This window comes from Sorex araneus, chromosome 10 (genome assembly GCF_027595985.1).
Source record: "Sorex araneus isolate mSorAra2 chromosome 10, mSorAra2.pri, whole genome shotgun sequence".
NCBI lineage: Eukaryota > Metazoa > Chordata > Mammalia > Eulipotyphla > Soricidae > Sorex > Sorex araneus.
Genome location: NC_073311.1, coordinates 47,349,269 through 47,415,706, shown reverse-complemented (window position 1 = coordinate 47,415,706; position 66,438 = coordinate 47,349,269). Strand labels below are relative to the sequence as shown.

At 47.2% G+C, this 66,438-nt stretch overlaps 1 protein-coding gene across 1 annotated transcript; it reads right to left on the bottom strand.

Moving 5' to 3' along the window:
- Positions 1–5,834: 5,834 nt before the first annotated feature.
- TCP11L2 (t-complex 11 like 2) lies at positions 5,835–44,817 on the bottom strand. Its single transcript, XM_055118513.1, has 10 exons — positions 44,476–44,817; positions 34,609–34,800; positions 31,154–31,289; positions 27,497–27,617; positions 25,484–25,704; positions 24,728–24,864; positions 18,471–18,658; positions 18,077–18,258; positions 14,348–14,520; positions 5,835–8,172 (listed from the first exon to the last, which is right to left on the bottom strand). The coding sequence occupies exons 2-10, from the start codon at positions 34,763–34,765 to the stop codon at positions 7,928–7,930; spliced, it is 1,560 nt and encodes a 519-aa protein (XP_054974488.1). The 5' UTR covers positions 34,766–34,800; positions 44,476–44,817; the 3' UTR covers positions 5,835–7,927.
- Between the last annotated feature and the right edge of the window lie 21,621 nt (positions 44,818–66,438).

Genomic DNA, 66,438 nt, shown 5'->3' with positions numbered 1-66,438 from the left:
CTTACAGCCATCTCCCATCTTGGGTTCAATCCCCGGCATCCCATATGGTCCCCCTACCCTCCAGCACCGCCAGGAGTAATTCCTGAGTGCAGAGCCAGGAGGAATCCTGAGCATCGCTTGGTGTGACCCAAAAAGCCAAAAGAATTAAAGTAGGTTATTAGCTAACGGGTTGTTGAAAGAGTGTCCTTGGACATTCGCGAGCTGGTTGGTAGTGATGGTTTTGCAACAATCTGAGCAGCCTAAGGCTAGTCACGAAATGGTTCAAATGGAAGTTTTTATGTAGGTATTGATTCGATATGCCAAAAACAGTAACAACAAGTCTCACAAGGGAGACATTACTGGTGCCCGCTCGAGCAAATCGATGAACAGGCTGACAGTGCTACAGTGCTATTTTCCCACCCAAAGAAAGGGCAACCACAAAAGACAGAGCAGAAAAGTACGCACTAGACCACTGGGGGATAAACGTTTAATTAATTTATTTTTTATTAATTAATTAATTTATTTATTTTTGCTTTTTGGGTCACACCCGGCAATGCACAGGGGTTATTCCTGACTTTGCACTCAGGAATTACTCCTGGCGGTGCTCAGGGGACCATATGGGATGCTGGGATTCGAACCCGGGTTGGCCGCGTGCAAGGCAAACGCCCTACCCGCTATGCTATCGCTCCAGCCCCAAACGTTTAATTTATGACCCAAGGCAACCCCTAAAGCAAGTCTTTGAGAGTACTCCATACAGGGCCAGTGTGCTCGGATTCAAATATGCCCCATAACTTTACATCTTCGACCACTTCCTTAGCCTACGTCTCACTGCTGGGTGATCCATGGCATGCTGTGTTGTTATACAAGATTATTTCTACAGTGGTCAGTTGTGTTTCTACCATAATACAAGTGCTCTGCAGGCAAATGCTCTACTCGTGGCCTATAACCCCAGGTTTTGTAGGGGCACACCTACAGTTTCTTGAGGGACCATGAGCCAGGGATTGAACTTGGGCCTCTTGTAATGCAAGTGCTGTGTGGAAATGATGGTGGTGACGATTATGATGGTGATGATGATGATGGTGATGGTGATGATAATGATGATGGTGATGGTGATGATGATGATGATGAAGGTGCTTCTTTATTTTAAGCACTGTGATTTACAATACTGTTGTAGAATTGAATGGCACAACATTCCATTGCCACACCCTCCACCAGAGTGTCCCTTCCCTCCCGAGTGTGTGTTCACAAAAGAGGCCAGCGGGGCTCTATCTTTCCCGACGCCCCTGTTCGGTAGTCTCACGCTGCTTCCCCGGCCCAGGCGAGCCTAATGGAGATAGGCAGGCGAAGGAAGGAACAAGTGCCAGGCTGGTCCGTATCAACTGCAGTTTATTCCAATCTCTGTTCCCCTCTGCTTCTCTCTCTCCCATTCTCACTTCTTTCACCTTGTGCTCTGCTTTTGTGTCTTCCCCCTGCTTCTGTGTCTTCTCCGGTGCTTCTGTGTGTTCCCCCCTACTTCTCCAATAGTCTTAGTTTATATAACAATCACATAGGGTGGTAACACAAAGGTGGGTTGGAGTATTAACACATCAACAAAGAGAGGTAAAATCACTCCTCAAGGACAAAATCTCATCTAAGATTACTAGGAGATCTCCTCAAGGGTGAGGTCCAAACAAGGGTGTGTCATTTCTTCTTTCCTCAATAGTAATCCACTTAAATAGTTGTAGTAAATATACTTCTAATATTTCTAGCAATGTCATTCTGTATGAGCACAGTAAGAGATATAAGCTTAAAGTTTGGTTCTTCCTGACGTCTCACTATACATTCCAGACCACAGTCTTCAGGCCAGGTTAATCTTCCTAACCCCAACAGGGTCCTAATCTCGTCATTACCTTTGGATCATGACAGCATTTGCCCATGATCATGCTCTCAACTTATTGTGGCACTTTGGCCTGGCCCATTTCGATGCCAGGGTAGCTCATAGCTTGCCCTAGATCCTTTCAGTCCCTTTCAGTCCCTCATCGGGACCCCGCTCTTGGGGTGCTAGGAACTAAGGGCAACTGAGTTGAGAAAGCAGATGCCCAGGAGTAAATATTATTCAGAGTCAATCAACTCCCAAGTTACAAAGCATAATATTAACTGTCTTCCTGTGTCCATACAGAAAGGACATTGTTCTAAGGTAAACTACGCAAAAAACGCTAACTTACAAGTTCAGAGTCCTTAGAAGGATCTGATCTTACGAGATAACAGAGTCTGATTAGGAAAAAGGTGATTAACTGGTTGGGAAGGAGGGTGCAGAAAAGAGTTTACAGATAGGGGCTGGAGTGATAGCACAGCGGGTAGGGTGTTTGCCTTGCCCCTGGCCGACCCAGGTTCTAATCCCAGCATCCCATATGGTCCCCTGAGCACCGCCAGGGGTAATTCCTGAGTGAAGAGCCAGGAGTAACCTCTGTGCATTGCCAGGTGTGACCCAAAAACCAAAACAAAGAAAAAAAAGTTTACAGATAAACAAAGGAATGGGAGTGTCTCGGGAGCACTGTGATGGGTGTAAGCTAGTAAACCTAAGTTCCCTGCAGCAAGGCTGAAAAGACAAACCCTATGTTATCCTACACTGAGGATGGTGGGGTTTTTTTTGAGCTTTTTGGGTCACACCCAGCGATGCTCTGGGGTTACTCCTGGCTCTGCACTCAGGAATCACTCCTGGTGTTGCTCAGGGGACCATAAGGGATGCTGGGAATCGAACCCTGCTCGGCCGCGTGCAAGGCAAATGCCCTACCCGCTGTACTATTGCTCCGGCTCTGAGGATGGTGAGTTTTAAGGACAGAAAATTCATATTCTCCACCAAGTTTGCAAGTGTAGCTGTTAGGACAGATTCCCGGGTTTCCCATGTTCATTCATCTTGCCATGAGTCTCTAATGTCCCTTTCCCTTCAACCTGAAAGAAGCCAACAATAGCTTAGAGATGAAAAGGTAAGGCTTCCTGTTCAGACATAAACAAAATGAGGGCATGAGTTGATAACAAGAATATCCTTTTGAAAAGTCTGTCATGGGAGATAAAGTCATAACTGATTACTCAATGACATTTGAACATATCCATTGGCCTTACCCTTTGCAGCTGACACCAAGGACAGTAACTGTAGCCTTCCGCATACCCTTGAGATTCTCCGCAATGACACTATTGGGCTTTAAAGAGCCATAGTGTTGAGGCGATTGTGAGATTTTTTGTTTGCAAGTATGTAGACATTTGCTTATAGCATCTCAAAAGCATCTAAAACCTCTTGAAGTTGGAAAGAGATTTGGTGGCAGTAAGTTACAGTAATTAGAATGTATCCTGACTACAGGGCACTTTTAGAATCTGCGGGTAGTTTTGAGTGTGTTCTCTCATTTGCTTCTTACAAAGTCTCGACAAGCAGGTATGCAGGGCGGGGGGGGGGGGGGGGGGGGGGGGGGAAGCCTGCCTTGAGTAAACAGGAAAGTGAATTCCAGTTCCAGCCTCAAGCCTGTGCTACTCTTGAGTACAGGTGGAAAATCTGGCAACTTTTCCCTCCTCAGAAGTAGAACAGGCAGAGTTTTTTTTTTTTTCAAAAAGGGTTCAAGTGAGAAAAGAGTATATTGCCTCCAACCTGGCCCTTGCCAGGCTCCTATTTCTTAGCCTGGATTTGACTTCAAAATGCTCCCAACACAGTGCTCTACTAGGAATGACTACTTAAAGATCAGGACGAATGTGTGACTTTAAGTCCATTTTTAGGAAAAGAAGGTTCAGGAAACTGGGGGGCCTGGGGCTGCTAGTGTCCAGCAAGGTGCATGCCAAACTCTCTTCCATGTGCTTTTTCTACCTTCATTGTTGTTTTCATTTTTGGGGTGGGGTGGGGTGGGGGAGGTGTAGGGTAGAGTGGAGTTGGTGCCCTGGTGGCTTCTCTTCCCTTGTACTCTGGAGCGATGCATGGCCGTGCTAGGACCATGTGGTGCTGGGGATTGAACTGGGGTCGGCTGCAGGCAAGGCAAGTGCCCACCCCCAAGGCCTGGTTCCTTCCCATTAGGAGGGGTCAGTGGATCTTGAGCCGAAGGGGCAATCCTTGTCTTTCCCTGTTCTCTGAGTAAAGTTACACTTGGTGGGCAAGGGTGGGACCGAATCACTGTGCTCAGGGCTTGCTCTGTGCTGCATGCTCAGGCTACCACGTCACTGTCATCCCATTGCTCATCGATTTGTTCGAGCGGGCACCAGTAACGTCTCTCATTGAGACTTATCGTTACTGTTTTTGGCATATCCAATACGCCACAGGTAGCTTGCCAGGCTCTGCCGCACGGGCTCGATACTCTTGATAGCTTGCCGGGCTCTCCGAGAGGGGCGGAGGAATCGAACACAGGTCGGCCGCGTGAAAGGCAAATGCCCTACCGATGTGCTATCGCTCCAGCCACTTGTGGTACTGGAAACTGAACTGGATGTGGCCATTGTCAGGCAGTCACCTGAACTATTGAACTATCTCTGAGAGAAGGGAGAACACTGAAGAGCTGAGGGCAGCTGGGTGACAGACTGAAGCCTAGGTCCCTGCAGGCAGAGGCTAAATGGAGTAGCCACTTCTTCCCCCACATAATTTCCCCGATTTTAGTTACCCACTTGGGACCTAACGGAATGTGAGAACTATCTGTTCGGTGGTCCTTCTTACACACCAACAATGGTGGACCCCACAGGCTGCTGCTTTTCTTCCCGGAACCCTTCTTAGAGGTAAGGCAGGGTCATGGCCTCACACCTCTACATTCGAGTGCAGTTTTCCCCCTTCTGCGTTTCAGCGTACCCTTCCCGTGGGGGAGAAAGTCCTCCCTGGGTAATTTTGGTGGAGTGGGAGTCCCAGAACCAGCTGCTGCTTCATTCCCCCTCAAAACGAGAGCCCAGACCCAGGACACCGATTCTTCTGGCATAGTGGTGAGAGCTGGCTCTTGCTGTGCTGAGCAACGGAAGCCAAGCAGGAAGGATGCTGCAGGATGCAGCTTTAAAGCACCAAAGGAGCTGGCTGCAGTCCTGGGACTAGTCCTCCCCACCCTGGGCCAAGCGTGACTCCCCAGACTGAATGGAACCTGCAAGGGCTTGAGCATCTGCCCAATAAGCACCTTTCTGCTTCCACCAACCGAGACCATTTCTCTGGCTTATCCCGGGTTCTCCGTGTAAGTACATTGCACTTGACTCAGAGGCCCGCACTTAGCTGGAATCTTGACAATTTCCTACCTTCCCTTTGTGTTTTCATTCAAGAATGATCACCACGATATGCAGTTTGATGATTCTTTTTTATCTGTTCTATGTGTACAGATTTCTCCCATTTCTTGGGAAATAGGATGTTTCTATTTTGTCTTAGCAGGTAGGGAGTGTTAAGAATCCTATCACCATTTAATTACATGGGAAAAAAATGTGAGTTTGCCCCAAATTCCCCCAAAAGAACATACCAGATTGGACAAAATAGGAACACTCTATATTAGGATAGAAGGGGTAAGCTCCGTGTATTGCACTGCCCCAATTATGCTTCATTGGAATTGGTGACAAATTTGTCCTTTTTATTAAGATTATAAACCTCTTGAGAACAGTGCCTTCAAAGTCTCTATGTATTATAGCCCTGAGATACTCCTTGACACATAGCAGATGCTCTGAAAATGTTTGCTGATTGAGAGAATGTAACCTAATGCCTTTAAAGTTGTCATAATCTGCAAAAGAAGCACTTTTAGAACAAATATAATCAAGACTATAACATTTCAGCCCCATACTACCAAAGGAGGCTTAAAAAATGGAGGCTGGGTGCAGAACTAGGAGTACAATGTGACGTAAAACACCAAGAAACAGACCAAAAAAACGGACACTGACTACCTTGAAACAATTTTTAAAGTTTTCAAATTGAATTAGTGCAAACAATACATAGTTGAGCAATAGAAGAATGAAAAATGTATTTACGGTATTTTATTAAATTGCTATTACAAAACAAGACCACGCTGAGAAAAACCTCAGAAGTAGAAGTAAACATTTAGGTAAAAGTCAAATAAACCACATGTTACAAGATATTAAACATTCTAAATAAACAGTTTCCTAAATCCAGATTTGAGATGTCGAGATTTACTGTGACTTAAAAAAAAAGAGAGAGAAATGCCCTTCATTTCCAATGCATGAAAAATGATGTTTGCAGTTTCCCTGCTGGCAATTGCAGTACCATAGAGTATTTAAGAAGACCGTTTGGATTCCATTTTATTGACAAAAATATATATATATACCACTGGTCTTCCTGTTAACTCTACAGTTGGCCTCAGAAAGTGACTAAAAAAAAAAAAAGCATGCAGCATACTACTTTTTCCTGTTGCCCCACCCAACAGCCCAGGCTCCACTTAAAAATTCCAACTAAAGAGAAAATAGAAATAAAAGTCATAAGCACCTTAGGGTTTCTAAGCGTGGGAAGACGTGCAGAATGGAAATACAAAGTTTGGGGGAGGGTGGAGGGTAAGGGGCCCGGAGGGATGGATCTAAGATCCGAGATGTGATCTGTGGTACAATTCCACTTACAACCTTGCTTACAAGGACAGGATGGCTGTTTTATTATTGGTCATTTTGAAACAAACAAAAAAAATTGAAATACAGTTTCCTCAAATTTTGGCAGATTTCTTCCAAAATGTAGAGATTATAGGTATTTTATTCATACCGTCATTTTCTGGAACTAAGTCAAATAATTCGGTAGCACCGTGATAGGGAGAACAAGAGCCTGTGCCTTGTTATGCACTCTTTCCCAAACTGCCGTGAATCTTTAGAGACTGTAGAGTCTTCCTAGACAGCGAGTCTATCCAAAGTCTGGCCCTTTCCTTAATTTCAAAAGCGTGTCTTCCCAAGACAAGCAGATTTCTCTGCAGTCTCAGTGGAATTGATGCCAGCTTGGCCAAGGTGGGTCTAAATGCTCAAGAATGGCAAAGGCTGACGCCATTTGGGAAGGCATCTTGGTCACAGCGGGGTAAGAATTTAATCAGCACAAGCGCATCTGCTAAGTTAAAGGATTACAAAAAATTAAAATTCATCTGTTTCTTTTTCAGATGTGAACTTCGCTGAGAAGAGGGGTCCTCGGGGTCTTCATTTTACTGCTGCCTTCCCTTTTTTTTTTTTTGTCTAAACTCATTTAACCCATGCAGCATTATTTACCCCTCCCCTCCAAAAAATAGCCAACTCTTATATAAACCCTATTAACGGACTGAGAAATACAAGGATATTCACTAAGAAATGTGTACAAAAAAAATGTTTCTCTCAGAGAGCAGGTTAAGTTGCCAGAAACCAACCTCTGGAATAAAGTTTTTCAAAAAGATTTCTCTTTGCACTAAATTAGGCTTTTACCTAAAATTTATATATAGTAAAATATTTAATACATTTAAATTCTAAACACTGACAACTGGTATTACAAAATGTGACTTAGCACACATTTGTGGTAACTGAGGGCTTACTATGTAAGTTCCCATTATACAACAAAAATTAATTGCATATTTCAACAAAAGTATGTATACTTCACACAATTTATTCAGAATATCAACCTACCTGGTTATTCTCCCAACTTTTAACTCTTTAAAAAAAGCTGTTCCAAACCCTTAGCTTTCATAGTAACAGGTGAGAAAATACAATGCCTTTGGGGGTGAATGAATAAGCGACAGAAATGCTAAAGAATTCATTTACAAGTATCATATAGGTAACAATGCATTACAAATTGCTTTCTGTTCACTACGCTTCTTTTTTGCTTTTCTAACTTGAAGTGGTGCGCAGATAGGCTCTATACGCTGTGCATGTCTTCTGCGATGCTAATCTTACTGGATTACTCAGACTCAGGCTCACGCCACATCTTGGACAGGTCTCAGAATGTGCCGCACCTGTAATGCCACCAATGGAAACAGACTGAGAACTGGAATGCTGGATTTCCAATCTCTCAGCCAGAGTCAGTTCCGGTTCAGTTAGTAGGTGATGACGCATCTGGCTTCCCTGTGACTTCTTCCCCAAAGAGGAGCTTCCGGAGTATGTTGGCATAAAATGGTCCGTATACTTGCTTGTTGAGATTCACGATGTTTGCGTACTGAGAGCCAAGCCCTTCGAGCTCCTGCTGGATGATGGCAAGGCCTCCTGGCACCGGGGGCAGGGACTTTTGAGGACTTGGAAGACAGAGCAGGTCTTTCATGTACAGTTGGACCCGTTTATCTGTTGGGGGGAAGGAGAGATTGTTACCTGCCCCCCATTATCAAAGCATAATTAAAAGAAAATGAGACCAGTCATTAGAGTCATGAATTGCAATACTGCCAATGCTTTACCCCTCCCTCTATCATGTCCTTTACACGGGAGCTTTGCAGCTCCTCCCATCGAAGGCCAAAGTCTGGCTCCAACTGGGATGCTAGTTCTAAGTCAAGGTCGCAAGAATTGAGATTCTTCTGGATATACCCACCCACACCATGTGGACCAGCCTGGACCTCAGGACAAGTCGTCTCGAGCCCAGCTCTCCAGGATGCCTTCCTAGATCAATCTGTGGACAACTCACAAGCAGCTGAGAGCCTAGCCAAGACCAGTAGGTCTTAAGACCTAAACCACAGCTGACTGCAAGTGCATACGGGAGCCCAGCAAGACCAAAAAGAACCACCCACCTGCTCCCATAGCCCCGTGAGAAATACGATATGCTTAGGTTTCTATAGCTACGGAGTTTGCTGGTCAAAAAATGAGCATTTTGCAGGTGGGGCAGGGAGCATCTACAGAATGTCAATACATAAGATCATAATTTTAGTCCTCCACACTGAAGCTCCACTTATAAACCAGCATTGCCACCCTGGCCCACACTGGGGTTTCTAAAAAGAAAATCCACTTAAAGGCCAAGGGTTTCACACAGAAGTTCATGTTTATGACTATTTTTGGAAAAATCTAGAGAGCTGTTAAACTTAGGGACCCACATGAGCATGTGGCAAGAATGACCACATGCCCTGGTTTTCTGAGGACATTCAAGTTTACATTCACTGTCCTGGCAACGTTATAAAGAACACTCTCTGGGGCAGGGAAGTGGCTCCGTGGCAGAGCACGTGGCTGTCATGCATTGGGGCCTGGGTTTTAATCGCTGGCACACACAGAAATGTCCTTAGAGGATCAGCCCAACACTCAGCCAGCAAGCTAGAGGCACTGAGGAAGGTGCCGCCCCAACTGGCACTTTCACTCGCTGTCTCCCCATCCTTTCTGCTTCAAGGCAGCTACTCTTCGGGCCATTTCCAAAGATCATTCCAAGGCATGAAGCCCGGAGGCTGCAGTGGTTAGTACTGAACTAACAATGCTGGGTAGGGCCGCGCTGCTCCACGACTTTCTCAGGCTCTGGAAACCACGACCTCACACGTAAGGAAGTTCACTAAGAAAAATACACTCCATCAAATACTGACAGCTACGACAGTAAGGAGACTTTATCTCTGAACACTTTCCTTCAGAGTCACATGTTCCACGCACAGTTCCCAGTGTTCCTTATTCATGTCTTTGAATTGATTCCTATTAGAATTTCCCTCTGGGTCATCTCACCTCGGAAGAATGTTCCCTTCCAAGCCCAGCCTGAGCGCCTGCTCCCTGGGGCTCTCCCTAGAAAATGTGAGAGGATCACACCACCTTACTCTTACTAGAGAATCAATCTCTCTTCCTCCACGGTGAGGGCAGGCTTTCAGAGGCTAAAAGCTCCTTTTAAAAAATCTATATATCTGGTCTGGCAGGTGGCAGGCATACTCACCCATGCTGATGATTGAATGCAAGTGAGAAAGGGATGAAAAAGACCAACAAGTATCATCAGAAAGCTGAAGACCAGTTAAGCCAGGGGGAAATAAGGCTTAAAAGGCAATCAAAGATCACACAGGCTGGGCAAACCTGCAACTTGTCCACAAGAATAAATTACTCCTGTTATAAATCACTTGTACAATTCAAAATTACTTTTTAAAAAATGGAGATGGCTAGAAGCAAATTCTAAAGCAGGCAATCTGTACTGTCTACCTAATTTTGATATATATCTTAAATATTAGTTTAAAAGGACAACTGGTTTAAATACTAGTTTAAAAGGACAATTCTTGATGAATTATTGTTCTAAGGGCTAAAGCATAGTGGGAACCTATAATCCCTTTGTAAATAAATAGCATGTCACAGAGAAACAGCAGAAGGCAGGTGGGAACAGAGAGCAGGGGATGAAAATCATGACACTGGAACATTAGTATCAGAGAACTGCTCCACGTGCTTGATTCATTCTGACTCTTCTGCAGGCGGGAAATTAAGAGTCAGCTGTGTACTGAATCTCCCTTACGCTGGTTGTCTGTCTCTCAAGAGCCTTTCAGGTTTATTTGCACTACAGATACAGTCCAAATACTTCCCTGCAAGACTGCTTAAAGAATGGGATTCTTTTAAGACTGCTATTAGGCTGACAAGTGGTTCTGTCCCCTCTGTGTAAAAGCCAGGTGTTCGATCAAGACTTTAAGTGACAGAAGCGTTTGTCCACCTACAAAAAGCTAAACCAAGTCTTTGCCAAAGGCGTGCCTTTGGCTTCCAGAATAGAAGATGCACAAGTGAGTCACTTGAGTTGCTAGGCAACAATACTTTAAAAGAAGTTTAAAAATGCTTTCGATTTAAAGAGGTTTAAAAATGCTTGCAAAAGAACAAGCTTTTAGACTAGAGAAGGCTGGGTTGGAAAAAGGCTTATTTACCAGGTTTATAGGTTGTCTGGCTCTTAAAGTCATTTTTTAAAGGGCATCTTCCAAGCGGGGCATCTCCTGGTCCCCCAGTTCCCCTTTCCCGCTGACACTCCAAGTACTTCCCTTATCTTAAAGAAGGCCCCAGAGAGCACCCAGGTACTCTGACTACTTTGCCAACAAGCAAGAGATCAAAGTGATGGGAATGTCTTAGGCGGGTTCTTTTTTTTTTTTAGTTTGTTTTTTGGTTTGGTTTTGGTTTCTTGGTCACACCTGACAATGCTTAGGACTGACTACTCATGGCTCTGAGCTCAGAGATCACGCCTGGTGGGCTCAAGGGACCGTTTGCAGTGCCAGAAACTGAACCTGGGTTGGCTGCAGGCAAGGCAAACACCCAATCCTGCTGTGCTCTCTCTTGGGCCCAAGAAAGAATCCGAGTTCTACTGAGACAAGCACCAGGACTCAAGACACACAAGCAACCCCGAGTCCAATGCACAGTCTCTGACAGAGCCGCCCAGCTGACTCCAGAACTCAAAAGGAAGGGGAAAAGAAGATTCTGGTGTTGTCAAGTCCCTGGAATTAGGGCTGGCTACACAGACTGACTGTAATGATGGTGTTCAAATGAATACAGGCAGTTAAGACCTTCTCAAAGGCTTTTCCCCAGGACCCTCACAGTGATCTTCTGGGACATGCTCTTTTCATGGAAGACCCCAGGGAGTGGGAGCACAGATCTGTTCACATCGTTCTCACTGATCTTCCCTCAGCCAAAGCAAGTCCCGTGAGTTCAGCACGAACGATGGGGACATATCTGCTCACACGGAGGGTACTGCGAAGTGACTCGGCAAAGACTGGGCTGGACGCGGCTATGGTGGAAAGCGAAGGACTGGAGCCCACCTTCTCGGTGCCAGTCAGAGACTTTTGAACGTGAGACCACCCAGTCAATGAGAGGTTCATTCAACAGATGTATTTGAGCACCAGATTTTGGCAGGCAGAGATTAGAAGTCGAAAGACTTGAGAAGTTAATGCAACCACACAGGTGCACGGCAACAGGTGTCTGGGCTTACCGTAGCAAAGGCAGCGGAGTTAAGAGCGGAGGCGAGTTGGGAAGGTGGATGAACAGGGCTAGTAAGTGGTGATTGGGAACAAACAGGACCGAGAGGAAAAGCAAGAAGACAAACCTAAAGTGGTTTCTGAAGCCTCTGATTTGGGTCAGCAGCAGCTCTGGGTGGTGTTGGTCAATTCAAGGAATAAGCCAGTTTGAAATGCAGGTGAAAATCAGAATGCTGTATGTGACAGAAGCCCCCACTTTTGGTAAATGTGATGCTGACCCGGAGCAGCCAGGCAGAGATGCCTGTAAGCTGAAGAGTCCGACAGCATCTGGAAAAAGGCCAGATCCGAGTCTACAGAGCCCTGGACCACCCAGATGAAGAAATAGTTGGAATTCTCAAGGCAGTGAGCGTAACAAAATGGGGCCTAACTTTGTAAGAAAGGATATAGATAAAGGGAAGGCAAGGGGTAATGATCCTACCCCGTTTTTTCAAAAGCAGGATCCCAGCAGTAGAACCCTGACCTGGCATGTGTGAGGATCTGGGTTGTACCCCTGGCACATGCCTACACACACCCCAACTCTGGGTCAATAACATATAGAAAGCAAATGTCTCAGTATAATTATCTTAAATAGACCTTGTCCGTATTAAAAGACTTTGTACTAAAAAATTAAAGAGAGAGAGGGGCTGGAGCAATAGCACAGCAGGTAGGGTGTTTGCCTTGTACGCAGCCAACCTGGGTTCGATTCCCAGCATCCCATATGGTCCCCCAGCACCGCCAGGAGTAATTCCTGAATGTAGAGCCAGGAGTAACCCCTGTGCATCGCTCGGTGTGACCCAAAAAGAAAAAAAGAGAGAGAGAGACAGAGAGAGAAGAAAGAGAAGAAAAGTGTCTGCCATAGAGGTGGGGGGTGAGAACTGGAACCACTGGTTTTGGGAAATGTACACTGCTGGAGGGATGGGTGCTGGGACATTATATGACTGAAATCTAATCATGGAATACTTTATAACTGTGTATACCACTGTGATTCGATTAAAAAAAACATTTTTTTTAATTTACCCACCATCCCCCAAAATGAGACCACCTGGTAAGAAGCCCTACTCAGCACAGTCATGTGACCACAAGAAGGGCGACTCAACTGCCTCAGTTTCCACCCACATTTGTTAAATGCCAACAACAGGCCCACACGGTACAGCTCATAGCAGTGGTGTCCTATCCTGACGAGGCCGCCATGGCAGTCACCGGGGGCTCTAGGGAGAGGCATGTGGCCCAGGCTGTCGTCAGGCTGGCGTCTTCCCCTGTAGACCATCACAGGCTGGGGGGCAGACTCTGCCAGCAGGGAAGGTCCTGCATGAGTCCAGCCCCAGGCTGCTGCTCTTATGCCAGGCTGGTGACTTAGCAACCGTCACCTCTAACACAAACAGGCTTTTTTTCCTGGGCCCAGGGTTGAAGCCTGGCGCTATTAAGGGGCCAGCGTGGCCATGATCCCGTGCATTCCATCACCACAGGGCTAAGGCCGAGACACACCGTTGGAGAGCCTCCGTTAATAAGCAATGTGTCCTCGGCTGTGAGTGTGCACCCGAAGACGTGTGGATTCACCCTCGAATGACGGGACGGTCTCTTAGGACACTGCTTTACACCCGGGCAGCAGCCGTTCGCCCTCGGTGGCCACAGCACCTGGGTGTTCGGAGGAAACATGTCCCCTGCTGTGCCAGGTTCCAGGCACTGAACACACACCCTGGGCTTGAGTTCCTTGGCTCCCCGTCACCACGACTGATTCTCAAGTGGGTATGTCCTAGGCAGGCCACTGACACCCGAGGAGACAGCATTGCGGGTCGCTGTCTGCACGGAAAGGGAGATGTGCCTGTTTTCCACCTGCGAACACTGGGTAGACACAGGCCGGAGCGGAAAGGCCTGTGGAGCAGTAGAGACAGCCAGCCCCGAGGAAGGACATGCTGACAGACAGACAGACAGCGGAAACACGCCCGTGGCAAAGTCTGGTGAAGCTGTACCGAAGCCAGCCCTACTGGCTCTCTTGAGAAGACACAATTCCGTTATGCTTGATCTAGTCCAGAAACATAACATTCTTTTCCTACCAGAGGGACTAGAAAACATCCCGACAGACACCATCTGTTTTCCCAACCCAGCAACACCACTTGACACCTGACCCTTTCCTGGTAATCTGGTGCAAAGAAACCCAACTTTTGACCTCCAAGTACTGTGACCTTTTGAATCTTTGTCTCTCTGTGCCTAGTCAAGGAAGAGACATCAGTTTGTCTAAACTAACTCTGGGCGGGGCTAGATTTTTCTTTTTCTGTGAGCCCACAGTCAGCTGGTTTGAATTGTATGACCAAGGCTTTAAAAATAACAGGCAGCATTATGTTGTTTCGTTCAGAAAGACACACTGGCTGGAGTGGCCCCGAGCCCCCACCTCCCCTACACTGTCATACCACCTGATGCAGTAAATCCCGAACCTTTGAAAATATCAGTGTTTTCTTTTTATTTCCAGTACTCATGCTCCAAGAGAACTTAGGCAGTCTTTTTGACTCAAGTTTGACTGCCACATGATATTAATCAAATTCAGAAAGTTCAAACTACTTGGATGTGAAACAAAAGCCAATCGGAACGGGGAGACTCACCAATCAATGTCCGGATGGGGTTGCCTTCCTCTTCGATACTTGAAAACTGGCCCACCAGATTAGCTTGAATTTCAGCATTTAAAGTAGGCAGGCCTCTCTCGGTGAGGGTCTTATTAACCTCAGCGCACGTCTGGACACCGATGGAATTCAAGACTTCCTTCAGGTTAAAGGTCCTAACGAAACAAAAATCAAAATCCCACCATGGAGAGTGTTTCTGTTCACCAGTTTTTGTGTTTTTAAATAAGAGATGCTGGGCTGGAGAGATAATACAGTGGGGAGGTCATTTGCCTTGCCCGCAGCTGACCAGGTTTGATTCGGCCCCCGATATGGTGGGTCCCCTGAGCCCATCAGGAGTGACTCCTGAGCACAGAGCCAGGAATAAGCCCTGAGTACTGTCAAATGTGTCCCCAAGCCCAAAATAAGCAAGTAAGATACACTAACTTACTTCAAATAAATGCTGATTTCCTTTTCTACAGACGACATGTGCATCTATTAGAATGAACTTAGGAGTAGCTCATTAAATTTTAAGTAGCAAATTTTTAAACAAATTAAAACCACTTGATACGATATGTTGTACTTAAATAGGAAAGCAGGAAAGCACAGACAGGAATATGATCCTGATGATCAGTCTGTAACCCCATGTTCATGAAGGGCTTTCAGAAAGGGAAAGTCCCCATTTAGTCTTTAAAAGGATATCCCTTTGAAGACCCTGCCATAGTGGCAGTGTGGGGTGGGGGCAGACAGGACTGGGGAGGGTGGGAGGGATGTTGGGTTTACTGGTGGTGGAGAATGGGCACTGGTGAAGGGATGGGTTATTGAACTTTGTATGGGGGAAACATGAGCACAAAAATGTATAAATCTGTAACTGTACCCTCACGTTGACTCTCTAATTAAAAATAAACTAATAAAAAACATACAAAAAAAAGGATATCCCTTTGATTTGAATACACCAACTAAATATATATATATTAATGTGTTTCTAAAATGAGATTAAATAATTACCCATTCCTAGGTAGTAAACATATAACATGAATTAAAAACAAGGAATTTGTTTTTAATTTTATTATTAAAATAATTTTAATAATAAATAAAATTATTTATTTATTATTTACTTTCTATTATTTACTTTATTTATTTAATTATTTATTTATTATTTACTTTCTATTATTAAATTCACAGAGCTAATCAATAATCCCAAATAATTCCAAATAATCCCAAATAAAGTCCAGAAAACTATAAAGGGCAGGGCTGCTTGCTCAGTAAGAAAGAAGAGGTAACTGGAAAAAAAAAGCATCGGTCAGGTCCACACTACTGGGGAATGATGACTGAGAAGTGCATCTCACCATCCAGAAAGGATCTTAAAGACAGTTCTGTGCAAAATGGAAATTAAAGAGAAAAGAGCATGGTAGTAGGAGACAGTGTTGTGAAGAAATTAGGGGATATCCTGTGTCACTGTGTGACCTAGGTTCAAATCTTGGCTCTGCCTCTAAACTCACTGATTTATTCTTAGCATGTTGTCAGAAAGGAAATAAATACCTGACAAGAAGAAAATACTGAAAACTGTTTCCCACTATCTCTTATGACAAGAAGAATTAAGTTCTTCTTGTTCTGCCTTGACTAAATTTTGTAATCAGTCTACACTGGACCTGCCCTTGGGGTTCCAGCACGTGCACCCAAGGTAGACTGATGATGGCAACTTGTTCACCTCCTGGCTTTCTATCCACTGCCTTGCTTTCTTCTACTTTTAATCTGAGAGTTGTTTTTTTCTTTTTGGGTCACACCCGGCAATGCACAGGGGTTACTCCTGGCTCACGCACTCAAGAATTACTCCTGGCAGTGCCCAGGGGACCATATGGGATGCTGGGAATCGAACCCGGGTAGGCCGCGTGCAAGGCAAACGCCCTACCTGCTGTGCTATTTCTCCAGCCCCCATTATGAAGGAAAAATTTCATTTTTAGCACATCCCAAGGTACATTAAAGATGTCACAACTCTTGTTAATTTCCAAATGGCATCGTCCAACCCAACTGACCACTCGGGATTATCTGCCTTTTCACAGTGTGAGCGGTACTGCCCCGTCCACAGTGCGGGGGACTTGAAAATTGACCACATTCATGTGCTAGCACCAACCCGGGAGAAGAGTCAAGAAAACAATAAAGCCACCACAGAGGATGATTTTACAATAAAACAGTCACTGAAAACTAATGCTAGCCACGTGCTGACTGCGTGCCAGCTCTAAGTGCTTCACACAAACCCTCTGAAAGTTCTCACAACTCCAGCTGGAACAACGATTCCCCCTTTCTTGTCAGTCAGGGAGAGAGGAACACACAGGAACACACAGAGCAGTGGCAGGTCTGGGACTGAAACTTTGACAGATCCGAATGTCTGTTCTTTTAGCAAGCAGTTCATCCCTCAGGAAACTGGGGGTTCCCTAAAAACTTCATCAGAGAATGTTTCTGGAAAGTAATCGTTCACCAACGTGAGGAGACGTTGAGGAAAGACGAGATGCAGAAGCAGAGAGGGTTGCTTTCATTTTAGGTCTGAGGGCCGAAGGGTGGCACAACCATTTCGTCAGGGTAGCAGCAAAGACTAGGAGAGGCCGGGCCTTTGAACGGTCAGACCTTGGGATGCCCGTTTCTTGCCATGAAGCCAGGAGCAAATCCTGGTTTCTCTCTGAGCTTCAGTCCGAAATAAGAACTTTGGATTCTGTGATCATTCAGGCCCCTTCTGGAGCCTATGACCATGTGGCTATGACTCTACCTGGTCATTTATGTGCTGTGTAATGGACAGAGATTTGGGGGAGAGAAAGAGGATTTCTCTGCATGAGGGAAATAAAAGGTACACGTCCCTGGAAATACATGAACGGAAAGCCAGCCAGAGCGGACCCACAGGTGACCCACAGAAGCATCTAGTCTCTGAGTGAGATCAGGACTTTTCTGGCTTGCAAAGGATTCCGAGCATGAAGATCTAAATGCAAATGGGGGCTGGAGCGATAGCACAGCGGGTAGGGTGTTTGCCTTGCACACGGCCGACCCGGGTTCGAGTCCCAGCATCCCATATGGTCCCCTAAGCACCGCCAGGGGTGATTCCTGAGTGCAGAGCTAGGAGTGACCCCTGTGCATCGCCAGGTGTGACCCAAAAACCAAAAAAAAAAGATCTAAATGCAAAATCAAACTGGGATTTAGCATTCAGTGATGTCATGACACTGAGAATGAGTTTTGTGGAAAACAAAACAAAACAAAACAAAACAAAAACACCAAAAACCTTCACCAGACCTATGTCAACGTCTGTGAAGGATGTAAATGGCATTATTTCAAAAGGCTTCAATAAGAGGTGGGAGAAGGGGAGTTGGTAAGCCACTCATTACAGAACAATGAAGGAGTCAGGTAAACCTGGTCATTGAGAAAGCTAGAGCATCTGGACACCTGGCTTGGGGACCTTCTGTGTTCTGTGTTCACAGCACAAAGACAACCTCTTGCGTCCACACCCAGCCTAAGTGAAAATACCACACTCAGCCAGGCATAGAGCACGAAGAAGACCCTTTCCTGACACTCAGCCTTCAGAGATACTAAAAGAAACTCTAGGAAAGAAAGTGTAAGGCAAGCGTCTCTAAAGCTCAGTCCTGAATAACATGATCAGATGTCCAAGGTGATCCCTGTTCTCTGCCTTACTGTTGCAGGGGGGATTCGGGGGGGGGGGGGCACAGAAACACGGGGAACTTGGGAACTTACTTCTTGCTCATGCCTTCAAGCAGAACGGCTGAAATCCTTTTTAACCTGTTGGCAAGCTCGGGCTGGCCTTCTATAACAGCACCCACCATGTTCTTGATAATCAGGGCCAAACAGGCAATCATCTTCAATTGATTCAGCTTTTCCGCCAGTTCCTGAAGACGGCCTTCATCTGTTATGAGTGTCTAGAGTGTTTATTTAAAAACAGACAGGGAAAGAAAAGTTCAAAACCATGAAAGTTGTAAAAATCAGCAATGTTACATCCCAAATTCTCATTTTTATCAGGTTTCAGTAAAGTCATGAAAGTTACATGCAGCAGAGAGTGCAGCTGACTCACAGTAAGAACGAGAGAATTAAAATGCTGGAAAACAGGAGTGAGGGAAAAAAAGTCACTCACCTCTGGAAATACCTTTTTCTGGTAATCCCACTGTAACAGTTTCAAGTAACTTTTATTTAGCACCAATGTAGGGCTCAGGCTTGCTTTGGAAGTACCTTCAGCTCCAGGAGTTCCAGTGGTCTCAGAAAGAGAACCTAATTCTTCCTCTAGAGATTCTTTTATCCATTCTGTAGTTTGTTTAAGAGCACCTGAAAGGAAAAAGGCCACATAACTGTCCTCTGGCTCACGGATCCCTTTGTTGGTGAGTATTCCATTAGGTACTGGGCAGGAATGGTAAGACATGCCAAAGCTTATAACCAAGATGGTTGAGGGGGGAGAGAGACTTGTAAACTAACAATTATAGTGGGACAGATACCAGGGAGAGGGAAGGGAGCAGAGCTTGTCGGGAGATAGAACCGTAGACGCTGAGCCTTGTATGAGACGCTGGAGATGCAAAGCAGACAGAGGAAAGGACTGTCATTCCAGGCAGAGAAGACAGTACAACGAAAGAAGCTGGGAGAGTTATTCGAGTTTGGTAACTGAAATCTCCAGGCTCGCAGAGAGTCGGGAATGGACGCCCTCCCCCCATCTCCCTGTGCTTCTGGGAGCCTGGCAGTCATGCCCGCAAACTGCCTCTGGGCACCGTAGAAGCTCATTACTGGCCATAATCCAGAGACTCACAAAGAAATGTTGGAAGAGAGCAACACACTGCGGAGATGCCTCCAGACCCCAAAATCACCATTCAGTTAAAAATTTAACTCCAGTTCTATCACCCAACTTAGAATTCCTGGAGCGTGTGGCTGTGAATGATATCTCAAACTTTATGCCACTGATGTACCAAGAATAGCACACCACATTTGATGGGGTGTAAAGTGCAAGGCCACTGATCTTGATCAAATATATACATACAGATAGAAATAGGTATTAGCACACAAGGCTCAACCTATAACAAGATGTTAGTGATCTCTTATTCAGGGGTTTAATGGCTCCAAGGTGAAATACAACAATTTTCATGGGGGGGGAGTGTTTGGGAAAACTCAAAATGGTGGTGGTGTAATGGTGGATAGATTGGTGTTGGAATACTGAAAGTAATAAATTACTGTGAACAACTTTATAAAAATAAAATTAAAAAAAGAAAAAAAAAACTGGGAGAGTCAGGCACATTCTAAACACGCCATGACATGGATGCATCCACCTCTTAGATCAAGTCTTGACCTCGGCACTAATGATTTTGTAGACAGAATCTTCCTTGTTGAGAGGGGAGAGGGTTGTTGTGTCCTGTCCACTCCTGTCCACACTGGACACGAGCAGCACTTCCCTCCCCATTTGTTGACAATCATATGTGCCCAGACACGGCTCCAGGGCCTTCCAGAGGTGCAAAGTCACCCCCAATTGTGGCGCCCTGGCTTAAGCCAATGACCCACATTTATTTAGTTTACAAGTTTATCCTCAAACCTTGAATAAAATGTCTTTTACACTGTGAACTAAACACATCTTACACCTTAAGAGTCTATTCCAGAAGGATTCAAGTTTGGAGACAAGACTTCTCTGAGGCTGCCTGCCTAGAGGTGAACTTCACCTGCTCTACCTGAGACCCAGCTCAAAAGTTTCCTGCCCGTCAAACTGCTTTCATATCCTTTTATATCCAACTTTAGATGGAATTAAAGATCTGGTAGGTTTTTAAGGTGGCAGTTGAACACCCGTAGACTGAACTGAGGTGCAGGTTTTTTTGTTTTTGCTTTTTTGGGTCATATCCAGCAACACACAGGGCTTACTCCTGGCTCTGCACTCAGGAATTACTCCTGGCAGTGCTCGGGGGACCATATGGGATGCTGGGAATCGAACCCAAGTTCGACTGAGTGCAAGGCAAATGCCCTCCCCACTATGCTATGGCTCCAGGCCCTAGGTACATAATTTATAAAAGAGCTAGAGACCAAAATAAAGAATGGTCACACGGCAACATCCTCAGACACTGGGCATTTGAACGGGCTGATTTATCAGTAGCTCCCTTTGCCCCCTAAAACAAAACCACCCTCAGACTCTCTTTACTTTATTTATCTTTAGCTGTGTCATTCTTGCTTTTTTCGAGCTTTTTTTTTTTAAAACAGAAATGTAAAAGATTTGTGTCTTTTATTTAAAAGATAGGGGAGAGATCGAGAGTAGATTTAAATAATCATGGACATAATTACAATTTGGTGGAAGTACTTATGCTGAAAGTTTAATTGGCTGCTTTTTTTTGGGGGGGGGCACACCTGGCTATGCTTAGGGGTCACTCACAGCTCTGCACTCAGGGATCACTCCTGGTGGTACTCTGGGAACCTTATGGGATTCCGGAAATCGAACCCTGGTCAGCCATGTGTGAGGCCGGCACCTGATCCACTCTACTATCTCTCGGACCCTGCAAGTTTAATTATTTAGAGCTCATACATTAAAAAGCTGATACATTTAAAATGATATCAAAGACAAGTCATACAGATGCAATTAAAAATGCAAATTAAGAATTTTTGGAAAACACCTGTCCCTGTTATCTTAAAGATAATTACATGAAATACAGTTCATTAAAACATTTGCTCGGCTGTGACATTACATAAACCTGACCTCCCTGTGTATCTTCCTACCTGTGGGGGGGCTACAGCAATAGTCGAGAGGGCAGGGTGTAACCTGCATGGCGCCTGCCCAGGCTAGGTCTCCAGCACCCCATCTGGTCTCCTGAGCACAGAGCCAGGAGTGAGCCCTGAAGCACTGCCAGGTGTGATCCAAACACGAAACAAAGAATGACTCGTGGGGCCAATCAAATGGCCCCAAAGAGCGAAAATGGCAGAGCAGAGCACGTTCCTAGCGTGAGCCAGGCTCTGAGTTCAATCTCTGGCAACCTGCTGCTGCCCCACCTCCTTGGCACTACTGGGTATGGCTACGATTTACTGCAATTTGCCTCCCTTCTTGCCCAACAGGGAGGGACCTATCTATCACTCTGTCCGGGGTAATCTGATTGATTGATAGATCTCATGTGGTTACTTTGCTGATGCTTTGTCAAGGAACTCGGATCACTACCTAAGGCTTTTTTTGGGGGGCTGGGGGAGGTGTATTTTAAGCAAGAGAAAACCTTATCTTAAGCAAAAATAAAATTGCTGGGGCCAGAGAGATAGCACAGCAGGTAGGGTCCTTATCTTGCATGGGCTGACCAGGATTGGATCCCCAGCATTCCAAATGGTCTCCTGAGCACTGCCAGGAGTGACTCCTGAGCACAGAGCCAGGAGTAAACCCTGAGCACTGCTGTGTGTGGCCCAAAAACAGACCCCTACCCAACCTCCCAAAAAACTATTTTTAAAGATAGTTCAGAAACTCAGGGTATTTCTCTATATTAATTTTCTAATAATCCCTTTACAATGTCACATATACACCAGATTCCAATCAATTTTTGTCCTTCTCTATGACAATGGGAAGCTCTTACTTTGATGTTAAACCCCAGTGGCCGACTTGGCAGGGTGACTTGAGGATATCATTAACAAACGACAAATAAACTGCTTCCTGGGCTGTATTTATCTGGAAACATACTTAGAAGAGAGAAATAATGACCCCATATGCCCATATGGATTTATGCTATTTTTAAATCTCTGAAAAAATCCCAGTCAATGTGAAAGACCCAAATAAATTAATCATAGGTCACTAAGCCTGGCTTTTATGGTGAGAGACAATCACTTGAAATGAACAAACTTGTAATTCAACTTTATACATGAATACAGATGCCAAGACAGCTTGCTTCCAAACACGGGGAAGTTTGCACACATGTCTATGTCTGCGTATGCACAGACAAGCGAATGCCGCCAACCACCAGGCCTTGGAAGACACCGCAAAGAACACAGTTTCCGTGGTCGTTCAGGTTTCAGATTCCGATTCTATCTCAGGCGCTAATTCCTTTAACCCTTCTCTCTACAATATAACCCTGGAGCACAGAAATTTGTTGTGGAAGGATCCTTAAATGTCATCTACCCTCATAGGCCACCCCAGCCCCAAAATCCCCGAGAGGTGGGCATCTACCTCCGCGACAGGAAGTGTTTGCACAGCAGGTGAAGGTACAGTCCACTGCTTTGGGGCAAAGACATGTCTGCGTCATCTAGGCTTTACCTCTCAATAGCAATCGTCTAAATACCTCAACCTCAGTTTCCCGACTTGTCGACAGTAGCTGATAACAGAACCAGCCCCCTGGGGCTACCACGAGGCTTCTACGAGCTGGTAAATATAGTGTTTGGCCGTAACAAGTGCTTAGCCAGCACTACCATTAAAAAAGAGGGGCCAGTTCCAAAGCTAAATCAGTTCCAGTTGCTAGGAAGCAAGCTGGTTGTCTGCGCTTCCTCCCACAGATCCGAGTCTGCTCAGGAGAAGCCGAACTAGAGTCCCTGAGGTGGTATCACCAAGGACAGCAGGGCTCCTGGCTCACCGGAGGCCCCCTGTTCCCAAGCAGAGTGTGTCCATCTTCACGGATGGTTCCTCAGGTGACCCTCCTGGGCCAGAGCCAACCCTCCTGGACAAGCAAGCTGCGCAAACCCCTCTGAAGGTGGCACTTCTTTCATCACACAGACTCTCGGGATAAGAAGAAACTTCAGTTCAGGAGAAGCAGGGTGAGGGCGGGTCATTAAAGTACCAAGATTTGCCAGTGAGGGAACCAGAGTTGACTCTGGCCCAAACTGTGTGACACCTGGCGTCTCCAGTTCCTTGACTCTACAGCAAAGGTCTAACAGGACCCATTATTCTGAAAAACTGTGAGGATGCAAGGAGGCGCTACCTTCCTCTGCTCACAGCCTGTCTTGAGTCCCTTCCCGTTCCATTTCAGTGCCCACCAACCCGCTGAAACTGCTCTCGGTGAGGTTACCAAGGATTCCCATGCTGTCATTTCCCCGTGGCCTAGCCAACGGAAGGTTTTCCATCACACAACCACACTGAGGGACCCACAATGCCCCTCAGTTTTCACTTGCATGCAGTCATTCCCAATGACCCACGGAGGGTTTCCAACCATGCACCCACATTTAGAGGACCCTTCATTCCCCCCAGTTTCCAACAAGGCCCCAGGAGGCCTTCCTTTGCCGACCTCTCGGCCTCGCGTCTCTCTCCCGTCCCTTGCCTACTCTACTCTGGCTGGGCCGCCCACCTGTCTGCCCAACTTCACAAGCCAGGTTGTGCTTCCGGGTCAGAGCACTTGTCAGAGCTCACATATGTATGAACTGTGTTCAAATATTACTTTCTGAAGAGGCCTTCTCAGTCCAGCTCATCTAGGAGACACCCCTGCCGTCACCCCAGCCCCTTTGCTGGTGGTCCCTTTATCCTAAAGCTTCTTCTTTGTTTTATTTGAAGGCTACACCCAGCAGTGCTTGGCAGGCTCCTGGCTCTGAGCTCAAGGATGCCCCTGGCGATGCTCCAGGGACCATCGTGGGTGCCACAGATGGAACCCAGGTTGGCCACGTGAAAGGCAAACGCCCTACCTGCTGTACCGCTGCTCTGACCCCTACCGGAATGCTTCTTCAGAGCCACTAAGAATATATCTGACATGGCCTCATTTTGCTGGCTTGTCCTGCCTACCTGAACAGCAGCTCGCGGGGGGGTCGCCTCTCGATTCTGTTTTGCTCAGTGCACTATGCACACGGAACCGTATGTGGCGCTGGGGAGCGAACTCGGGTCAGCCAAGTGCAAGACAAGCTCCTACCCACTGTATCCTCAATTAATGCTTTTGTAAAATTCATGAACAAATGAACAGTGCTTGCTATAGCTCCAGGGACACAGTAAGGAACGATAAGCATGTGAAATCAGTTTTAGAAGTGAAATAGTGTTTACAGGAACGGCCAATAAAAAGCTTTAGTGACACTCCTTAAGGTATAAAAATTAAAATCGCCTGTTTTGCCTGGTCATGGATATTACTTCTGTAGCACTGTCGTCCGTTGTTTATCGATTTGCTCGCGCAGGCACCAGTAATGTTTCCATTGTGAGATCTGTTACTGTTTTTGGCATATCGAATACGCCATGGGTAGCTTGACAGGCTCTGCCATGCGGGCAGGATACTCTCAGTAGCTTGCCGGGCTCTCCGAGAGGGACGAAACAATTGAACCCGGGTCGGCCGCATGCAAGGCAAATGCCCTACCACTGTGTTACTAGTTCTTCTACTACATATATATTTTTATACACCACAAATGAATGCAGTCATTCTGTATCTGTCTCTCTCCTTCTGCCTCATTTCACTTAGTATGATGCTCTCCCTTACAGTATAAATACATATTGTATGTACTTACCTGGAGTTTCTTCTAAAATTTCCTGGAACTTGTTTCTCTCATAATCCACCAACTGGTGTTGAAGAATTGGTCTGATACTTCTAATAGCAAAATTGACCATGTCCATCCTCATAAGGTCCAGGACGTGAAATATTTGTCTAAAATGTTTAGGGTTAAAGCAAGAGAACCGAGAAATTAAGTCGAAATTAGTTCACGTTTACCTATTTGACAGGCTATAAAAATCAGCATCCTCAGAAATGGTTTTGAGATTCTAATGGCCACCTGATAAGGTTATTTTTCAGAGAAGGCACTGCTTGTACCTCCCAAATCGGCCTCCTGAATCCCCAGAGTGTTTATTCTCCAAGTATAAAATTAAGGTGCAATTATTACTTCAATCAAAATATAAATTAAAAGACTTAGAAGCCTTTCTAAATCCCTGATCCGCCTGCCTCCCTCCCTCCAACCGTGCTTGCTGGAGCTGCTATTAATTGCCACCACTTCCTCTTCCATAGCCTTTAGCACAACGGTAATTCCAAGTGTAAGATCTACCCCTTTAGAAGACCATCAACTCCCTGGGGTTCCTGTTATTCTCATCACGGGCTCCTGAAGGGCAGAACCTTGCCAACGCACAGCCTTGCCGGGTTCTATATATACCCTCCAAAGCAACTGCCGGACACACTGCTTATCTGGTTCCCTCCTCAGGGTCAGGGACTCCTTTGAAGGACCATTATTACGGCCAAAGTGCTCTACGGACAGTCAAGCAGTGGAAGTACTGACCTCAGCACCTCCACGATGTTGCCGGTGACCTTTAGCTCTTTAATGTCGTTGTCTCGAGTGGGGGCACACAGCTTTCCCATGGTACTGATGATGTAGTTGGCCAGCCCCTGGATGTCCACGGTGCTGTGCTCGGCCTGCTGCCTGATGAGGTCTGTGTCCAACACTTCCGAGATCTGGGTGCGAAGCCGGCCGCCACCGTGAGTCAGAAAAGAAAGAAGAATCTACATCGAAAAAGGAAAAACAAAAAACATTGGCAACACCGTTCTGAGTCCAAGTTGTCCTGTCTATTTTTCCTTTTCCAGAGGACTAAACTCTTTGTCCACATCCTGATGTGTGGACATAGGGGAAGTTTATGAAGACAGGTGGTAGGTGAGTATCTCGATCCTGAAAAGGAAACTACATCTGAATTAAAGCCCCCACTTGGGAAATTGTGATCTGAATGAAAAGCTCGTGAGAAATCAGCAGCACTGGAAAAACCTCCAAAAGTTTACAGATAAAAACATAGAAAAATAATAAGCAAAAAAATAATAATAATAAATTTTTTTAAAATGGGGCTGGAGCGATAGTACAGCGGGTAGGGCGTTTGCCTTGCATGCGGGCAACCTGGGTTTGATTCCCAGCATCCCATATGGTCCCCCTGAGCACCGCCAGGAGTAATTCCTGAGTGCATGAGCCAGGAGTGACCCCTGAGCATTGCGGGGTGTGACACAAGAAGCAAACAAAATAAAGAAAGAAAGAATAAGCTGCAGATGATGGCTCCCGAAGAATTCCCTAAAGAGAAGCAAATGGGCCGAGAGCTAGTGCGACACCCCTTGGCAGTGTCTATTAGTACCACCCTAGTTAGTATCATGTGCTGCGTTAATACAATGTATTATATTTCACATATAAAAGATTTATTACTGATCACGTGAGCAACCTTTATTAAGTATCCATGACACAGAAAACACTGTCCTTCTACACTAGCGAGGGCTGGGAGCGGAGTAGCAGTACAAATTGCTCTTCACGCTTCTAAATTACGTGGCCCCGGGCAAGGCTGGGAACTGGGTTCTTTAAAGAAAAGAGTTATCACTGTATCACTGCCATCCCACTGTTCACTGATTTACTCGAGTGGGTGCCAGTAACGTCTCCATTCATCCCAGCCCTGAGATTTTAGCAGCCTCTCCTACTCGTCCTTCCCAACAATTGGAGACTCAGCGTCAGGGGAATGAGACCTGTTATTGTTACTGTTTTTGGCATATCGAATACGCCACGGGGAGCTTGCCAGGCTCTGCCATGCGGGCGGGATACTCTCGGTCGCTTGCCAGGCTCTTTGAGAGGCATACAGATATATTTCCCTCTATGATTTTGCATCTAGTAATACTAAATAAATATAAATAAATAATACTAAAGCGGGTATTTTTTGTTTGTTTGTTTTTGGGCCACACCTGCAGTACTCAGGGGTTACTCCTGGCTCTGCATTCAGGAATCATTCCTAGCAGTGCTTGGGGGACTATAAAGGATGCCAGGGAGACCATATGGGATGCCAGGGATTAAACCCAGGTTAGATTCATGCAAGGCTGTACTATTGCTCTGACCTTGGAAAAGTGACTTGTATACATAAAGTTACTTGGAAAAGTAACTCGTATATATAAAGAAAAGAGTAAGAGAAATAACTATTTTACAGTGTTACAGTAAGGATTAACAAATAATCTTAGTATAGTCTGTGCTCTGTAAATAGGAGCTGAAACTACTAGAGACAGAGACAAAGACACAGAGAGACAGAGACACAGAGAAAAAGACAAGAGACAAAGTCATACAGAGACAGACAGACTCCTCCTTAGGTCTCTGGCCATCCTATGCTCTCACCAGCCACTCCTCTGCACCCCGTTTTTCTGACTGACCTCAGGTTTTTGTTTTTGTTTTTGTTTTTCACAAAAGAAACTCCTTTTTGGAGGCTGACAAAGTAGTAAGGCTGGGGTGGGGGTGGGGGGCGGGGGCAGGAACTAGCAGTGAGTAAAAACAACCTCCACTTGCCTCTCGGATTTCCTCAAAGAGCTTGATGGCGTGTTCGTACTCCGGAGGCTCAGCATTCAGTTCTGATTCCAGGAGGTCCCAGAAGGCCTGGTGGACAATGTGCTTCACTCGGCCAAACAAGCTGTAGACACGAATGCACAGGCAGTGTCAAAAAGGAACTCCCAGGGCGGCGAGAGAGTGCAGCAAAGGGCGCTTGTCTTGCACACAGCTGAGCTGGGTTTGATCCCCCTGTGGTCCTCCTCACCTGCCAGGAGGGGTGCCTCGGCACAGGACCAGGAAAAAGCCCCGGGGACGACCAGGTGTGGCCCCAAAACCATTAAGAAAAAAGAGAAAGAGAGAGAAAGAGAGAGAGAGAGACAGAGAGAGAGAGAGAGGGAGGGAAAGAAGGAAGGAGGGAGGGAGGGAGGGAGGGAGGGAGGGAGGGAGGAAGGAAGGAAGGAAGGAAGGAAGGAAGGAAGGAAGGAAGGAAGGAAGGAAGGAAGGAAGGAAGGAAGGAAGGAAGGAAGGAGAATTCATTGCTGGTGGGGATGTTGTCTGGTTCAACCCTTATGGGAAACAGCAGGGAGATTTCTCAGAAAAGTAAGAACAGAACTTCCATAGGATCCAGCAATTTCACTTCTTGGTATCTATCCCCGAGACACAAAAACATTTGTTCAAGAGGACATATGCATACCAACATTCATGGCAGCACTAGTACAAAAACTAGAATATAGAATCAAGCTAGGTGTCAAAGATGAATGCATAGATAATGAAGGCCTGGCATATATACAATGGAATACTGTGCAGCTGCAAGGAACAATCAACTCATGCAACTCATCGCAATTTGAATGGAACTAGAGGAGATCATGTTTAATAAGTCAGAAGAAGTACAAGGTCTCGTTTCTCTGTGGTGTACAGAGTAACATGACAAGGGAATGCAAGGCATCTGAGGCTCACAAACCCTTGGCCCTACGTTAAAGAAATCGGGACAGGGAAGGAGACAAATTAGAGGGGGAAGTAAGGTGTGGTGTTTGGAAGGTAACAGGCACAGGGATCAGGGAACATGGGCACAGTAGTGGGACAGAGGTGAGGTATAGGCAAGTCTTTAACCCACAGAGTGAACAACAGAGATCAAACTACAATAACCACACTTAAAAACGTGCCTGTTAAGGTGGCAGGACCGGCGCGTGGGTGGGAAGGAACCTGGGGACACTGGTAGAGGGACGCTGACACTGGTAGTGGGACTGGTGCTGGAACACTGTATGCCGAAACTATTATAAATAACTTTGTAAGTCAGTGTCTAAATTAAAAAAAAAAAAGAACTGTCTTCCTGATTATGAAATGAATATCCTCATTATAGAAAACTTTAAAAATACAGAAAACCCAAATCAAAATAGCCTGTAATCCCATTACTACTAACCTTTGAGGATATCTTCCTATTTTTCCCAGCACAGTTTTAACACAGTAAAGGCTATCCAGTGTGTATAAGAGTCCATACTTCTTTTAATAGTCTGTCCTAAGTGCTTCCCATGACCTTAAAATTGCTTATTTCCTATAGCTTTGAGGAAGTTCATAAAATTTGGTCTCATGAGGCCATACCACAATTTTTCCTAATACTTTTGTACACAGATTTTTCACTCTAAGTCTTGGGGACAAAACGGCAATGTTGCTCTTTCCTCAAGAGTGGAAATTTCATGGCACAGGAGGGAACAGCTTAGCCCTAAGGAGACAGACCACCGGAATGCCTGCCAACTCCGGCTTAGATGTCCCATTTAAAGTCAGCCAGACCAATCTGCTGAAACAGACACCGTCTGGAAGAGGTCCCCACAGGAAAGGCCACCTTGCTTCACCCCTCATGTCGGTGCCCTAAAATAGGTGCCCAGTCAAATTCATCGCTTCTGCACGCCTTACACTGTTTCCCAACTGCTGGTAGGAAAGTACACATTTCCCTGGACTGGAATTACTTCCGGGTCACTAACCCCCACTGGGTCACACTCCGGGTCCAGGCAGAGACCACAGCTGCCCCAGGCACCTGGCAGTTAGTGAGTGTCCAGTGCACGCAAGGTGAACAAACTGGTAATAGCTGACAGTGAAGCGTATACCCTCACACCTTTCCTTTGAAAGGTGGTAACAGCTAACATGTCACAATGCTGTGAGAAACTCAAAAGGAGATTCTGAGGAGTTAAAATTGTGTGCTAAGGCCAGAAGAGAGCACCAAGGGCCGAGTGGATACTGTGCAGGAGGAGGGCTGGGTTTGGTCTCTGGCACCAGATGATCCCAGGAGCACTACCTCCCAGAGGGACCGCCTCTGATCACCAGGCTGGGAAAGGTCCCTGAGGATCACTTGGTACGGATGCCCCCTAACTGCCCCCACACACCCCATTTATGTTAAACTTCAATTTTTTTTTCTTTATGTGCAAACAGCATATTCCACCCTGCTGGCTTTAAATGTTAAAATCTATTCTTGTCACTTAACTAGACTTATTCACCAAAAACGTTGTTGCAATGTGAGTCTCTTGGGCAACTCAAAGCAGAAAGGAAAACCTTGCTTCTGACCTTACGTGCCTCGCATACCTGGACTGAAGGGACTGGGTAGGAACGAGCTGGAAGAATTGTATAACTCGCTCAGGGATACCATCGTCATTTGCATTTTTGTAAAGACTGATGGTTGTTTCATTCTCCGGGGAAGTCGTTGCGGGTGGAGAGGAAAAGATCAGACAAGTCACCTCTGAACAGCTGAACCACGGAGAATCAAAACTCTGACACGACCAAGTCACTTTTGGAAGAAAGGAAGCAGCAACGAGATTCTACTGGCCCACCAAGATGAGAGCAGGCTGTGCTGGAGGCCGAGTTTCAGCCACTGGTACCCCCGGCACCCTGGCGGTGACCCGCTGGGCAGTGAGCAGGGTGGAGCCCTGAGCACCACTGTGTGTGGCCCCCCCAGAAGTGAAAAACCAAAACCCTGTGTTTTAAAAAGTAACAACCTAAGGGACAGAGAGTCACTACCGGGATGGAGGAGCTTACACGTCCTGCATGTAGTCGACTGCTGGCTCATCCCTGGACCATATATGGTCTCCCTGAGGACTGCCAGGAGTGACCCCAGACCACAGCTGGATGAAGCCCTCCCCCCAAAAAATTTTCGTTAAAAATTAATGATCACAAATAACATCCTCAAGAGCAATAGGTCCATGAGCTCCATTTTTCAAGATGGAAAACTATTACGTATGCCATTTTCTTGCTTTAAAACAAAGACCCTCTAGAAATTTCTACTCTTAACATTTGCTAGAGATAATGCCACCGGATTTATGGCACTGTGAGGATGAAGCCTCCCAGATGTTATCTAGGAGGCAGTTTTACTTCTAAAGATGATTGATCTATAGTAATGGCTTCAGGCTGCTTTGCTTCTCTTTCCCGGGGGATCTGGCGGTCACTGAATCCGGAGAGTGAAGGGAAAATGCGGGGCCTGGCTCCAACAAGAGGTGTTGTGGGGTCAAGATTAGCTGGGGTGTCCATACAGTTCTAATTCCTAGGTCCAGAGTTCTAAAAATTATGGGTAATAGGTACGCCAGAGTAATTTTTTAAAAGACATAAAAACATATGATTTAAAGAACTAAATCATACATATGAGAATTTGAGAGAGAGAGAGAGAGAGAGTGAGTGTGTAGCACCCCAGGTTACCTATTCTCAGGGACAGGAGTTTGTTTCACTTCAAAGTTCTCGTTCACAGCTATTTCATGAGCAAGAGTCAAGTCTAGTAGGTTCCTCGCCGCAGCCATCACCTCATCATAAGCTAGGACTCTGGGAGGGCTGGAGGCTGAAAGAAAAACAGAAAATAGTCAATGTTGTGGAGGAGAACTGTCACCCTATGAACTCTCCTGCTGCCGATGAGGGCTAAGTTATTTCAACAACTATTTATGAATTTTACAAGTACAAAGAGGTATACTCAAATAAGTGGCTTTCTTTGCTTAAAAAAAAAAAAGAGTTCACAATTTCAAAAGCTTCCTTTGACAGCTTAAGAGACATATTCAGATAGGCCTACTATAAGCCACTTTTCATCAACTCATCTCATTTTAGTATCTATCTATATGTACATTTATTATGCGTACCTAGGGAAAGCTGCTAAGTCTTTTGACAATGCAGAACTCATTCACTTAAGCAGGCTAAATAGAAAATAACTGATTTTTTTTTTAAAGGTATCCATTTCCAAAAGCCTGGGTAGCATAGCATAATACTCAGTTCACTTCTAAGTTTTACGGCTGGAAGTTGGAAGTTATCATTTTACCTCACTGAGGCACAGATCACCATCTCAGATAGCTGAATTAAGGTCATTAAATAAGGTAACTTAGAGAACACAGCAAAAACTCAATACACATAAAGAATTAATGTAAAAATAAATTTTATAAGCTAGAGAATCTACTCATGAGGAAGTAGTAATAAAAAGAATTATTCTAGGTAATTCTGAAAACTCTAAGAAACTATTCTAATAACGCATGTCTCAAGTGAAATGAGTCAGAGAGAGGGGGACAGATATAGAATGATTGCACTCATCTGTGGAATATAAAGTAACATAATGGGAGACTAACACTCAAGGATAGTAGAGGTAAGGGCCAGGAGGATGGCTCCATGGCTTCACATGCTGGGGGAAAAGGCAGCTGGGATAGAGAAGGGGCCACCAAGTAAATGATGCTTGGAGGGCTCGCTCGGCATGGGAGATGCGTGCTGAATACAGACTATGAGTGAACATGATGACCACTTCGTACCTGTACTGCAAACCATACCACCCAAAAGGACAGAGAGAGTAAAAGGGAATGTGCCTGCCACAGAGGCAAGGGGAAGGGGGAGTGGCGGTGGTGGCGGGAGGGGTACTGGGAACATTGGTGGTGGAGAATGTGCACTGGTGGAGGGATGGGTGCTCAATCATTGTCTCACTGAAACGTGATCGCCAAAGTTTGTAAATCCGTAACTGTATCTCATGGAGATTCATTTAAAAAAAATTAAAAAATAATAAAGCATGTCTCTTTGAACGAGCTATTGGGACTAAGTTTTTGATCATTAAAATTCATGATCACAATGGTACTGGAAATATTTTGCTGCCTACGATGATGATGATGATGATGGTGATGAAGGGGGTAAAGGAGATGGAGAAGCTTAGGAGAGGGCAGAGAAAAGGAGATGAGGGGGAGGGAAGAGGAAGAAATACTAATACAAAGAATTACTAAAACTCTTTTTCTGGATACCTATGTACTATACTGGTGGCCTCAACCCCCATAGAATAGAGAGTGAGAGAAGACAAAGAAGTGGAAACTGAACATCATAGAGCCATCTGGCCACTTCTCTATCCCATTAAGATTCTCCCTGAAAATGTCTGTGCTCACTGATTGAAAATGTAATTATATCTAAAAGAATTCCTAGAAAGGCTAAATGCATCAAGATGTTCACGAAGTTCTCTTTGTGACAGCAAAAAAAGGAAACTAACTAAACGTCCAATGATAAATCTGTGAAATATTTCATAATCTGTTCACTTGATGGGATAGTTACAGCCATAAAAACATTTAATGTTTTAAATTTATTTTATCATGAGTAAACATTGTAGTTATAACACTAAGTGAAAGACTATACACATACACACGTCCTGTGAAAAGTGATATTATGACTAAGTGCTAGCAGCTGCCATCTGTGGATGATATTATAGGCAATATTTTCTTTTCTTTATACTTTTGACTTTCCAAATTCTTAGACCAAGAACGCGTACATTGCAAATAAGTAAATAAGGGGGCTGGGGAGACAGGAACAGGGATCAAGGCATTTACCTTGCACTTGGCCAGGGCCGATTGCCCTGAGGAAGAGAGCCAAGAACAGGCAGTGAGCAGTGTTGAGTGTGGTCCCCCAACCAGAAAGACAGATAGGAGCAGACTTTCTTGTGGAGCCTACATGTCACCACACCAAATATTAGCTGCTTCTCTGATTTGTCAGTTTAAGTGTTCAATTTCCTATCTAAAAGGCCAATATAGGGGGCTGGAGCAATAGTACAGCAGGGAGGGTGTTTGCCTTGCATGCAGTCGACCCAGGTTCAATCCCCGACATCCCATATAGTCCCTAAAGCACCAACAGGAGTAACTCCTGAGTGCAAAGTCAGGAGGTGTGACCCAAAAAAGCAAATAAAATAAAATAAAATAAAATAAGGTTGGAGCAATAGCCCAGCGAGTAGGGCGTTTGCCTTGCACGCGGCCAACCCGGGTTCGATTCCTCTGCCCCTCTCGGAGAGCCTGGCAAGCTACCGAGAGTATCCCACCCGCATGGCAGAGCCTGGCAAGCTACCCATGGCGTATTTGATATGCCAAAAACAGTAACAGCAAGTCTCACAATGGAGACATTATTGGTGCCTGCTCGAGCAAATCGATGAGCAGTAGGATGACAGTGACAGTGAAAATAATATATATATATATATAAACAGAAACAGGGCCAAAACAATAGTACAATAGGTAGGGCTCCTGTCTTGCACACAGGTGACCCGGGGTCCATTCCCAGCACTCAAATGCCACCCCTGAGCCCCATCGGGAGTGATCCCTGAGCACAGACGTAGGAGTAAGCCCTGAGCACTGCCAGGTTTGGCCCAGAAAAAAACAAACAAAAAAAAAGACAAGCATACCCACTTTATGCATCTTTAGCTTCTGTATCCGGAAAAAGGAAGCTGGTCATTCACCTGTTTCCTACACACCGACCCACCCACCCCACCCCAGCCCCTGCTCCCAGCCCAGGCATGGAGCAATTCTCTTTGCGGGCACCTTCCGGGGCTGATGTGCAAAAGAGGTTTTGAAACCATCAGGAAACCTTTATTTCCTGCCTGACCCTTAAACTTGGGGCAAGTTTCCTTCCATGTGAACCAGAAGTGATTAGGAAAGACTGGTTGGAGTGTATGCTTGAAAGAAGTCCACAAAAATGACCACCAGAGGCAAGGAAAAATGGGGTGAGCTGCACATTTTGGTGACTACCCCACAGAGCACTATGAGTGAGTCCCTGGACGCCACGTGCTATTTGGAGAGATCTAAGCCGGAGGGTAGGGGGCACCGTGGACTAGCTGGGACCCTCCCCCTGCCCCGCCCCGCCCCAGCCCTGATCCCCTCCCAACTTACAAGTAGGAGAGCTGGATTTGCTGGAGGGGTCGCTGGCAAAGCCCTGGCCGGAGCACTCGGAGTCACTGAGGGAAGCCAGGCTCTCCAGGAACTGCGAGGAGTCGGAATCACTGGGCTGGTCCTCGCCCAGGCACTGCTTCTCGCCGTTGAAGGGCATGTCGCGTCCCTCGGGTGTGGGTACAGAGGAAGGACCTGTCAGACAGAGAGACCCCGCGTCAACACCCTGCGGCACACTCAGGGCTGGCACCAAGGGCCATGTCTGCAGGGGTCCCCGCGCTGGAGTGGGCCCCAGCGGGCTGCGTCCTGCTTCCCAGCACCCCCCAGCCCAACCCACACTAGCGCGAGGCCTTCGGGAAAGGCTCTCCCGAGGAGAAGGGGTTCCACGCCTATAGGGTGCAGAGCAGCTCTCGGCAGTACCAGAGTCTCTTTAAAAAAAAAAAAAAAAAAGAGGGTCTGGAGCAATAGCACAGCGGGTAGGGCGTTTGCCTTGCACGCAGCCAACCTGGGTTCAAATCCCAGCATCCCATATGGTCCCCTGAGCACCGCCAGGGGTAATTCCCGAGTGCAGAGCCAGGAGTAACCCCTGTGTATTGCTGGGTGTGACCCAAAGAGCAGAAGAAAAAAATTAAAAAGTATGAGACTATTAGCAGAGACAAGGGCCAGGAGGATTGGTCCATGGTTGAAAGCCTGTCTCAGGAGCTGGGGGAGAAGGCAGCTGGGATAGTGAAGGGATCACTAAGTCACTGATGATTGGAGGAATCGCTCAGTATGGCAGATGTGTGCTGAAAGTAGACTAAGGACCAGACATGATGGCCTCTCAGTACCTGAAATTGCAAACCATAATACCCAAAAGGTATTTTTGGGTATCTCTCTTACTTGAGAGAGAGAAAGACAAAGAATAAAAGTGCCTGCCACAGAGGCAGGCTTGGGCAGAGGAGGTGGTTGGCAGAAGGATATGGGGGATATGGGTGGTGGGAAATGTGCACTGGTGGAGGGACGGGTGTTGGAAACATTGTAGGACTGAAACCCAATCATGAAGCTTTGTAACTGTATCTCACGATGATTCAATCAAAAAAGAAAAAAAAGAATAAAAGTACAGGATACATGGCAAAAACCAAAAAATAAATAATTTTTTTTTTTTAAAAAAGCAAGCAAGCATAGACGCTCTTCTTCCTCCTGGGATGCTAAAGGGGCGGGAGATGAGGGCAGAGTGGGCTTTGCCACCAGCACCTTCTGCCTGTCTGTTTTCTCTCCTGTGGCAGGAGGAAGCCACTTAACCACCTATCTCTTCAAGAAAACGGGGCTGGAGACTAACTTCAGGGGGCAGCTGACAGAGGCGATAGGACGCGGCTCCTGGAAGCACTCGCACCTCGTGTGGCAGCCATTCTAGTCCCGTGACTGAGAACCAGCCTCGGGGGCCCGGTGCCCTTGCACACCGCTCCCTGGCACATCCTTCGGGGCTCCATCTCCTGCAAGCGGCCCTGGCATGAGCGGCAAGGCTGGGTATTTAGTCGGTAGGTGACTGTTTCCAAAGTCCCCACTGCCACCCAATAAACACACAGGCAGCAGAGACCCTCCTTCACAGATGGGTAGGGAGAGCGCAGGATGGACTCCAAGGGACAAGATATCCAATGACACAAAACCAGTTTCACACCAAGTCCAGTGTCATTTATGGACATCAAACGGCCTTCCAAGAAAGGGCAGGAAAGCTGGGCCGATCATCAGAGAGAAAGGGGGAGACTCAGGCCTATGCCCAGGGCCCCGGCCAGGCAAGGGCCCCGAGAATGTGGCGTCCAGCAGAGTCAGAACAGTGTTGGGGGCGGGGGGCTGGAGTGATAGCACAGCGGGTAGGGCATTTGCCTTGCACATAGCCGACCCGGATTCAAATCCCAGCATCCCATATGGTGCCCTGAGCACCGCCAGGAGTGATTCCTGAGTGCATGAGCCAGGAGTGACCCCTGTGCATTGCTGGGTGTGACCCAAAAAGCAAAAAAAAAAAAAAAAAAAGAACAGTGTTCAGGGCGTCTATTTAAACCCAACCCACCAACGGAATGAAGTACGTTGGTCTCTAAAAGCTGCTACAGGCGATGCCGTGTGTGCCTCGCAACGCCTGCAGTTTTCAATGTCCCTGTCCTTAGGAGGGTCTGCCGCACACCGGGCACTGGGAAGCATAAGGAGTGGATGCCCAGGGCCTACTCTCCGAGCGTGAGTGCCAGCTGCTGGAGAGAAGGGGAAAGAAGACCTTACTGGGGTGAAGGAAGGAGAGGCGGGGTGGGGACAAAGGAGGGAATACAGCCTTTGCTAAGAGACTAGGCGCTGTGGGTAGGACAAGGCCAGGATAAGCATTTATCTGAGGATCAACAACCCGGGCCACTTGTGCCGAGTCTACATGAACCACCTTCTTCTGTCTTGTCCCCTGGACAAAGGCACCCTGCTTCAGCACTCCCACTTTTTTAAAAAATTGAATCGCCGTGAGACAGGTTTGAGTTTCAGCCATACAATGTCCAAACACCCAGCCTTCCACCAGTGCATTTTCCACCACCCATGTCCCCAGTATCCCTCCCGCCCCCCTCCTCCCTCCCCCTGCCTCTAAGGCAATTTCCTTCTTACTCTCCCTCTACACTTTTGAGCATTATGGTTTGTAATACAGATACTGAGAGGCCATCATGTTTGGTCCTTCGTCTACTTTCAGCACACATCTCCCATCCCGAGTGATCCCTCCGACCATCACTGACTTAGTGACCCCTTCTCTATCCCAGCTGCCTTCTCCCCCAGCTCATGAGGCAGGCTGCCAACCGTGGAGTAATCTTTCTGGCCCTTGTCTCTACTGACCCTGGGTGTGAGTATCACATTATATTATGCTATATTCCACAAATGAGCAGCACCCCCACTCTTGTATACAGAAAAAAACGCCAGGCTGCTTCTGCAGAGCCAAGGGCCAGGCTTGCGTGCAAGCACACGCCCCTTTTCTCTCAGAGTCCCTGGAGCTGTGGCAGGGGGTCACTGGCCTCCTCTGCCTGACGCTAACTACATCCGACTAGAGCTTTTGCTCCATCCTGCAGCAGGGGAAGGGAGAGCGGACAGAAGAGAAGGGTCTGCTCTAACCTTTCCACTTTGAGCAAGCACCACATCCTACACAGAATGTCCTACTCAACTCGCCTACTTTCCTTCCCTTTGCCAGTGCTCGGTGATGGATGGCATTTCTGGAAAGTGCTGCCTTCTCCAGGAAGCCTTCCTTCTATTCTCAGTGCAGAGATCCTGGTAACCCTTGCTGTGTGACTGAAGCACCTCTTCCATAGTTCCACACCAGCAGGTGGTCCCCGGAAGCTATATTCTACGTCTGGCTCCCTCTGACTCCCCTCAATAAGGCAGGGACCATGCCCTGGCCAGTGTCAGTGGCAAGCATGTGTCAAGAATGCACTCGGAGTCAGCAGAATTGGTATCCCAGTTGGTACAGTTTCAACCAGAACATTTGCAAACTGATATTACTCCACACCTGCAGGCCTGGCACTGCTAAAGCTCTAGCCACGAGGCAGAGAACCTATTATTAAGCCTTATTAGATTAAGATTCTTGATCCTTGTCGCACTCTTGACTGAATGTATCTTCAATTAGCTGCCACTATGTTTTAAAAGTCATTCCACTGTATCAATTGTGAGTGTGAGTGTGTGTGTGTGTCCCCTGCACTTCATTTCTCTTCATTTGTTTTTTTTTTTTTCAAGTCAAGGTGAATAAAAGATCTCATCATCCATAAGAACTTACAGACACTTTATAGTCGTAACTGTCACCTTCACTTTCAACTCCACTCCTGAAGCACACATCACTGGTTTCTTAATTGCGCTTAACAAGAGAGCAAAGTTCAAAGATCAAAAAATAAAATATTTAAGGATTACGTCAGCCAGGAATTAGAAGCTGAGGGCTCGAGGCCTGGGCGTGTCATGGAATTGTTGGGAGACTGAACTTCCCATCTTCCCCTCATTGTTTCTCGGCGGACTGGGCCAACGGCAGCAAGGTCCCTTTCAAGCTAGAAAGCACTAAAATGTTATGAACAGAGTTCCATTGAGACGACACTAGAAAGCCTGAGAAATTGAATGTGGTCATCAGGCTGCTTGAGAATGTGCAACCAAGTTCCCTCCTGGTAAGTCTCTGGAGGAACCTGATGGCATAGGGGATAAAATTGCAAATTTAAAGCTTTCAAAAAAAAAAAAATTAGGAACTCATTTAGTTGGTAGCCATCACACTAAAAATAAACTTTAATGCATCAAGCAGAAGCTTTACTTTGAAACCAAAATGCACAGTATTACTGGATTATGGAATTTCCTGTTTCCTCATAATAGTCATAACTAATAATATCTAACTCACAGGGTTGTGAGAGATTTAATTTGTCAACATAGGCAGAGTTCTTCAAGAGTAAACAGGATGCGCATGTTTGCTATTCTTAGCTTCATTTGCCTTTCATTGTTGCTGTTGTTATCATCATTTCGAGCATTTGAGGGATGAAAATACGACAGGTAGTCCATCTAGGACTCCTGCACTTGTTTGAAATGAAAAAAACCCATAGCAAATTACCCATCATGACGTCACTGGTCTACAAGCACCTCTGCACCGATACTTAGCTTTTCTCAGTTTTGAGTTCCTAGATAAGTCAGCTGGGGACAAAGGCACTTGACCCAAAACACAGTGATGATAATTAGACGGCTTTAAAGACTATTTTTGGATTCTTTCTTAGTGTGGTGCTAATGAAACTAGGCTGTTTCTTTTTTCAAAGGCAATTTGAAAGCCAGGGAGCTGGCTCAAATAGCAGGGACACAGGGTCTGCCCATGGCAGCACTGGGTTCAGTCCTTCGGCACACTGCAAGGAACAAAGCAACACGCTGAAAACAGACCCCGAGAGCTTCTGGGTGTGGTCCCCAAAGCAATAAAAATAAGTTTTTCAAACACAAACCTAAACCATGGTTAACATTTACCATTGGAACTCTGAAGCAATTCACACAAGTTTTCAGGAAAACTACATCTCATGTGACCTGGAGGGCTTCCCAACGGGCTAAAGGTCAGGGCTAAAGGTCAAGTTAAATATGTAGCTAAGGTGGGCTGGAGCAATAGCACAGTGGGTGGGGCGTTTGCCTTGCAAGCGGCCAACCCGGGTTCAAATCCCAGCATCCCATATGGTCCCCTGAGCACCGCCAGGATTAATTCCTGAGTGCAGAGCCAGGAATAACCCCTGTGCATCGCCGGGTGTGACCCAAAAAAAAAAAAAAAAAGACGTAGCTAAGGGGCTGGAGCGATAGCACAGTGGACAGGGCGGTTGCCTTGCACACAGCCAATCAGGGTTCGATTCCCAGAATCCCCTATGGTCCCCCAGCACCATCAAGAATAACTCCTGAGTGCATGAGCCAGGAGTAACCCTTGTGCAACGCCAAGTGTGACCTAAAAAGCGAAAACAACAACAACAATAAAAACAGACGTAGCTGAGCTCAACTTCAAGTAAAGCCTCTAACCAAACAGTGCTTCCATGTTGGGAGAGGCACAACCAGAGCCTTACTGGAGTATTGTACCATCTGTAACAGGGCCACAGTGGTGTGACAGGGGAGGCAGCAGGGACTCCAAGACTACTGGATGAGTGGCAAGCAGTGTAAACAGTGTCAACTGAGACAGAGGGGAGGACGTGGGTAGAGGGACCCTAAGGAGCTAGCCTGTGTCCCACCCTGGACTGAGGGGTCACTTGACATTTTTTGAGTGATAGAACACCTCCATCAGGGCTCCGAACTTCATTACTTCCTTTCACAGGGAACTGCCTGAGATGGCTGTGCTCGGGGTCACCACAGCAGAGACCCACCTAATACAGTGCGCATGGCCTGAAGCGTCAAGAACACTGGTTCTGGGGGCTGGAGCGATAGCACAGCGGGTAGGGCGTCTGCCTTGCACGAGGCAGACCCAGGTTCGATTCCCAGCATCCCATAGGGTCCCCTGAGCACTGCCAGGGGTAATTCCTGAGTGCAGAGCCAGGAGTAACCCTTGTGCATCACTGGGTGTGACCCAAAAAGCAAAAAAAAAAAAAAAAAAAAGAACACTGGTTCTAAGGAGGGAGTTTTGTGAGACTTTCCAGAGAGGTCCTTCCTGGAGGTGTTTGGAAACCCAGACCAACCCCAGAGGTGCTACAGCTAATATACTAAAGTAGCCAAAGGGTGCTCTCACTCTCTCCTCCTCTCTCCTCCCTCACTCCCTCTCGCTCTCTTCTCCCACCTCCACCCTGAGCCAGGGTTCTTGATCCTGACATTTTTTTTTTTTTTTTGCTTTTTGGGTCACACCCAGCGATGCTCAGGGGTCACTCCTGGCTCTGTACTCATGAATTATCCCTGGCCGTGCTCAGGGGACCATATGGGATGCTGGGAATTGAACCCGGGTCGGCAGCGTGGAAGGCAAATGCCCTACCCGCTGTGCTATCACTCCAGCCCCGATCCTGATATTTTTACAGATGGGAGACAGGGTATTTATCATTTGCAAAAACAAAGAGATCTCTCCCTTATAGATTTCTGTGGGTTAGAAGTATGTCAAGTACTTAAGCTGAGTGCTTACCAGATAAGACTATTATTTTGTTCCTATTGAAAGAATTTCTGAATACCAAAGTACCAATGCCACAGACACTTTGAAAAGCCAAATATATGTTGCAGATGAAAAGAGACTTGGCAAGAGATGATCCTACTGGATTCTGTACTGAAGGAGGGAAGAAAATCTTATAATGGGCTTTATTGGGTCAATGGGCAACTATTAAAATACCTCTCATGGTCAATGCCAGGAATCAAAATTATAATACTTGCATCTACTGATGACATTAAGTTTTTTAAGTGAATGTATAGTGATAGGCTTTGAGGAATAGAGTCCTCAAACAGGAAAACTTTTTCCTCAAAAGGTTTGTTTGTTTTTGCTTTTTGGGTCACACCCGGCAATGCTCAGGGATTACTCTTGGCTTTGCACTCAGGAATCATTCCTGGCGGTACTCAGGGGACCATATGGGATGCTGGGAATCGAACCTGGCTCTGCAGCATGCAAGGCAAAAACGCCCTACCCGCTGTGCTATCACTGCAGTCCCCTTTCCTCAAAAGGTTTAAAGGAGAAAAGTAAAAACAGCAGAAGCATATGAGGTAAATGTTAGTCCATAAATTGGAGTGAAAACCAGACAACAGGAAGTTCTCTGGACTTCTCCCAGCTTAAAGACCGCCTGGAAAACAGCAGGAGCGCCCCAGGGCGTCATGCCCGGAGGGCATCACGCCCCTCCTGTTCCCCAGCCCGCTTTGCCTTCTCTGTCTCTTCCACACGGATCACGTGCCTATGAAGCACTCAGTACACAGCTGTTTCTGTCCCTACCACAGATCAGGCTGCTTTGGAAGACGCTACAACCCCCCCCCCCCCATTTCTAGTGCCTATATTTCAAAGCAATTCAATAATGCACCGTGAACTCAAATAACTCAAACTGTGAGCAAAGACTCCCAGTTCCAGACTCTGAAGTAACAAATACTTTGTATCTGTCTCCCTCCTAAGGCTCACCGAGAGCAATAACAATCTGAGCTGGGCGGGAATCAATGCTTATTTGGACCCACAGGTCTGACAACAGGTGCTAATTTAACTCCTAGAGTCTTCACTATCACCTGGCTGCCTCGGGTCTGCTCATCTCTAATTTTACAGATGAGAACCTCAGAGAGGTGCAAGTGTTTTTGCCCAAGAGTTCCCAGCAGTGCCAAAAACAAAACAAAAACCACCAGCAGAGCCCCCACGCCCAAGCTCCTGCCCTCCCCCACCCCCTAGCACAGCTCACCCTTTCTCCACCACTCTTGCTTCCCATCACCGCTGGACACTGCACCTGCTCACAGGTGAAGAGCATCACAAAGTGTCCAAAGCCCCCAACCACTTACTGCCATTTCACTGAAACCAAGACTCCAACTCCCTCCTTAAAAACCCAAATGTTATCAGAAGGGTAAACTGAGCACAGCGCCAAACACCAGCAACACTTAGAGATGAATTTGTCCTGATTATCAGCAAAACCTGAGCAGCAGAACCAATGCAATTGGGTGGGGGGTGGGGATGGGGGGTGTTGAGGAACAGAGACGTTTCAAAACAACCAGCTAGCAGGTCGCTCCCTTCAAGCCCCGCTGAAGTGCAAGCACCCAGCACCGCGTGCGATGCAGCACTGGGCAAGTCGGGGTTCGAGACCCACCTCGATGGGAAATCCCTGTCTTCTGCAGAATGCTGCTTTGGAGGGTGTCAAGGAGCAGCGCTAAGACACTGAGCAGAGACAGGGAGGTGGGGGAATGTGTAGCTAGAGAACTGTAGGTTCTCATCCAAGTCCAGCGGAAGTGCAGCCACTGCCCCAGGGAGAAGAAAGGTTTCTAAGCACGCTGGAAAGCGCTTCTCCACTGCCTGGCGGCTGTCTGGGCACCAGCTGGGGGCCCTCAACACCGTGCCATGGGGCCTGGAGGCTATGATCCTGCAGTGGCTTGGTTCGCTCCAGCCCGGGGCCACTTTCAGCCTGGCAACCTCCCTGGGCTGCCAAAGCTACACCTGCAAGCACCGGAGGCCAGAGGGAAAGGGCAGCAGGGCCTGGACAGGTTGCTGAAAGATCTAGTGGAGGCAGGGGAACTGCAGCTTGCTCAGGCGGGCGGGACAAGAAGGGTCAACTCAGCACTGGAGAGTGCAGCTTCGCTCTGCCCTCAATGCCCTAGACCCATATCAAGGGACCCTCCTCCCCGCCCCTCCCCACACACACTGTTCTCTGGGGACGCTCTCCGGATGGGGTCGTACTAAGCACGGGGTGTGGCTATGCTGCAGGGGCCCATGGAGACGCGTGGGGTCCGAGGGGGGCACGGGGGATGGCGTGCACAACTGTTTTTCAAGGTTCAAGTACCGAGACAACCTACAAGGACGTTAGTTACCCAGGTTGCGCAGGGCCAGTCCCGCCGTCTCCAGCCTCACCTAGCCTCTAATCGAGCCATCCCGTTCCCTTATCTGGCCCAGACGCTCATCATCTATCACGGCCCTCATCTGCAGAGGAAACCGCCACCGGGCCGGGCAAGACTCTCCAGCGAAAGTTTCTCCAAAGACCCAGGCGCACACCTAAGCGGGCCGTGCACGGGCCACCGCCAAGTGCACGCGGTGCCTCCTCCCGGGGAGCAACGAGGGGCAACACCTGCGACCCCGCCCCGCCAGCCGGCCCCGAGGCAGACCCCACTCCCTGTCCCCATCCATCCTCCCCCCACAACGGAGAGTAACGGGGTGGAGCCTGCACTCCCCCGCACCACCACCACCCGCCGCCCTCCGGGCGTGCCTCCCCGCAGCCAGCACGTTTCCTGTCAAAACAAACCCTCGGGGGGGGGGGGGTGCGAGGGAGGGCCCAGCTGAGGCCGAGCCGCGGAAACCCCGGCAACCCGAACCCAAACAGCCCGCCCAGCGACAGTGCCCCCACCCGGAGCCCGGGGGACGGGGCAGCCGAGGACCGCGCCGGCGCTGGCACCCGCCCAGCGCGATGTAAACAAACGGCCCGGGCCGCGTCCACTCGGTCGCTCCGGGCTCCCGAAGCCTGCGGCCACCGCTCGCCGACACCCCCCCCCACCTCCAGACTTGCTTCCACGCGGGACGGCGGTTCGCGGGCCGACACGAGAATTAAGGAGGGGTGGGGAGGTGAAAGGGGAACGGGGAGCGGGGACTGCACCGCTCCGGGCATCCAGGAAGGGGACGGCGGGCAGAGGGGACTTGCATCGCTCCGGGAGGGTCTCCCGCTGCCCTCGGGGGCGAGGGGTTCCCCCCACTCCCCCCTGCAGCTCCCGCAGGGCCCGTCACCCCCGGCCCCCACCCCCGCGCCGGGGATGGATACGCACCGAGCTGGGCGCCGAGCCCCGAGAGGGAGGCCCGGTCAGGGCGTGTGGATGTGTCCTCGCCACGCAGCGCAGCAGCCCCGGGGAAGCTCCCCAGGCCCGCACCCCTCAACCTCTCGCTCCCCAACCCCCCCCCAACCCCACGCGGTATTTAAAGGGCCGGGAGGGACTCTGGGGAGCCAGCCAGGACGCGACCACCGGGCAGCCGGCCGCGGGGGTGCGCAGAGGACGCGCGGGTCGCGGGGGCAATGCAGGGCGCTGGAGGCACTGGGGGCCGGGCACCGACAGCCTCGGACGCTCCGCCAAGCAGTGCTCTTCCAGGATGTAGCGAGCTGGGCGCTCCGGGGGCTCTGAGCGGGATGTGCGGGATCGACCGGTTCCCCCCCGCCGCGGGCGGCTAGTGCGGCGCTCCGGAGGCTGCTGGGGGCGGGGCGAGAAGTGTTTACGGAACTGCGGCGGCGGCGCTGCTGGGAGAGCGAGGCGATGTGGGCGGGGCCTGTGGCCTGTGGGCGTGTCGGGGGCGGGGCAGGGACAGGACGGGCCGCCGGGAAGGCCGCTGAGCGTCGAGCTGGGCGTGGGATTAGGCGCGCTGTGGGCGGGGCCTACTGGGCGTGGGCGGGGCGGGAGGCGGGGTGGGGGCGAGTCGGGCCTCCTAGAGGGCCGCTGAGTGTCTGGTGGAGGAGCCTCGCGCTGGGCGTGGCACTAGGGCGCTGTGGGCGGGGCCTGTGGCCTGTGGGCGTGCCAGGGGCGGGGCAGGAGCTTGCCGGGCCCCCAGGAAGGCAGCTGAGGGTCTGGCGGAGTATTCAGCGCTGAGCTTTGGACCAGGGCGCCAGGGTGGGGCGAAGGTGCACTAGCTTGAGCTGGGTTGACTCTTCTTGTCCTGGCCCTCCTGAACTAGGTGCAATTCCTCTGTCTTGACTAGATCTCTTAGTAACCTCATACCCGTCAGCTAGACTGGGTGATCCAAATCAGGGGTCCACCCAGTAGGCGATTTAACTCAGCAGTACAGCACTTAGCCCTGGATTCAATACCAAGCACCGCTGAAAAGCCAGACTAAACCGCACAATGTACACATTAGGGAGCCACCATCACACCGTCCTCCCACACAGAGACAACACAGACAACACCGCCCGTGGGAAAAACACACCCCACGCGTGTCAGCAATCAGACATGTCTCCTTCGTTGTGTCGGCGGCATCTCCCAAGAACTCTGGTCCAGATTTACATCTGGCTGGTCTAGGAGATTAGCTTCTAGGAGTGGGACCCACCCAGCCTCCCAGTTGAGGTGAACTTGTGTGCATGCAAAAGATAAAGCTGCTTACTTCCTCTAGGGTTCTTGGCAGAGCAGACCTCTACAAGTTTCCACCTTGTTGATGTAAATAGCCACCCGCAGTACTGGGGTCTGCCTTCCTTGCTCTGTGACTTCAGGCTTCCTGTTCAGTTCTTGCAAGTGTCTTATTAAGGGATTCAATACATTTTTCCCCTACCGTGCAAGTGACACCATGATCATTCTGGCAGGGAGAAGCTGGTATTATTTAGCAAAGAATTTCTTGCAGGAGTATAAGTGAGTGTTATGTTGGCTGAGGATTTTGTTTTGTTGTTTTTGTAATGCTGAAATCATATCTGGATTGTGGAGGCAAAATTTGTTCTCCGAAATAAAATCGGATGAACTAAATGATAGTAAGATGGTTATGCCAGATGGAATAGTAGCTCAGTGTTTGGGCTCCAAACTTTATTACCCATGAGTTTCTTGGTCAACGGACTTAATGGTGTTAATTTCTTGGATTATTGAGAGGACGAAATGAGATAAAGGATGTGAAAACACTTACAACGATGTGCAGTAAGCACTCAATCAGTACTCCCAGTTATTCAAACTATTTGGCAAGCCACACAGCACCAACTTGGCAGATGATCTAAACAAACTTGTATTTCTGTCTCTTTTGCCACTCTCTCCTCCCTTCTCCTAAAATATACTAGATACAGATCAGGAGATTAAAGAGAAAACCTGGTTTGCACCTTGGTTCTTTCCTCTGATCATGCCCTGGTTTGTATCTCTTGTTGGAATCAACAATCAGAATGACAGATGCCTTCAATTATCATTATTGCCAAATCGCCAGAACCACACAACAAATGTCCTACATCACCAGCTTTAGCATTCTAAAAACTCCGCAGGACAACAACTAACCAAAAATATCCCCAAACCTCTGGACAATGTGACAATGACACATTGCAGCTTTGTTTCCTTTGTCGGCTCTGCAGGCGCTTGTTAAATGTTGTTTGGCTCTGTGACATAAACTAGAGCAGGTGAACATGAGTCAGACCAGTTGTCCAGCCGACCTCCAGGACCAGATACCTGAATCTCAAATATGCAACTCCCAAAGCCACAAGGAAGCAATTTTTGGCCAAAGCAGGTGAGTCACGTTTCAGAACGTGCTGGGGAGGAATCTGAAGGTGGGCAGGGTGAGGCAACATCAGAGATCCCAGCCAGGGGGAGGAAGTGGCCCAGAAATGCATCCCTTTTTTGTTATTTTTCTGGGCCATACTCTGACGTGCTCAGAGCTTACTCCTGGGACTGTGCTCAGAAATCACCCCTGGCAGTGCTGGGGTATCTACTCAAGACCAGCCATAGGCAAGGCAAATGCCCTAACCCCTGTACAGTATCACCATCCACACAATCTTCTGTTCATCTCATGTGAAACAACCATTTGGAACCCTTTGTTCAAATGCCTGACCAACTGCCCTCAGCTTGATTTGTGTATAAAATCATTTGGGGGAAAAAAAGTGCACAGTGCTGTATAACATTAGGCAATTTCCCTTAAAAGATCTTGGGTGATTCTTGCTTACAGAGCTCAGGTACTGAGAAATAAAAAAAAAAAAATCTCCTGTTCATATTATGACTCTGGAAATAAAACTCTATAAAGTAATAAGCTTTTTATTAATGAGACCATTATGACTCTTGATTTTTCTAACTCTACTTAGAGGACTCATGAAATTGTACTTTGGCTCTGCCTTGTAAATTAAATAAGAAACTAAACTTGATCTGGTGGCTTTGAAAAATGCCTAAAGACAGATCCAAAGTTGTTTTTATTGTTGTTGTTTTGGGCCACTCCCAACCATGCTCCGGGCTTACTCTTGGCTCTGTGCTCAAGGCTTCGCTCCTGGCAGTGCTTGGGGGACCATATGTGATGCAAGGAATGGGACTGGAATGTACTACATGGAAGGCAAGCACCTTCTCTCCTGTAGTATCTCTCTGGCCTCAAAATGTAATTTGAAAAATTTATTTTTTATTTTGGGGCCACACCTGGCTGTGCTCAGGGCTTGCTCCTGGCTCTGTGCTCAGTGATCACTCCTGGCTGGCTCTGGGAACCATATGGGTGCCGAGATCAAACCTGGATCAGCCACATGCAAGACAAACACTGTACCTACTGTACTATGGTTCTGGCTCCTCAAAATGTCATTTTTTTAGAGTTGCAACCTTTCACCATTGAACTTACAAAGCGGAGCAGCATCTTGTGCTGATCTAGCATAATGCGAATTCAACTCTGTGGGCAGGGTAGGAACACGAGGGTCCTGGAAACACTGTTATAGGCAGAGCCTCTCACTCGAGGGCAGAGGGAAGCTGGTCTTCCTGAGTTTCTCTCCGTTTCCAGGATTCTCGTTCTGGTCCGAGCGTGGAACTTGTGCGCATGCGCACCTGACCCTCCACGTGGGGACTCTGCTGCCCAGAGTGAGAGTCTTCAAAAATTTCAAACTCGGGGCTCCAGGCTGCTCTTTCATTCTGCAGTTATGGAGCCAGTCCTCATCTCACCACTAGAAGACAGGACTCTAGTCTTGAGAGGTACTTGTTTTCTCTTAACCTGTTCCCAAATGCAAATCAATTGTTTTAGCTAGTACTCAACTGAAGAAACATGCCTATCTCAATGTTGTAGACAAAAAATTAAAAAATGAACTAGGTGTATCCCAAAGAGTAAGGTTGGCTCCATATACATTTGACCTCTGGCTCTTTTTGAAAACTTCCCTGCCCGTAAGGTAGGAGGCCATTCGCTGTATGTAAAAACATTAACCAATGGGATCTCACTTCTTTTTTTGTCCCCTGTCCATCTGTCCATATTTAAAATGCTAAATGGGGCTAAAAGGAGCAGGGGCAGAAAAGGCAATGACAAGTAGAAGGAAGAACAAGTTTGGCTAATCCTCACAGTAGATATTCCAGCTCTGTGTCCAAAATTCATTCACAATTGACTTTGTCATTCCTTTTCTTTCCATCTTGAAGATGAGACTGACTTTGAGCTTAATAAATTTTGACTGTTGATCAAAATGTTGATGTCTGAACAAGTCTCCTAAGCACCACGAGTTGTTTTCCCCCTAATTCCACACTAAACTGAATTGGTATAGAATTAGTTGCTATTTTTCATTCCAGTTGCCTGTGCTCTTACACCTGGATACAGTTCCAGACCCAAATCCCTGTATATGAAAAAGAAAATCATTTTTAGCATCTCCCCCTCCCTCCTCCAGAATCCCCTCCACTTACCTGGAAACTGCTGTTGTCCCCTGGAAAGCAAGGAAGAGAGTGAGTATTGCAGGGAGAGCAACTCTGGGCAGGAAGTGGGAGGAGCCAATGAGAGTTGAAGTTCAAAAGAGCATCCATGAGAGGCCAAAAAGGTGATGGTCAGAGTCCTGGCCAGGATTTACTCTTTCTACCTGACCTCTGGGCTCGTAGGCCATTGTTTCCTAAATGCCTTTGCAGTTCTGCACAACCATGAATGATTATTTATGTTCTCGCTTTAAAGATCAGTAGGGTGCAGTAGGATGCACCAGGTAGTTATAAAAATAACATGAAAGACCCAGAAGTCATAAATTCATAAAGTCATAGATTAAGAAACACGAGTGGAGAGATAGTTCAATGGACTGAGCACATGCTTTCTGAACAGGAGACCTACTTAAATCCCTGGCACCACGTGGTCCCCCGAGCATCACTGAGAGTGACCCCCAGCATGAAATGGTGAGTAATCCCTGAGAACCTCCAGGTGTGGGGAAAAAAAGAAGGAAAGAAAAAGGAAAGGAAAAGGAAAGAAAGAAAGAAAGAAAGAAAGAAAGAAAGAAAGAAAGAAAGAAAGAAAGAAAGAAAGAAAGGGAAGAAAGAAAAGGAAGGAAGGAAGAGAAGGAAGAAAGAAAAGGAAGGAAGGAAGGAAGGAAGGAAGGAAGGAAGGAAGGAAGGAAGGAAGGAAGGAAGGAAGGAAGGAAGGAAGGAAGAAAAGGAAGGAAGGAAGGAAGGAAGGAAGGAAGGAAGGAAGGAAGGAGGAAAAAAGAAGGAAAGAAAGAAAGGAAGGAAGAAAGGGAGAGAAGTGGGGCTGGAGCGATAGCACAGTGGGTAGGGCATTTGCCTTGCACACGGCAGACCCGGGTTCGATTCCCAGCATCCCATATGGTCCCCTGAGCACCGCCAGGAGTAATTCCTGAGTGCATGAGCCAGGAGTAACCCCTGACCATCGCCAGGTGTGACCCAAAAAGCAAAAAAAAGAAAAAAGAAAGGGAAGAAAGGGAAGAGAAAGGAAGGAAGGGAAGAGAGAAGAGGAGGAAAAAAAGGAAAGATAGAGAAAGGAAGGAAAGAAGAAGGATGACTCTTCAAATTGATAAAAGGAATAGTCAAAGAGATAAAAACAGAGATTAAAGTGCATGCCTTGCACACTGCTGACCCTGGTTTGACCCCGAGCACTGTTTATGGTCACCTGAGCACCACCAGGAGTAATTCCTGAGCACAGAGACAGGAGTAAGCCCTGAGCGTTGCTGGGTGTGGCAAAAAAAAAAACAAAAACAAAAACTAAACACATGGGGCTGGAACAATAGCCCAACGGGTAGGGCGTTTGCCTCGCACTCGGCCAACCCGGGTTTGAATCCCAGCGTCCCATATGGTCCCCGGAGCACTGCCCGCAGTAATTCCTGAGTGCAAGAGCCAGGAATAACCCCTGTGCATCACTGGGTGTGACCCAAAAACCAAAAAATTAAAAAATAAAAAATAAAAATAAAGCTAAATACAAATTTTAGAAAATGGTTATGAGTTGATAGTGTTATAAATATATTCAAATGAAATTCATAGACAAAGACTAAAGAGTGACCCTCCAAGCTTTGAGAAGAAAACTGGGAGTTGTTTCTGGCTTAGTGCACATACACCTGGTTTCCTTTGCAGCATGAACGTATATTCATTCATATGTTATTCTGAAGTTTCACAATGCCTTCAGGCTGCCACTCTCACCATTGCATGTCCTAAATATACTTTAGGGGAAGTGGGCTAGCACTGCTGCACAATTAATTTTCTAATTTTTTTTATCCATAATTTAAAAAAATTATTGAATCACTGTGAGATAGTTACAAGCTCTCATGTTTGGTTACAATCACACAATGATCAAACACCCATCCCTCCACCAGTTCACATTCCCCACCACCGATATCCCCAGTATACCTCTCCCTTCCTACCCCACTTCCTCCATGGCAGACAATATGCTCCATACTCTCTCTCTCTCTACTTTGGGGCATTATGGCTTGCAACACAGACACTGAGAGGTCATCATGTCTGGTCCATTATCTACTTTCAGCGCACATCTCCCATCCCGACCGATTCCTCCAGCCATCATTTTCTTAGTGATCCCGCCTCTATTCCATCTGCCTTCTCCCCTCCACGCATGAAGCAGTCTTCCAGCTATGGGGCAATCCCCCTGGCCCTTGTATCTACTGTCCTTGGGTGTCAGCCTCACGTGATGTTATTCTGTACTCCACAAATGAGTGCAGTCCTTCTGTGTCTGTCCCTCTCTTTCTGACTCATTTCACTGAGCATGATACACTCCATGTCTATCCACCCAAGTGCCCTGGGACAGATGACTGGTTAAAGAAACTTTGATACATCTACACAATGGAATACTATGCAGCTGTTAGGGGAGATGAAGTCATGAAATTTGCTTATAAATGATCCATAATTTTAAGTCGTGATAGCAAGTAAAACTTCTCATCTAAAACATAGAAATGAATAGATGTGCCGAAGGCCCTCACCATGGCATGTCCAGATTGCTTGTTCTGGGAATGGGGCATATTGATTGCCTTTTTGATTATTTTAAGTTATTCCCTTCAAACTCCATTCTTAGGTAGTCAGCACATGGAATTGGCTTTCATTTTAAAGATGTTTTTGCAATCTCTGACCCCCTAAAAATCTTTCTTCCCTTCATAATATATTGGACCGGCATTCATACCCAAATCAGTAGGAGAATAAAAATATTTTATCACCTTTTGAGGATGCAAAATTGAGATCTCTGAACAGTCAACAGTTTTCACAGGAGCTTCTACCTAACTTCCTCGGGGTTCCTTTGGAAGCTATTGTGTTAGGACTCTGAAGGCTAATGACTGACTAAAGGGATATCCAGTGACTCACCAAATTGGCAGATCAAAAATAGAACAGCTCTAGGCTTCTCTCTACAATGCATTCACACACACACACACACTCACACTCACACTCACACACTCACAGTCACAGTCACACACTCAGTCACATGCAAAATATTACCTATAGGTATAATCTCCAAAATTCCCATGGCAACATGCCAGCAAGCAGACCAGTACTTTATCAACAAAATGCCCAAAGTATTTCTCATCACACTCCATTACTGTGAAAGCAGCTGGGACCAGGTACTGGGAAACCTTCCAGCAAGCAGGGAATGGAATGCTGCCTACTCTCCTAAAATATGAAGCTGTGTGCCCTTCTCTTATTTATATATGGCACTGGCAGCCAAGAAAAAAATCCTGATATAAGCAATTGTCTGTCTGATTCATTCCTTGAGAGTAATCTCTGATGGGGACATTGTTCATCTTACAAGTTCAGCTGTACTGTAAACAAACAATCAGACATTCTGAGAAGCTGGATTACAATGACAATACAATTGTACAAATGGATTTTAGTGCTCAGGGTAAATTCTTAAAGAGAGAGAGAAAGAAAGAAAGAAAGAAAGAAAGAAAGAAAGAAAGAAAGAAAGAAAGAAAGAAAGAAAGAAAGAGGAAGGAAGGAAGGAAGGAAGGAAGGAAGGAAGGAAGGAAGGAAGGAAGGAAGGGGAAGAAAGAAAGAAGAAGGAAGAAAGAAAGAAAGAAAGAAAGAAAGAAAGAAAGAAAGAAAGAAAGAAAGGAAGGAAGGAAGGAAGGAAGGAAGGAAGGAAGGAAGGAAGGAAGGAAGGAAGGAAGGAGGAAGAAAGAAAGAAGAAGGAAGAAAAGAAAGAAAGAAAGAAAGAAAGAAAGAAAGAAAGAAAGAAAGAAAGAAAGAAAGAAAGGAAGGAAGGAAGGAAGGAAGGAAGGAAGGAAGGAAGGAAGGAAGGAAGGAAGGAAGAGGAAGAAAAGGAAGGAAGGAAGAAAGAAAGAAAGAAAGAAAGAAAGAAAGAAAGAAAGAAAGAAAGAAAGAAAGAAAGAAAGAAAGAAAGAAAGAAAGAAGATTAGCAGATCAAAAATCAGAACTCTACTGGGATTCTTGGTGGTGGAATATGGGCACTGGTGAAGGGATGGGTATTCGAGCATTGTATAACTGAGATTTAAACCTGAAAACTTTGTAACTTTCCACATGGTGACTCAATAAAAAATTAAAAAAAAAATCAGAATCTGATCATACTAGTAAACTAAAACACTGTCACTGTGACTAAACTAAGCTAAAACACAATTTTAAAAAATTTACAAGGATATGGGGCTGGAGCAATAGCACAGAGGTTAGGGCGCTTGCCTTGCACGCAGCCGACCCGGGTTTGATTCCTCTGCCCCTCTCAGAGAACCTGGTAACTACCAAGAGTATCCCGCCCACATGGCAGAACCTGGCAAGCTACCCATGGCATATTCGATATGCCAAAAACAGTAACAAGTCTCACAAATGAAGACGTTACTGGTGCCCGTTTGAGCAAATTGATGAGCTATGGGATGACAGTGACAGTGACAGTGTACAAGGATATGTAGATTGGGGTTTTCGAAACTAAACTAAAACACAATTAAAAAAAATTTTAAATTTTTTTATTTAATTTATTTAAAATTTATTTAAAAATAAAAAAAATTACAAGGATATGTAGGTTGGAGTTTTTGAAGAAGAAAGCAATTTAAGGTTCAAACTAGCTGTGTGTCAAGAGCCAATGGAGTGTGGTAGAAAGAGGGATGCTCGAAACTGCCGACTGCCACCATTCATTATTCATCTGCCCTTAGGTGTAACATGAGAATAATGTGCTGCAAAGCCACTTGTCACTTTGGTGGTCCAGCTTCCCAAATGCTAGTCCCAGGGCTGAGGCTACTATCGAAGCCAAAGGCATGTGGGGAGGTGGCCACCTCAAGGCTAGTTGACTATGGAAGCGGAGAGTGGGTAAGACCTTCTGTCTCCGAGATCCTGGCTGTAGGAACATGGGCCAGCGAACGTCCTGCTCCCCGCTGCCCACTACAGCAGGCAGGGCTATTCACAAGCCCACAGGGGCCAGTGCCTGGGTTCTTTGCGTGTGGCACAGTCTCCACTATGCCTTTCTTGCTGACAACCCCCAGCCTGATGCTTTAACCTTCCTCTTAGTTCCATTCACAGCCCCAAGCTTTCCCGGTATGACTAGTCAAAGCAGATCTTTGTTATTTGCTCTAGTAGCGTCTAATTTGCTCTAATAGCAACAGTACAGCGGGTAGGGCGCGTGCCTTGCGCACAGCCGACTCGGGTTCGATTTCTCCGTCTCTCTTGGAGAGCCTGGCAAGCTACTGAGAGTATCCTGCCTGCATGGCGGAGCCTGGCAACCTACCTCTGGCATATCTGATATGCCAAAAAACAGTAACAAGTCTCACAGTGGAGACATTACTGGTGCCCGCTTGAGCAAATCGATGAACAATGGGATGATAGTGACAGTGATACAGCGTGAGCTAGAATAAATGCCCCCCAGTTTGTTGGAGAATTAAGAGAGATCATGCCTATAAGGAGTGGAGCAAACACCAGGTATCCTATATAGATCAAGAAACTATTACTACTATTATTATACCTTTTTCCCCCTTATTTCCAATTTAGATTTTCCTTGGGTCCTGAGCAACTTAAAACTATCAGGTCTATGACACATGATTATTTAAAATTCTGCCAGGGGTCTAATTTGAATCCAACCAGTTAATGGTATCGGAGGCCTTCATTCAGCTAACGAGCAAGCTTAACAGACCGCCCCGTACTAGTATTTACATATTAATATGAATATTGACAGTCCCCCACTCATTTGACTGGCAGGCTGGATCCCATTCGGGAGAACAGGAGTCCTTTCTGCAGTGTTCAATGGGGGAAATTCAATAGGGAGAAGAAATTATATGCAGGGAGGGAGAATTAAAAAGGCTTCTCTTGGGACAGGGGAGCAACATAGACACTAGAAATGGTGGGGAGCTTCCCGAATCCCTAGCACCCACGCCACAAAGTTTGTCTTGTTCCTTTGTACCAGACTCCTCCCTGGCCATTCCTGAACAGCCTTTGCTGGTTCTTCTTTCCAAGGACACCCGGTGATGGGGTTTCCTAAGGGATGTGGCTTGCTCTTCTTTGGTGCCCAACCTACCCGCATCATCCTGGTTCCTCCCCCTCGCGTCCTGCTACAGTGCCCTGGTGCTGTGTCTCTCCTGGCCTCTCTACCTTGAAGAGACCTTGGACCAGGCGTTGAAACCCTCTCGGTCAAGTTCACACACCACGTCTGTCGGGCCCGTGGAAGACCGCAACAACCTTCCTTCTGTCTTCCCTCTGCTTCTCCCATCCTCAGAACTACTGTGTGACTGAATGAAGGAATGAATGAACGCAGGAACGGTGCGACAGCTGAGTCTAGAGCAAAAGCTAGCAGCAAGAGAGCCGAAGTGTGGGAGGCTAAAGGGAATGTCTACAGAGGGCGGAGAGGTGGGCACTAGCGGCGGTACGGACTCGAAGAGCAAAGGGCAAACCCTGTGACTTGGTCACGGCTGCTCTATATTTTCTTCCTTTGCGGGCAGGTGTGTGTGTGTGTGTGTGTGTGTGTGTGTGCGCGTGAGTGAGCCTGATGGCACTCTGGGGACAGTATGTGGTGTCAGGAGTCTGAACCCTTACCTCTGTGCCATTGCTCCAGCCCTGCTCCAGTTTTTCTTAACCCAGTGGAAAGCAGCGAAAGAAAGACAAGAAAAGTGTCTTCGTGTGTGGTGGTGGACCTTGGGTATTCTGCTCAGTGTGGACTGCCCCATCTTCCCTGTTCCCTGGGGTTTCCCCTGGACGCTGAACTGTGAGTGTCCATCCCACTCTCTCCACACCAGTTGCCTCCAGGACTTTCTCCTCTTTCCCCCACTAATGTGCTTCCGGGACATACTCAGCTGTCCCAACCAAAGCACTGGCGCTCCATTGGGCGAGACTCCATCATCAATCCATTTGAGAACGCTCAGGGCTCCTGTTTCCCCCAAGTAAAAGTCCAAATTTCTTACCATGGATTTCAGGGGCTTCGTGGATGAGGCTGCAACCACTTCGGCTTGCTACATCCTCCAGAGAACTCTCTAGATACTACAGCTGGGTCACAAGTGAGCCTCCCAGTTGAGAGGCAGGAGGCTCCCAGCGTGGAGTCCGTCGGGAATCTCAAATGTTCGCAGCAGGAAAGTCCTCTCTCTGGATGTCTGGGACCTCGGCCAGCCTACGAGAAGGCACTTGGTTGGAAGTTGACGCTGTGTCCGGCAGAACCTCCTGGGAAAAGTCAAATGACTAACCCTCAGGGGATCTCTCTCTCTCTCTCTCTCTCTCTCTCTCTCTCTCTGTTGTCTGTCTGTCTCTGTCTGTTTCTGTCTCTCTGTTTCTCTCTGTCTTTCTGTCTCTCTGTGTGTCTTTGTCTCTGTGTCTCTGTGTGTCACTCTCTTTCTCTCTTTCTCTGTGTCTGTCTCTGTCTATCTGTCTCTGTCTCTGTCTCTGCCTCTCTCTGTCTCTCTAGGTGGCCTCTTCATATAATTTGTCCAGGCTGGTGGCTTTGGGGGTGCTGTACTTCTCACACATAGGCTGAGAAGGGGCCCAGGGGACCCCTATCCTTCGAGTCCTGCTGAGGCTGGTCACATCACCCAAACAGCATGGGACTGGTTATCAAAAGGAAAATCAATTTCACAGTTCCGGGATGTGACTCAGTGTCTGAGCACATGCCTTGCACATGTGAGGTCCCAAGTTTGACCCCGGGCATCACAAATAAAAACAAAAACAAAACAAACATAAAGGGGGCAGAGGCATTAGGGAAAAGGCAAGAACTTCTCAGCTTCCAGGACCTTCGCTGTTCCCAGCTCAAAATAATCTGCACATGGGGGCCAGAGAGAGATACTACAGCTGGAAAGGTGTTCACCTTGCATGCAATTGACCCAGCTTTGATCCTCAGAATCCCATATAGTGCTCCGAGCACTGCCAGGAATAATTCCCAAGCACAAGTGTGGCCCAAAAACAAAACAAAAATCTGCATGAAGGAGTGTGTGTCTCAACGGGACCAGTTCTAAGAATCTTGATGTGCTCTAACTTGACCTTCCAGGAGACCATCATTCTGCTCTCCCCTTTACTCCCACCCACTTCAGTTAGACCCCTTTAGTGTACCCCACTATCAAAAGGAGAGATTTATACCACACTTTTGGGAGGCATCTGGGAGAATGTACGGACATGTGGCCCCCAAAGGGAACAGACTAGAAGAAGCCAACCATACCCCACTGCCATTCGTTTCTCTATCACTGATTGAGAACTGCCTCGTTCAGGATCTTCCCTGCCACCTGCTGGCTTGGTTAAGTGGCCACTGCGACTGGGCAGTGTCTTTGCTAATGGTGAAAAGTTGTGACCTGGGGCCGGAGTGATAGTACAGTGGGTAGGGCATTTATCTTGCACGTGGTCGACCCAGGTTCGATCCCCGGCATCCCATATGGTCCCCTGAGCACCACCAGGAGTAATTCCTGAGTGCATGAGCCAGGAGTAACCCCTGAGCAATGCTGGGTGTGTCCCAAAAAGCCAAGTAATAAAAAAGCTGTGACTCCCTCATTCTGGTTGGGGTCTCTGCATATCGACTCAATTACTGTACCCTGGCTTTTGGGTCATGGGTAGGAAAGAGGGAAAGTGCTCGGCCCCGTTCCCTCCAGGCTGCAAATAGGCTCAGAGAGGTTTTTGTTTGTTTGTTTGTTTGTTTTGATGTCTGCTGATTATATCTTTTGAAACAAGGTACTGGGCACTAGGAAGAAGAAGAGAAGACAAGAATGATGAAGAGATCATTTTCATCCTCAAGTTCGAGGGGTTTGGAAGATAGCACAGCGGTTAGGGCGCTTGCCTTGCACACAACTGACCTAGGTTTGATCCTTGGCTCCCCATATGGTCCCCCAAGCACCACCAGGAGTGATCTATGAGCACAGATTTTGGAGTAACACCTGATCAATTCTGAATCTGGCACCCTGCAAAAAAAAAAAAGGAAAGAAAGAAAGAAAGAAAAGAAAAGGGAAGAAAGGAAAGGAGGGAGGGAGGGAGGAAGGAAGGAAGGAAGGAAGGAAGGAAGGAAGGAAGGAAGGAAGGAAGGAAGGAAGGAAGGAAGGAAGGAAGGAAGGAAGGAAGGAAGGGAGAAAAAAGAAAGAAAGAAGGGCTGGAACAATAGCACAGTGGATAGGGTGTTTGCCTTGCACGAGACCAACCCGGGTTCGATTCCCAGCATCCCATATGGTCCCCTGAGCAAAGCCAGGAGTAATTTCTGAGTGCAGAGCCAGGAGTAACCCCTGAGCATCACCGGGTATGACCCAAGAAGAAAAAAAAGAAAAGTTCATAAATTTGTAACTGTAACTCATGGTGATTCACTAATAAAAAAAAATTAAATTAAATTTAAAAAAAAAGAAAGAAAGAAAGGAAGGAAGGAAGGAAGGAAGGAAGGAAGGAAGGAAGGAAGGAAGGAAGGAAGGAAGGGAAGAAGGAAAGAGGAAGAAAGGAAGGAAAAAAGGAAGGAAAGAAGGAAGAAGTTTAGTGAGGGGTTTTAGTGACACCACCTTTTTAGAGCATTAGGCAAATAGATTAAGAGGTATTTAAAGTGTTATGAGTGCGGTGCCGCCAAGATGTGATCCCGGGGGCTGCACGAGCGCGACTCCAGACGCCAGCTAAATTTTTCGGTATGGGCAGCTCCTGACAGAAGGTCTCCAGACTGAGAACTAAGCCGAGGCCCCATGCCCGCCCAGGAGGGGAAAGGTATTTCTCTCTCTCGCCTCTTCCTTGCCGGGGGTGAAGGACGTGGTGAACGCCATATATGACGACCACAGATGGGGTTTACAAGCTTGCAATGATCCAATATCTGGAAGAAATCTCCCTGGACTTAGTTGCTAAAGTACAGAAATCCAAAACCTCATATCTCTTCACAACAGGTCTGACTCTAGTGGGGTACTCTTAACAATAATAGTGAGGTTTGCGTTGAAATATTGAATGTAACCAAAGTAAATAGAAAGTAAAGTGAAATTTATCAGCTACAAGGCGGGGGGTGTGGGGTGGGTGGGATGGGAGGTGTACTGTGTTTTTGTTTTTGTTTTTTTTTTGGTGGTGGGATATGGGCACTGGTGAGGGGATGGTTGTTTCAGCATTGTATAACTGAGACTTAAGCCTGAAAGCATTGTAACTTTCCACATGGTGATTCAATAAAATAAAATTCTTTAAAAAAATTTAAAAAAAAATAAAGTGCTATGAGTGTGGCATTGAACAGACCAGGTAGGCATGCTTGGAAAAAGTGATTAATCCCATGTCTGGGGGACAGATTAGACTACAGAGATAAAGAGACTTGTAAGTAGGGTTTTGAAGGCTGGATAGGAGTTTATAAAGACCAAAAAGGAATGAGAGAGGACAAAGAGACCCATCAGGGGGAAGAAGTATCAGGTTGAACTATATTGGTGTGTGAAGCAGTACTGTGTGACTAAGGGTATTTTAGGAGCATAAAGAGTCAGGATATTGATGAGATGCAAACTGAGGCCAGAGAGACATCAAAGACCAGTGTATTAATGCTTCATAAGTTCTGCTTAGGCACTCAAGATTATTTTATGTGATGAACTTACAACAGGAGAATGAGAAAAATTGTATTTTCATTTAGGAAGATCAGCCTGGCTGATCATCCAACTGCAAAATGGGATTGAGAAAGGAAAACCAAGAGGTGGTTTTCGAGTGAAAATAACAAAGCATGAGTTCCTCTCTCTTTCCACTAGGTGGGGCAAGTGGACCAGAACAGCTTGGTTGCCCGAAGGACTTTTTTTGTTTGTTTTTTGTTTTTTGGGTCACACCCAGCGATGCACAGGGGTTACTCCTGGCTCATTCACTGGCGGGGCTCAGGGGACGATATGGGATGCTGGGAATCGAACCCCGGTGAGTCACATGCAAGGCAAACGCCCTACCCACTGTGCTATCGCTCTAGCCCCTCAAAGGACTTTTAATAAACTGGACACTGTCAAGTGCTTGAACTCTGGCAATAATGAGAATGATTGGGCTGGAGCTATAGCACAGTGGGTAGGGTGTTTGCCTTGGGTCGACTCAGGTTCGATCCCCAGCATCCCATATGGTCTCCCAAGCACCTCTGGGAGTAATTCCTGAGTGCAGTCAGGAGTATCCCCTGTGCATCGCCGGGTGTGACCCAAAAAGCAATAAATAAATAAATAAATAAATAACTGAGGATGATCAAAACAAACAAACAGAACTCCAGCAAGACCTGAAATTCAATTAAATGTACGAAAATAGAAAATGGATTGAATATCAACAATGTTGGATTGTAGTAAACCAGATAACTGTGTTCGTAGGGATGTGAGTATGCCCAAATGAAACAGGCATACCGAATAATTTATAATATGCTCCTGTTGTGCAAATGCCTAGAAATATGATCATAAAATTTCTTTTTTTTTTTTTTTTTTTTTTTGCTTTTTGGGTCACACCTGGTGATGCACAGGGGTTACTCCTGGCTCTGCACTCAGGAATTACTCCTGGCGGTGCTCAGGGGACCATATGGGATGCTTGGAGTCGAACCCGGGTCGGCCGCGTGCAAAGCAAACGCCCTCCCCGCTGTGCTATTGCTCCAGCCCCGATCATAAAATTTCTATCAAGAGTAACTTCAAGAGATGGTACTGACACCGTTAATTTTTCATGTGTATGTGTGTTTGTGTTACATGTGTGCATCTATGTAGGTACTATGTGAGTGTGTATATGGGTTTAAGCTTTATGGAGGTTTAACTGGCACAAAATAGGTTGCACATAACGTATATGATGTAAGGGGTTTTCACATAGGAACACACCTAGGAAACCATTACTACCATCTCAAGTGACCATCATCACTCAAAAACTTCTTTCTCCTTACCTACTCCCTCCTCCCAGCCTTTTTTGTCCATTTCCCCCAGAAAGTCGTTGTATTCTGTCACTAATGATGAGCATTTCTAGAATTTTGCATAAATGGAATGATACAATGGGTCTTGGTGTGGGTCTTGCCTCCATGGAATATTAGCTTAAGACTCAAGCATCTGATTAGTAAGTATACTTACAATGGATTTTGTATAATTGCTGGGTGGCATTGTGCTGTCTGCTTGTGTCTCTAAGTATGGACCTGTTCATTGGCAGATAAACGTTTGGATGGTTAAAGTTTGGGGCTGTTACAGCTCAAGTTGCAAGGGCATTCATGTACCATTTCTTCCCCCTTTGCATATGCTTTCATTTCTTGTGTGATTACCAAGGGGTGCAATGGCTTAGGCAGATGGTTGGGCAGTTTCACTTTGTTTATTTTTGTGTTTGAGTCACACCTGGCTGTGCTCATCGCTCAAGGAACACTCCTGACAGTGCTGGGGCAGGATGGGGGTGGGGGTGGGGGTGGGGGTACATCTGGTATGGGGGGATGGAGCCGGGGCCTCTGGCATGCAAAACCTGTATTCCAGCCCTTGGCACGATCTCCCTGGAGCCCAATTACATGTTTAAAAGATGAAATGTTGGGCTGGAGTGATAGTACAGCAGGGAGGGTGTTTGCCTTGCAAGCAGCTGACCCGGGTTCGATCGCCGGCATCCCATATGGTCCCCTGAGCACCGCCAGGAGTAATTCCTGAGTGCAGAGCCAGAAGTAGATCCTGAGTATTGCCAGTGTGACCCAAAGAAGCAAAAATAAATAAATAAATAAATAATCACTGTCACTGTCATCCTGTTGCTCATCTATTTGCTCGAGCGGGCACCAGTAACGTCTCTCAATGTGAGACTTATTGTTACTGTTTTTGGCATATCCAATAAGCCATGGGTGGCTTGCCAGGCTCTGCCGTGTGGGTGAGATACTCTTGGTAGCTTGCCGGGCTCTCCGAGAGGGGTGGAAGAATCAAATGCGGGTCGGCCGAGTGAAAGGCAAACGCCCTACCAAATGCCCTACCGCTGCGCTATCGCTCCAGCCAAATAAATAAATGAAAGATAAAATGTTTGATTAGTCTCAAGTAGCTAGGGAATGACCTCTAAAATGACCTGAGTTTTACCTGTGTGGGTCTTTGCATGAAGAGACACCATGAGACTCAAATGAATTTGATTTCCAATACCAGCTCTTCTACTTAACCACTATGATGAGGTCTTGGGAAAATTCTCAGAATTTCAATTTTCTTTTCAAAAAAAATTTGACATATCATTTACCTCAGAGATTCATGTTGAGGGTGATATTAGATTTTCTACTTAGCATGCTAACTAACATGTAACATGTTCTACAAAGAGCAGAACTTGTATGGCGAGCAATCTGATCATCTGGACCACCAATCGTTCTCTCTTTGATGTTCAAACCAAGGCTACATAAAGCATTTACACTGTTTGTAAGGGAATTGTTGGAACCACTGTTAAGTCAGGCGACATCCTTTGTGGTAAAGGTTGAGATGACCACTCTTTCCCTTTTGTTGTTTATTTATTTGGAAAGAACTCTGTTTTGCATTTGATTTTGAAAGGGGGAGGAGGAACCAAAAACAAACAAACAAAAACCCCAAGAATTGGGAGACTTGAGTTGAAAGTGATCCTGAGCACAGGTGAACTTTCTTTGAAGAATCTTCACCATCCTCCCTCGCCCAACCAAACCAACGGCCTTTGAGGCACCCACAGTACTTAGCAGGGCAGTACAGGGCTTGCCCAGAGATAATGTTCTGTACCTGGCACGTTGGGGTTGCTGTCGGGAGGGCTTTACTGGGGTTTGTGTCCGTCATCCAAGCTGCTTATTGGGTAATGCACGGAATGTTGGCTGTCACACCTGAAGGAAGCTCTAGAATGGAAAACGTAAACAGTCACACCTGAACCCAAGGTTACAGGAGGGACCTCAGAACTCAAGGATCCTGCCTGTCAGGAGCTGGGACCTTTTCAGGGCCCATGTGCTCAGGCTGCTCTGTCCTCTGCCCTCCCAACGCCCTTTCCCTGTTCCTGTTAGGCTGGGGTGGGAGCACTCGTGGGTGGGAGCACGCATGGGATGGGAGCACTGTGACCTTTTTGGAAATGTCATGACAAGGTTTTACTGAATTGTTAAGACATGAGTTAATTCTGGGTCTCCAGCATTTGACTTGAAGCAGGTTCTCTCCGTTCTGTGTGTGTGTCTGCTCTCCCCGTCCTTCCATCCTTCCTTCCTTCCTTCCTTCCTTCCTTCCTTCCTTCCTTCCTTCCTTCCTTCCTTCCTTCCTTCCATTTATTGAATCACCGTGAGCTGCAGTTACAAAACTTTCATGTTTGAGTTTCAGCCATACAATGATCGAACACCCATCCCTCCATCATGCACATTTTCCACCACCAATGTCCCCAGTGTCCCTCCCCCACTCCCTGTCCCACCTCTCCCCCTGCCTCTCTAGCAGACAATTTCCCTCTTACTCTCTCTCTATATATGGGTATCCTGGTTTGCAACACAGGTACTGAGGCCCTCCTGTTTGGTCCTTTGTGCGACTGTCTCACGGAAGTGCTTCACAGGATGAGCCTATCTAGTGTCCGCCGTGCAGTCCCCTCGCTCAGCCTTCCTGGTCGTGGGGGTTTGCTGGAGAAACCCCGTAAGGGCCAGGGGCTCCCTGCGGGTCAGGGACAGATGGCTGAGCAGTCTTATGCTCTGAACTGGCTCCAGCCTGTCCCAGGAAGACAGCCAGAAGATAGCGGGCTTTGGGTGAGGCTGCGCAACGAAACCTTGGGTGAGGCTGTTCAGCTTCCCTTTGGACGGGGATGTGGGCACGTCCAGCCCATTTTGTTTCGAGGCGAAGGGAGCTTGTGGCTGACCTCTCGCATGTAAGAGGAGGAAGTACGAGCCGTTGCGGGAGCAACAGTCAGTCGTCGTGGGTGAGAATTGGGAGCTGTTCTTGGAAAGCTCTGAACTTGCTTTCGAGGCTGGGTCCACCCCTATTTTCTATATGAAGGAAGATGTGAACCATTTGTGCTTATTTCTTTTATTAGGGGGGTGGGGAGGGAGTGGGATTCACCTCTGGAATCCTGGTTTTTGTCTGTATGACTTTGAATAAGTTACGCTGGTCCCAGACTCTTCATTTGTCATCTGGAGAGGATACAGGTACCTCGTAGGATGGCCGGGAGACTCAGATAAAATAATTAATGGTAAGTTTTCCACAAGAGCCTGGCACAAAATCCATGCTGAATGAGAGGTATCCACTGTTATGAATATTTCTTGTGGAAGATACAAAAATAAGTGGAACTAAAAACCATGAATAATTCCACCACCTAAGGGAGAAGACCACGAAAAGCTTTTTGGAGTAGACCTCTCCATTTTTAAATCAATATAACGCTTATATTGCCCTTTTCCCCTTTTCGCATTGCCTGTCTTTTAGAATATAAAATTTAAATCTTCATTTGTATTTAGTTAGTCCAAAGATTTTTCCATCTATAACATCTACAAAAGGTTTTCATGAATATGGTACATTAAATTGAATCAACGAGTTACTGTCGTAGTACTGTAGCACTGTCATCCTGTTGTTCATCGATTTGCTCGAGTGGGCACCAGTAACGTCTCCATTGTGAGACTTGTTGTTAGTGTTTTTGGCATATTGAATACGCCACGGGTAGCTTGCCAGGCTCTGTCGTGCGGATGGGATACTCTTGGTAGCTTGCCGGGCTCTCCGAGAGGGACGGAGGAACCGAACCTGGGTCAGCAGAGTGCAAGGCAAATGGCCTACCAGCTGTGCTATTGTTCTCTAATTGTTCTCTCATTAGAAGTGTCTGATTTAAAATAGCAATAAACAAGCCCGTGCCTGCACCTCTTAGTTGTTCTTGTGATATCTTTTTCTTTTTCTTTTTTGGTTTGTTTTGGAGCCATATCCAGCTGTGCTCAGGGGTCACTCCTGGCAGGACTGGGGGTGCGGGGGGGACCATGTATGGAGCTGGGGACTGAACCCTAGTTGGCTGTGTGCAAGGCAAGCGCCTCACCTCTTGTGCTGCTTCTCCATCCCTTTTTGTCATTTGTGCAGGGACAGTTCCCGGCAATGGAGCTACAGAGTGGAAAAGAGCAGCTGTGCTGGTCGTACAGACTGTCTCACACGGCTGAAGGCGTCTGGGAAAGGGGCCTATTTCCCACCCCCCTCCCCCTTCTTTGTCCCTTTTCCAAGGGGAGGAGAGTGATTGGATAGAGGTCCAGGCGTCTCCTTGGGGTCTCCTTTGAGGTGACTGATCTGAGGTGCAGGAACAGGTTAGGGGGCTGGTATGGGTCACTCCCCCTGCCTGTCTGGCCGGTGCCCAGACCCCGGGCTCCTTCCTGGAGGAGGGCTGGACGTTTCCTCTGCTTTCAAAGCCTTCCCGAGGTGGGCTGGGGTCGTGGCTCAAAGCGATGCGTGCGCACTTTGCAGGGGGAGCCCCAGGTTGGAGTCCCGACACCCTCTCACGGCCCTCAGAACACCGCTGGGAATGAGCCCAGATCACTGAGCTGGGTGTAGCCCCCTCAGCAGTGCCAGCTGAGAGCCGAAGAATCCGAAAGGAAATAAAAACAGGGAGGCAACCAAACTATGGGGCGAACGCCTGTGGGGTCCTCCCTGGGTCTGTGACATTCAGAAAACTGTGTGTGTTTGTGTGTGTGTGTGTGTGTGTGTCTTGCTTCCTCCTCCTGCCCCACCCTCTCTGCCCCTCTTCCCCATTCTGTTTCTCTCCTCATTTTCCTTCCCCCCTTCTCTCTCTCTCTCTCTCTCTCTCTCTCTCTCTCTCTCTCTCTCTCTCTCTCTCTCCCTCTCCCTCTCTCTTTCTCCCCTTCTCCTTCCCTCTCCCCTCACCTATGTCATTCAGGGCTGTGTCCTGTGTCACCATTCCTTGCCAAGGCTGACCTAGTATCCAGGACTGGGGGGGAGGGGAGGGAATTCTGACCCCTTAAGAGCTAGAGGAGTTCCCTGTACCCAGTTCTACCTAGAGAGGCAAGACCTGAAGCCGGGCTGACAACAAAGCTTCCCCTTGAACTTCTGCCTCCAGGGACTTCCGGGGGGGGGGGCAGGGGGGGGCGTTTGCCATTTGCATACCTGGGGACTATAAAGTCACAGGTGGGACCTTGTGCTCACAGCCATTCTGGCAGCGTGGCCCCAGGATTTTAGGTTTGCTGCTTGACAGAAACCCAGCCCAGGTGCATTTTGTTGTTGTTGTTAGAAAAATTACTGTTGTAGGGGCTGGAGCAATAGCACAGCGGGGAGGGCGTTTGCCTTGCACGCAGCCGACCTGGGTTCGATTCCCAGCATCCCATATGGTCCCCTGAGCACCGCCAGGAGTGGTTCCTGAATGTAGAGCCAGGAGTAACCCCTGTGCATCGCCAGTATGACCCAAAAAGAAAAAAAAGAAAAATTACTGTTGTAGTCGAGGTCGCATGTTTATGACTGTCAGTGCTCCTCATCTTGAGGGGTGCAGCAAGCATCGGCGCCCAGCATCCCCCGCACTGTCCTGAAGTTCCTTCTAGTCGCCCTCATCATTCGCTCCCTCCCCACCCTGTGACCTCCGTCCCGCGTCCTGGCCAAGGGCTTGTCACTGTTGAGGGTTGTCTCTTCCCTGTTCTGTTTC

Excerpts from the sequence above, each read along its gene's own strand:
- TCP11L2 (XM_055118513.1), bottom strand. The coding sequence starts at position 34,765 with ATGCCCTTCAACGGCGAGAAGCAGTGCCTGGGCGAGGACCAGCCCAGT. Across the intron at positions 31,290-34,608 it reads CAAATCCAGCTCTCCTACTT|CCTCCAGCCCTCCCAGAGTC; the intron begins GTAAGTTGGGAG and ends TTTTTCTTTCAG. Across the intron at positions 18,259-18,470 it reads AGAAAAAGGTATTTCCAGAG|ACACTCATAACAGATGAAGG; the intron begins GTGAGTGACTTT and ends TAAACACTCTAG.